The sequence below is a fragment of the Amblyomma maculatum genome, chromosome 5, assembly GCF_055883805.1.
Source record: "Amblyomma maculatum isolate TAMU_Amacu chromosome 5, ASM5588380v1, whole genome shotgun sequence".
Lineage (NCBI taxonomy): Eukaryota > Metazoa > Arthropoda > Arachnida > Ixodida > Ixodidae > Amblyomma > Amblyomma maculatum.
Genome location: NC_139348.1, coordinates 122,976,313 through 123,047,732, shown reverse-complemented (window position 1 = coordinate 123,047,732; position 71,420 = coordinate 122,976,313). Strand labels below are relative to the sequence as shown.

The 71,420-nt window shown below is 47.8% G+C and overlaps 3 protein-coding genes across 4 annotated transcripts; 1 reads left to right on the top strand and 2 right to left on the bottom strand.

The window, feature by feature from the left end:
• Window positions 1-36,265: 36,265 nt before the first annotated feature.
• Window positions 36,266-49,556, bottom strand: mge (translocase of outer mitochondrial membrane 22 homolog mge). 2 transcript variants are annotated; one of them, XM_084604236.1, is made up of 4 exons: window positions 49,176-49,556; window positions 47,104-47,343; window positions 44,848-44,930; window positions 36,266-36,706 (listed from the first exon to the last, which is right to left on the bottom strand). In XM_084604236.1, exons 1-4 carry the CDS (start codon window positions 49,326-49,328, stop codon window positions 36,703-36,705), a joined length of 480 nt encoding a protein of 159 aa, XP_084460362.1. In that variant the 5' UTR covers window positions 49,329-49,556; the 3' UTR covers window positions 36,266-36,702. The 2 variants fall into 2 exon arrangements, with proteins under 2 accessions (XP_084460362.1, XP_084460361.1); XM_084604235.1 differs by having other exon boundaries at window positions 36,266-36,709; window positions 49,176-49,553.
• Window positions 41,356-44,321, bottom strand: LOC146189405 (uncharacterized). Its single transcript, XM_084604233.1, has one exon. The coding sequence runs from the start codon at window positions 43,833-43,835 to the stop codon at window positions 41,985-41,987; it is 1,851 nt and encodes a 616-aa protein (XP_084460359.1). The 5' UTR covers window positions 43,836-44,321; the 3' UTR covers window positions 41,356-41,984.
• Window positions 49,557-49,775: 219 nt separating the features above from the next.
• On the top strand, window positions 49,776-71,217 carry LOC146189403 (galactokinase-like). Its single transcript, XM_084604234.1, has 8 exons — window positions 49,776-50,563; window positions 53,431-53,611; window positions 55,047-55,179; window positions 58,169-58,297; window positions 62,314-62,492; window positions 64,598-64,748; window positions 65,557-65,716; window positions 69,977-71,217. Exons 1-8 carry the CDS (start codon window positions 50,396-50,398, stop codon window positions 70,073-70,075), a joined length of 1,200 nt encoding a protein of 399 aa, XP_084460360.1. The 5' UTR covers window positions 49,776-50,395; the 3' UTR covers window positions 70,076-71,217.
• Window positions 71,218-71,420: the final 203 nt, after the last annotated feature.

The following is a 71,420-nucleotide window of genomic DNA, read 5'->3' as shown; positions in this document are numbered from 1 at the left end:
CTCTCTTTCCGTGGCCGTGTAAAGTTGAAAAAGCGGTAAAATGAGATGTTACTCTGGCTCTAAGTCTTCACGCCTGGACCAACCCTGCTTTACACTTCTTTTGTGCTAGTGGTATTGAATCATGATTAGAAAGACAAATAGCGCACCGGTCGCAATTTCATAACAGCCCCGGCCGTTGTGTGAAAGCCGCACTTGCCATCAGCAAGCATATTGACACACCGCTGCCCATCTTCTAGTGCCACCAAGTGGCCGAATGTTTGGCGCGTGGCTGAGCGTCGTCCTCCTCTGTCTCGAGTTTCGCTTGATTAAAAAAGAAGGCAGCTCGCTTGTTCTTCTGTTTGCTACGTGTGTTGGTGACATTTGGTGGAAGTGCTGGGTAAGATCCCATGTACGTCGCCCCCGAAGACGTCAGTGACGCTGCCCATCGACGCTCAGACGCCACTCCCGTCCATAAATCGAGCCGTCGCATCCGAGGCCTACAACCCGAGTTCGAGCCACTGACCACACCGCTGCGAACCATGACATCTACGACGGGCAGCCAGACAAGTCAGCATTCCAGCAACGCCCTACCGTACGTCCTTCTCGCACCTCGATCACCGCCATCATTCCACGGTGACCGGTTCGAGGATGTCGAAGACTGGTTGGCCACTTTTGACCGTGTGGCCGCATTCAACCAATGGGACGACGAGCGGAAGCTAATGAATGTGTACTTCGCGCTGCAAGGCTCGGCCAAGACGTGGTTTGAGAACCACGAGACGTCCTTCGTCAACTGGGCAGTCTTTCGCCGTGAGTTGCTCACAACGTTCAGCTCGAGTACGCGCAAAGAAAACGCAGAGATAGCAATCCGTTCGAGGTCTCAACAGTCAAATGAGAGTGTGGCCATGTCTGTCGAGGACATGACGCGACTTTTCAATCGGGCCGACACTGCCATGCCCGAGGTAACGAAAGTACCGCACCTCATTCGCGGGGTGAAGGAACAGTTGTTCGCTGGCCTCATTCGTGACCCTCCAAGAACTGTCGCAGACTTCGCGAGAGAAGCTACGAGCATGGAACGTTCACTGCAGGAACGCTGTACCCAATACGGCCGTCAGGCAAGCGTAGCGGCCACACCCTACTGCGCGTCCGTGCCAGCAGCTAGCGACGAGGCTGCGGGAGCTTCTGTGGAGCATCGTTCGCGAAGAACTGCAGAACCTCCACTTGAATGCACCACCTGCAGTGAATTATTCTACCGGAGACGTCATTCGTGATGAAATCCGGCGAGCGGTGCAGCCACCACCAGCACCACAACCAGAGCCATGCATTATGACGTATAGTGATGTCCTACGTCAACCTGCCCCCGAGCCACATTCATTCCGCCCCGTTGCCGGACCACCGCCTCGCTACCTGCGTCCCGTCGAGCAGCAACAAGATCTGCGCCCCGTCGAGCCGCAGCAAGACCAGCGTCCCGCCATCAGCAAGGCGCACTTGTGGCGCACACCCAACAGACGGCCGCTCTGTTATCACTGCGGCGAGCCTGGCCACATTCTACGCAATTGCCCATACCGGAGAATGGGCTTAAGAGGATTTCCACCGAACGCGCCTCGCCCTCGCTATGGAGAAAGACAACAGGAGATTGAGGAATACCTGGCTGCTAACGAGATGCACCCGACGTCACCGCAACGGCAGCCGCGATCGTCATCCCCGAAGCGTTCTGGGTCACCCAGTCGATACTCCTCCTCTGGGCAATTCAGAGGCACGTCCCCTCACCGGGAAAACTAAACACGGCGACCTCCGGGGGTGAGGCCGCCGCTACGGCTCAGAATAAACAGCCTCCACCCGACGATTTGTCGCGACGGCCCGAGCGGCGACCGATCCGACGAACTTACCGACGTGCTGCGAACGCATTGTTTCCGGGGAAATTTTTGTAACCGCCGACAGTTGGGATGTGACCGCACTTGTGGATACCGGCGCCGATTTTTCCGTCATGCGCAGCCAGCTAGCAACGACACTCCGTAAGGTTCTGACGCCTTGGTCTGGCCAATGATGCGCACTGCCGGTGGCCATGTCATGACGCCGATTGGCATGTGCACTTGCCGCATAGAGATCTGCGGTCTTACTTTCACTGGCACCTTTGCCGTATTAAAAGACTGCTGTAAAGATCTGATTCTAGGCATGGATTTTCTGCAAGAGTATGGTGCTGTTATAGACCTTCGGGAGCAGCTCACAGTATCGTTTTCAACCAAGCGAGCCGTTGATAGCAACACGGACTTCCGGAAAACGATGTTGCGCGTCTCTAACGACCACGTAACAATCCCTCCGAGAGCGAGCAAGTTCGTCACAGTCAAATGTGATCACAGCACCGACACGCGTGGCATTGCCGAAGCTAACATGTCACTGCTTCTCACTCGACAAGTTTGTGTAGCTCGGGGCCTTGTCGAACTTGTCCGTGGGCAAGCCGAAGTGTTAGTGACAAACTTCACGTGTGAACTCCAACATTTGACGGCGAACACGACGGTCGCTTATTTTGAAGAACTTGGAGAATGGACAGGCCAGTATGCTTTATCCAACACGTCAGACCTCGACAATGCGACGTCTACAGCCATTCAGACCGATTTGAACCCACACCTCTTGCCCAGTCAGAAACGCTGCATAGAGAACATTATCAATTCGTTCCGCGATTGTTTTGCATCAACCTCCAAGGTCCGACAGACACCACTAACGAAGCACCGAATTATAGTTGCCGACGACCAACGTTCACTATGCCAGCGTCCTTACCGGGTATCTTCAAAAGAACGTGACGCCATCCGCCGCCAAGTAACAAAAATGCTCCAGGACGACGTTATCCAGCCTTCGACGAGCCCGTGGGCTTCGCCTGTTTTCCTTGTCGCGAAGAAGGATGGAACCTTGAAGTTCTGCGTTGATTATAGCGCCTCAACAACGTCACGAAAAAGGATGTGTACCCCCTGCCGCGCATAGACGACTCCCTCGATCGCCTTCGCCATGCCACTTACTTTTCGTCACTTGACCTCCGCAGTGGATATTGGCAAATAGAGGTTGACGAACGAGACCGTGAGAAGACCGCTTTTATTACGCCGGACGGTTTTTATGTGTTTAAAGTGCTTCCGTTTGGCCTGTGCTCGGCCCCTGCCACATTTCAACGAATGATGGACACCGTACTCTCTGGCCTGAAGTGGCAGTCATGCCTCGTATATCTGGACGACGTTGTAATTTTCTCGGACACGTTCGACGAGCACCTGAAACGTTTGCGCGCTGTTTTCGAGGCCATCCGATCTGCTGCTCTCTCTCTAAAGCCCGAAAAATGCCACTTCGCTTTTAATGAGCTGAAATTTCTCGGCCACATTGTCAGCGCTTGAGGTGTTAGCCCAGACCCAGAAAAGACGGCCGCTGTCGCTTCATTCCCCAAACCAGAAGATAAACGAAGCTTGCGTCGATTTCTCGGCCTCTGCGCGTACTACCGTCGCTTTGTTCACAATTTCTCCAAGATTGCTGAGCCTCTGACCCGCCTGACGAAAGACGCCGAACCGTTCGTTTGGGGCCCCGACCAGGAACAAGCCTTCGCGGAACTCAAGTCCCATCTCCAATGTACACCTATACTTGGCCACTTCGACGAAGAGGCTGACACGGAACTGCACACGGATGCCAGTAACATTGGCCTCGGTGCGGTCCTTGTTCAGTGGCAGGACGGTGCAGAAAGCGTCATTGCTTACGCCAGTCGCACTTTGTCCCGTTCTGAAGTTAACTATTCAACTACGGAAAAGGAGTGCCTCGCTGTTGTGTGGGCAGTCATGAAATTTCGTCCGTACTTGTACGGTCGTCCGTTTCGTGTCGTGAGCGACCATCACTCACTGTGTTGGCTGGCAAACCTGAAAGATCCATCGGGTCGGCTTGCTCGATGGAGCCTTCCGTTGCAAGAATTTGACGTTACTATCGTGCACAAGTCCGGCCGGCAAGAAACAGTGATGCTGACTGTCTGTCCCGCGCCCCTACTCCCAGCCACACGGACGGCTGCGACGACGATACCGTTTTCCTCGGTGTTATCACGTCATCCACGTTAGCCCGAAAGCAGCGAGCCGATTCTGAACTTTTGCCCCTCATCGAATACCTCGAAGGAACCGGGTCATCTCCTCAGCTCTTCAGGTGCGGACTGTCGTCATTTTGCTTGCGCGATGGTGTGCTCTACAAGAACTACGGTCCAACAGAAACTGTTTATCTGCTAGTAGTACCCACCACGCTTCATGACGAAGTTCTTCGTGCGTGCCACGACGACCTTTCTTCCGGCCATCTCGGTTTTTCTCGCACATTGGCACGGATACGCCGGAAGTACTACTGGCCCAAGCTAGCTGCCGTTGTGCACCGCTACGTCCGTACCTGCCGTGAGTGCCAGCGGCGGAAGACATCGCCCATTAAACCAGCTGGCCTCCTGTAGCCTATCGATCCCCCGAAATTCCCATTTCAACAGGTAGGCATGGACTTACTGGGCCCATTCCCGAAGTCCTCAATGGGTAAAAGGTATATAGCGGTTGCCACTGACTATCTCAGCCGCTACTGTGAGACCAAGGCCATTCCCCCTGGTACCGCAGAGTAAGTTGCGCATTTCTTCATTCATAACATTGTACTCCTTCACGGCGCCCCAACAGTCGCCTTAACTGACAGGGGAACCTCGTTTACGTCGGCACTCACGAGCGAGGTCCTTCTACTCAGTGGCACCACCCACCGCAAAACAACTGCCTATCATCCTCAAACTAATGGACTAACTGAGCGGCTTAACAAGACAATTGCCGACATGATTTCAATGTACATAGACGAGGATCATGGCAACTGGGACCGAATTCTGCCGTACGTCACGTTCGCATACAACACTGCGCTTCAGGAAACCACACGCTTCAGTCCATTTCATTTGGTCCATGGACGCGAACCTTTGACTATGCTGGATGCCATGCTTCTTCCGGATTCTGCTCCCTCCACTGTCGTGGGGGCTGACCAATTTATTCGTGACGCAGAAGCCGCACGCCAACTTGCCCGACAGCGAATTCGGCACCAACAATTACACGACGCCCAGCGCTACAACCTGCGACACCGAGAGGTGACTTACACACTCGGCGACCAAGTCTGGGTATGGAGCCCAATACGGTTGCGAGGGCGCTCTAAAAAGCTTCTGCGCTGTTACTTTGGACCCTACGAGGTGCTCCGTCGCCTCAGCGCGGTGAACTACGAGGTGTTACCTGTCCGCTCCTCTCGGCATCCGAAGTCTGAAATAGTTCACGTCGCCAGAATGAAGCCTTATTACAGTCGTTAAACAATTTTAGGGTCGAAACCAGAGCCAGAGACTCCCGTATAACTTGCCCCGCTTTTCTATTGTTCCCTTACGTTTGCGGCATCGGGTATATGCCTCTTGGAAGGGGGGCAATGACACACCGCTGCCCATTTTTTAGTGCCACCAAGTGGCCGAATGTCTTGGCGCTGTTACGTTTCTCCACCGAGAAGTGGGACAGCTGACGCGGCACCGCATAGCAACAGGCAGAACCGCGAGCGGATCGGCCATTTCGGCGCCGTTCATCGGCCGCGCAACGTTTCCTCCCGCCGACAAGTCTCAACGTGATCCTGCCACGCGCCAAATGTGTGTGCGTGCGTGTGTGTGCAAACGCCGGCCAAGCCTGGAGCTCGAGGGAGAGTGCGTCGCCCTCTCCTGTCTGCAGGAGGTGGAGGAGATGTGGTCGCGCCACCTGCTATTGAGTCATCGCCTTGTCTGAACTTGAAGGGCTCTCTCCCTTTCCCTGTGAACTGGCATGCCTATATAAAGCAGCGGCAGACTCCGCTGCGATAGAGACTACTTTGACGCGCCCTTGAGACGACGCTAGACACCAGCTGTGTGAACGTGTCTGTATTCTCTCCGGGTCAGCTTCTCTGCCCGCTCCTTCATGATGTTTTAGTAAAGGCTGTTTCGTTAGAAGATGCCTCGTTGATGCCGTCCGCCGTCCACGGAGCCGCCAGGCCAACGCTACCGAGGGGCCGCGCGCCGCACGTAATAACTGCTGGCAGTGATACGACACCCAGGCACACGCGACCCCAAACATAACAATTGCTGGCAGCGGTACGATACCCACAGGCGCTCGCGGCCACAATCCTAACAATTGGTGGCAGCGGTGGGATGACGACGACGACCAAGTCGTAACCGTGATCAGAGGGACGTGCCAGACGATAACGTCGTCCAACAACTGGTGAACAGCGGAGAGACGAGGACGACCAAGCGTGACCATGGTCGGTGAAACGAGCCAGGCCTGACCGAGGTGCAACATCTGGTGGGAAGAGCGGAGATGTCCCAGGCGTGACCCGTGATTCAATGCAGCTCAGCGGAAAGTCGGGAGCAGTGCAACGAGCCCTGTGTGATGACTGGTTGCCTGCAGCGGAACGACTGCGTTGGAATCTTGGCTGCAAGGTTTAGTGAGTGCGGGACTTTCTTCTACTGCGTTTTGCCAGGCTTTTGTTAAGTAGAGAACAGAGCTGGTAATTGTGTTGTTGTTGCTGGGTTAATTGAGGCAAGGCAATAGTGGGCAGTAGAGAAGGCAGCACTCGGAACAGCCATGGATTTGGATATGAAGTCGTTGCGCAAACCGAAATTGCTGGAGTTTGCGGAGGAGCTGAGTCTGAATTTGTCAGACAAACTCAGAAAACCAGAAGTGTTAAAGGCTATTCTTGCGTTGGAAGCTGAAGATGAGCTTTTGGAATGCCTTGAGGTCATTGACGAACGTCAAGAGGAACGTGAACGTAGAGAACGTCACGAGAAAGAGGACGCCCGCGTAAGGAAACTGATGCAGCTGGAGATTTCAGCACATAGAATGAGCGTGGAAAGGATTAAAGCTTGCAATGCCATTCAGTGTAACGGTTCAATACCGCGAGACGGTACGCCACCGTTCCTCATCGCCGAGGATATGACAGAGTATTTGGCAGACTTTGAGAATGTCTGCAGAAGTAAACGTTTCGAGCGAAATAGCTGGGCGCAGAAGTTGGTAGCTCTTCTTTCCGCTGAAGCGTCGGAAGAAATCAGGCGATTGGTTGGCGACCGCTTGAAAAATTACGATGAACTAAAAGAGTCATTGCTGATACGATATCCGATAACGCCTCAGGATCGTCGGAAGAGATATGAGAGCGAGAAAGATTGTAACGAGGCATACTTTGATTTGGCCTATCAGTTGAAAGGCGCTGTGAGCGAATGGCTAGACAGTGCGGAAGTTCCGGAGCAAACCGAACTTGCACCTGAGTGTGAGAAACAGCTTGGGGAAACGGCCAAGCAATGTGACCTCAGTAGTGAGCCGACCGATTCTCGAACAGAAGAGCATCGTGTTACCTTGGTCGAGCCACTAGCTGAGAAGGTTAGCGCCGGCTCCAACGGCGAGAAATCCACAGGGACGCTGTCCAGCGAGGTGAACTGCATGCCGACCTAAGTAGCTGTAGGAGATACAGTTCCATCAAATGAGTGTGGGGAACTGGTAGTAACTGAGCCGTCTCTCGAGTCGAAAGCAGAAGCTTGTGTAGAGCGCGACGGAGATAGAAATGAGCTAGGAGAGGAGAAAATTTCGGTTTCCGAAATCAGCTGTGTCGTAGAGCAGGTGGTGGTAGAGCAGGGCACGCAGAAAAACGAAGTGCCAATCAGGGAAACTGCGCAGCCCGCGAGTTGTGATCAGCCAGGGCAGACCGACGAGGAGTGCGCGTACGCTGTAGAGAGCGAGACTTGCGAAGGCGACAGCGAGCGACCAGAGCAGTCAGAATCGTTCGAGCCCCGATACCACGCTAGGTTGTGTTCACGAAAGCAACCCCAGTGCGAACGCGGACGTAGCACCTACGGCCCTCACACAATCCGAAGCGCCCCAGCTGTCGCAGGAGCTTGATCCTACTCCGGTTAGCTCTGAGCGAGGCGACGCACTGAGTGGCGAGCCGCCAGAGCAAATGCCTAGGAGGAGGACTGATGTGACTGACGTCAGTCGTTGTTCGGATTTGACTGAAAGTGAGTCATGCGCTGCTGGCCGTGATGCAGACGCGGCGCCGCACTTTGACCACTTCGACGACACCCGTGCCCGACTGGCTCCGGTTAACGCTAGAACGGTTACCGCTAGCTTGTCATAGAGGGCGCCAAACGAAAGCAGAAGGCTAATATTCAAGTGCTGCCACCGAAAAACGCGGAAAGGCAGGCGCGATAAAGATTGCTGCCATCGTAAGGAGAGCAAGCTCAAACGGTTGCAAAAAGAAAGCAGAAAGCCTGTGTTCCAGTGCTGCCGCAGAAAAAGCGGAAAGGCAGGCGCGAGAAAGAATGGAGCAAGTTGAGGCTATCGCGAAAAATAAAGCGACTATCCCAAAGGCACAAATGCGCCAGTGCCGAGAAAATGCGTGACTGGTGCGCCAAGCGTAAAGAGAGGGATAGGTTGTTTATAAAAGCGAGTGACTCGTGCTCGTCTGTTTCTTGGCACAGAAATAGGAAGGTACGGTTGTTCCGTGAAACGGACACAAAATCTCTTTTAGGCACCTCCCGGTCTGCCCTACGTATACCTTACCACAAGACAACGGTAACAAAATACATAACGACCTCCGCACACTGAACAGGTTTTTTTATTGGGCTTTTTTGGTGCATCCTTGTTTCCTGAGAGCCAACGGATCGGTCATCCTGCATTAGTTTCGCTAGTTTATCAGTAGCTAAAAGCAACGTGTACATCTGCTCGGTGACCGACTTTTTTTTTTTTTTCAGATTGTGCGATATCCTGGGAAGATAGGGCAGTACGGCTACTTTTTCCGTGCTTTTCTGCTAGGCTTTGAACTGGCAACTGTTTTTTAACGAGTAGTGTTTCTGTCGCTTCAGACTGCAAACTCATAAGCAGAAATAAATAACTACTGACACGCGAGATTGTAGAAGACAGAAAAATAAGAGAACTCAAAGAAGAATGTGTAAGCGATCCTTCGATATCACTCTAGAAAAAGGAGATGGAGTTCTTGGGAAAATAGAAACCTAATTTTTTCTACGAACTAAAAATAAGCAAGGACGACTGTTGACTGAAGTTCAGCTAATTATAGCTATATTATCATATTTGTAATAACGTTTGATAAAGGAAATTTCTGTTGTTTGCAAGAGCTGGCAGTTTAGTCCAGTCAAGGAATGTTCAGGTCCCTACTGCATGTAAAATTGCTTAGGTCATATAACTACTGTAGAAAAAAAAAAGGAAAAATAGTGACCTGAATTACTTGTTTTTTTTTGTCGTTTTTTTCCTCCTCTCTGATCCTTAAGTGCAATTGTTACTTATGTGCCTGTTATAACCAACTTTGTTCATGTGACTCCTCCCCCCCTATGTAATGCCTGAAAGGGCCTTTAGGGTATATAAATAAATAAATAAATAAATAAATAAATAAATAAATAAATAAATAAATAATATATGGCATCAACAATAGGGAGCTTTAGAATATGGGGACCCTACCGCTCAGGGGCATAGGGTAATAGCGCGGCAACAAAGCGGACGCGCCGTGTGCTGTAATGAACAGGCAAGGGGTGCGGTAATTACACTGGGCCTGCGCAATTGAGCCCCGCTACTACTCTATCCCCCTTACAGATAGGGTCGCCGTATTCTAAAGCCCCCTAATGATACTTGATTGCACAGCGCTAAAGACGAGTATCAAAAGAACACAAGACAGGCGCCGACTTTAACTAAGGTTCATTGAGGAAGCCTGCAGAAATATATGCCATTTGCTTTTCCTTTTCACTGGTACTAAAAGTGCACTGTGCAATCATGTCTGACACCCTGTTTTATTTTTATTCAGTCAAGCTAGCCTACTGCAGTCCAGTCCAACCCCCTCACGCTCAGCGGGGAGGAGCAATCGGGTTCGTGGCTCTGCGGAAACTATATTACTATATTTCGTCTCACAAGATATGTGCAGCACTGCGAAAAGCAGAAGAGCCCTTGCAATTGTGCCCCTAAGTGCCTCTCGCCCCTGTGCACTATAACAGAATTGTGCTCCTACTGTCACCCCGCCAATTTGGGAGGCGAGAGGCGCGTAGGAGCACGATTGCCTATTGTGCGCGTGATCCTGATTGTACTGGGGTGCATCTGCCTTTCACAATGCTGCAAACATCTTGTGAGAAAGGGAAGGCTCGTGTCCCGTCGTCGGGGCAAGTATTGTTCGAAGTAGCAGTGCGGTGGAGTGAAGAGGGAGTTGAATGAGGCAGCCCATGCTGCGCAGGACAGGGGAAAAATCCCTGCCCTTCTCTGTCTGAACGCCGCTCTGGAGCCAGAAAAATATTTGAAAGCCCGCGCAGCAACAAAAGAAAAGCCTTCAGGCAGCGCATGTCAAGAGGGCTGGGTACTCAATTCCTTAGTCATGGATTAGTGGCGTAGTCTGGTGGCAGAATCTGAACTACTCTCAAGATGGCGACCGTGGAACCGCCACCTTAACGCGTCTGCTCGCGTAATGCAGTGTCGAGTGGGTCATTCTCTGTTCGTCTCCTTCCGGTCTTGTGAAAATAAGTTTTCTGTACCTTGTGTTTGTGTCGTATAAAGTTAATTTTCGTCGTGTTACTTCAAGTTTGTCGTCCTTCGTCTCATTGTGAGTGGGTGTATGCTACACGTCGCCTGCCGAATCGACGAGCACCTTGAAGAGGCGCAGAACACAAAGAACCTGAGATTTTACTGAAGGTTTCAAATGCGTTCGATGGTCCAGAGAAGCTACAGAACGCTGTTTATCTCTCTCCACTTCATAAGAACTTGCAGTAGAGGCAACTTTCGTCTACTGTAACCAGTCATCGGGAAAGCCGCTCTGTAAAGAAGGGAACCAATATGAGGACAAAACGAACTAAGGATGGGTGGATTAGAGCTGCTCTCATACACACCTAGCGGTGATGGGGTCCATCTCTGCAGCAGCCAAGGGCACGTCACATTTTGGAATAAACGCTGTTCGATAAGGCTTCTTCCACCGGTTATCGAGGCACAATTCGCCGTCCTCCTTCGATCGCTCGGTGGATCCAGCAGCACCTCCAGACGAAAGCGTCATTGCAAGATTAAGGGGGCCTCTGCGGGCAAAATTTCCATGTTGGCGTCGCAGATCTGCGAGAGAAAACAAGCAGAGCAAAAGTTCACTTATGAACTTCCGGTGTGGAGGCTGAGCACATAAGATGAAGCAGCAGATGTCGAAGTCTACTCACTGTCTGGGCGATGAAGGCGTCCCTTGCGACTCCAAAAGGATGCCTTGTGGGTAGCATTCCCCGCGACATCTAGACGGCGACCAGTATGTTATCTACGCACTCGAACACGCTGGCGATGTGGCCACGGCACTTTGTAAATGGCGACAGGTGTGCGGTTGGCAAAGCCAATTTACGCTGATATGCACAAGGAATAGCGCTCCTCTTCACGCGGAACCAGACTCAGCTTTTTCTTTTAACCCTGACATTGGTCTTATGGCTTGGCTGCTCGTATCGTAGCCGTGGCCTAGTGGTTAGAGCGCCCGTCTCGGCTGCGGGAGGTGGTTAGTTCGAAACCCACCGCCGGACACCCACCGGTAAAAATGGGCACAAGCGTCCCCCGGCCTGGCGCTCCGCTTTTCTAGGGGTACGCGCTTGGGAGAAGCTCCGTCAACCCCGCTGCGCCTCCCTCCCGGTGGGCCCAAACCCAGTTTCGAACCTCGCAGCCTGCAAAGGTGGTTTATTTGTTCTTGCAAAGTTCGACTCTGCAATGAAGTTTGCAGCGTCGGATCTATAATGCTGCTGTATATGTTCGGCTGTAACCAGTCATCGGGAAAGCCGCTCTGTAAAGAAGGGAACCAATATGAGGACAAAACGAACTAAGGATGGGTGGATTAGAGCTGCTCTCATACACACCTAGCGGTGATGGGGTCCATCACCACAGCAGCCGAGGGCACGTCACATTTTGGAATAAACGCTGTTCGATAAGGCTTCTTACGCCGCTTCTTACGCCGATTATCCAGGCGAAATTAGCCGTCCTCCTTCGATCGCTCGGTGGATCCAGCAGCACCTCCAGACGAAAGCGTCATTGCAAGATTAAGGGGGCCTCTGCGGGCAAAATTTCCATGTTGGCGTCGCAGATCTGCGAGAGAAAACAAGCAGAGCAAAAGTTCACTTATGAACTTCCGGTGTGGAGGCTGAGCACATAAGATGAAGCAGCAGATGTCGAAGTCTACTCACTGTCTGGGTAATGAAGGCGTCCCTTGCAACTTCAAAAGGATGCCTTGTGGGCAGCATTGCCCGCGACATCTTGACGGCGACCAGTATACTATCTACACACTCGAACACACTGGCGATGTGGCCACGGCACTTTGTCGATGGCGACAGGTATGCTGTCGGCAAAGCCAATTTACGCCGGGCACGCTGTAATGCCGAAGGAATAATAGCGCTCCTCTTCACGCGGAACCAGACCCAACTTTTTCTTTCGAGGCTGACCTTGGTCTTATGGCTAAATGCTTGCTCGTATCGCAGCCGTGGCCTAGCGGTTACAGCGCCAGTCTTGGCTGCGGGAGGTGGTTAGTTCGAAACCCACCGGTAAAAATGGGCACAAGCGTCCCCCGGCCTGGCGCTCCGCTTTTCTAGAGGTATGCAATTGGGAGAAGCTCCGTAAACCCCCGCTGCGCCTCCTTCCCGGTGGGCCCAAACCCAGTTTCGAACCTCGCAGCCTGCAAAGGTGGTTTATGCTCGTCTTGCAAAGTTCGACGCTGCAATGAAGTTTGCAGCGTCTTATCTACAATGCTGCTGAATATGCTCGGCCGTTCAACGCGAGCCACCGAGAGGCGAATGAGTGTTGTTGGTAAACACAGAGCCCCTCGCCTAGCATCAACAGCAGCAAGGGCATTGCGCTTTGGCACCGCACGGATTTGCTCACCCTTGCGTTAATCGCTGAAATCACCGCGCTGCGGCGCGCCTGTTGTAGCTGCTCTGTTCGTGGGTGGATGTCGGCGTTAACGTTAGCAATTTCATCACGGGTATTCACGCTTCTCGCTTCCATTACAATTACAAGCGGCAGCGGTCGTTCCGTTGTTGTAGGGCGACCCGGTTCAGTACCGGCCACAGTTGCTCCGTTTCAGTGTAGGATAAACTATGAATGCGACAGTGCGCCATGCAGTGCGTAGTTTGTGTAGTGATCCTCAGTCTGAATCACGAGCGCACATGTCGCTCTGCGATAATCAACTACACATTTCGCATTTACAATTAGCCGCTTCGAATTACATCTAAAACAACTCGGTATAAAAAATATCCACCTCCAATTCAGCAAATCAGCGGTTGTCAACGCTCAGTGGCAATCGTCATCACGAAATATACGAAATATAATTCGAAGTGAAGACGGCGAAGGTTAGCCATACAACATAACCATGGAGGAGTTCCAACATCGCTTGCGCACTTCCAATTACGGTAGTTAAAAAAAAAAAACGAGTTTCAGGAATTGTGTACATAGATAAACACATCTCCGCATGCTCCAACAAAGAACCAATATAGTGGCCGCCTCGTCTACATATATTTCGTGCTCACTCGCACCAGCACCAAAACAGTACTAAGATCCAATCACATCTGGTCATCATCATCAGCCTGACTATACCCACTGCAGGGCAAAGGCCTCTCGCATATTTCTCCAGTCTTTTTTACGTCCGGTAAATAAGGCCAAACTCGAGTTATTTGCGACCTTTGAGCAGGTAGGCCGCTCTAGCGTAAATGTGCATAAGCTCCAGATTATCCGTGACCAATAAGTGTTTGCCGCATATTTGATGAGTTGGCGTCAGTATCCAGCTCTCGCGCTTCACCGCGGCGGACCGCTCTTTACGGCTGCCTTCGTAGGCAAGATATATGTGCAAGCTTACTAAACTTCCCTTTCTGTATCTTTCAGAATATGCCACGGGGACGCAGCATGGTGCTATGCATTTCTTTTTTCCGGCACCAGAAAACCCGGGTAGGCAAAAGCGATGGAAATCTTTTCCTTACCGCGCTTAAAATCTCTGCCGACGACACCGCATTTTTGTGACGTAACCGGTAGCGTTAATAATGCGTTCGTCTGAGGAAAACTGGCGATGTCTCTGTATTGGTCGACGATTTCTTGAAACCGCTGAAGTGGTCGGCTAGGCTTCACGGTTGGCGAGGGCGCTGAAGTACAACGCGTTGCAGAATTGGAGGCGCGATGTAGAATGCTTCTGCCAGATAAACCGCGGAATCCTCGCAGTTCAAATTTCGCACCGAAATGGCATTTTGTCGTTAGTATTTTTTAATACCAAACTTGTTAGGGGTGCTTCCCTGATTCGATCATAAGAGTCAGATGCTCCCATCGTATGCGGCGGCGGCGGCGACGCCAGACGAGCCGCTGCCCCAGCGATGGTACTATTGGCGCCACCTCATGTTGCTTAACTCTGCAGCAGGAAAAGAGGGGGCGAACGTTTTTGACGAAAGGTTTGAGGATGATTCCTCAACTGCCGCATCAATAATAACAGAATTTCGTTCGCCGGAAACTGCGTTAATTTCGAAGACTTTCGTTTGTGTATCCGAACTTCCACCTTTCGAGATTCCAGTGTCATTCCCACTTGAACTTTTATATATAAGAACAGCCAACTTTTTGATTTCTTTCATTTAATACCCTCTTTAATTTTCTGTTTACATGTACCTTTATGCCCTGAGACATTAAACAACGATATTTAAAAAGAGAATCATAGAAGCACGTTCAGGTATTTTGAAAACATTTCGGTACTCTGCTGCGGAGACCATTTGGTCCTCCTTTAGTTAGAGTAGGGTCAGGAGTAGAGGCGGGGCGCAATCGCTCACCTGGCAAGACTTGGGTGGCCCCGTTTCTGAAGGCGTACAGTTAAGCCTTCAATGTGGCCTCCGTCAGCTTGAAAGCACTTCCAACTTCTCCAAGCGCTGTTCGTAGCTCCTAAAAACGTTGGCACGCATTTCGTCACTAATTTGTTGGAATGCGTGCCTTCGGAGCGTCAGTATAATTCAGCGTGCTTGCGCTTTATACGAGTGACTTCACAAAGCCCATACAAAGAAATCACATGGGGTGAGAGCAGGTGGCCTTTCTGGCCAGGGCATGTGGGCGACCCATCCATTTTCCAGGAAAGGTTGCGTTCAAAAAACGCCGCAACTTTTTTGCATGATGTGGTGGGGCACCATCATGCTGGAATATGCAGATGTCTTGCTGCATATTATACTCACTTAACTCAGGCAGGATTTCATTCAACAGCAGCGAGAGGTAGGTATCTGCAGTCACCATATCGTTATATAAAATTGTCCAACTACTCCTCTCCAAATGCCGCACCACACGATCAGACCTGGAGAGCGCACTGCACGTGTGAAGGAAAAGTTTGGACATTCACGGGACCACTGCCGTGTGTTTTGCCGGTTCACTGCGCCATCAAGATGAAAAATAGGCTCCTCAGTGAACAATACAAAATGCAAATGACCCCGGTCTGCAGCTATTCGCTGCTGCTCTGCACGACAGAATTCCATGCGTTGTTGGGAGTCCTGGGAGGTTAGTTCGTGCAATACGTGAGCCTTGCACGGGCGTAGCTCCTCTCTTCTTCAACTTGCGGCTCACCGTTGACGCGCTGGCGCCAAAAAAACAAGCCTGCGCGTCGGCACGACTGTCGCGGATCGGATGCGAAGGCAACCTCAATCGCATCACTGAGAACACCGCGGCAGCTCCCAGCATCAAACCTCCTTGGCCTCCCTACAGATCCAGCTGGACTGAAATCTTGCGAGCCACTTCAGCACAGGTTTCCGCTGTGGCGCTCGGCGACGGAACATCTCCAAACAGTTCTTCCGTACGAAACGCAGATAATGTGATGCACACATCCAAGAGACGGTCATCGCCTTCTCTTCGTTGGTATAGGGCTTCATTCCTGGAGGAAAAGATTGCTTAATTAATTAAGAGAGGAAAAGCTAAATACCGACTGAGCAGTTGATAATCGGTATCGGACTGACGACACTGGAAGCTCGGAAAGCTAAATTGTGATACACAAACGAAAGTCTTCGAAATTAATGCAGTTTCCGGCAAACGAAATTCTGTTTGATGTTATAGATGCGGCAGTTGAGAAATCATCCTCAAACCTTCCGTCAAAACGTTCGCCCCCTCTTTTCCTGCAACAGGGTTGTAAGCAGCATGAGGTGGCGCCACCAGTACCATCGCTGGTGCAGAAAGTGAACTAGAATACAGCAGCGGCTCGTCTGGCGTCGCCGTCGCCGCATACGATGGAAACATATGATTTCTTCTGATCGAATCAGGCAAGTACCCGAAACAAATTGGGTATTAAAAAATACTAACGACAAAATTCCATTTTTGCGCGAAATTTGAACAGCGAGGATTCCGCGGTTTAGCTGGGAGAAGCATTCTACATCGCGCCTCTAATTGTGCAACACGCTTTAGGTACCCGGATGGTAAGCGCTCGGGCAGCCGCAATGGCAGCTTCGCTACCTGGGGATCACTGGTGGGTCGGCGCCCACATGATGCATGCCACAGCCACAGCCTAGTGGACATATCTCTGGCAGGCGAACGCGAGTCTGAAATCACAACCTTGCATCAAGGGTGTCCGAATGATGCGAGGGCGACAGCGACTCTTCAGTCCGATGGGCACGCTAGGCGCGGAAGGAGAGCCAATTTGTTTTGCAAGTCGTGATGGAGCACGGCTACCGTGTAGTACCCCTGCGACGTCAACGTCAAACATACCGGGTTTCGAACTATGTTGTGTATCCAACGCCCGCGCATGCGCTGTGCTCCTGCATTCATCGACATCTAGCGATGCACAAGCACTTAAATTTTCGTTATAAGATCGCACCTTCCAAGCAGCCTTTGCCTTCGTGTCATTGCCGTAGCCTCTCAGGTTATGGATACAAACGGCGCAAACCAGTGTTTAGGCACAATATCTGTAGGACTTGCATTTCGCCTACCGGCGTCTCATATGGCTCGCAAACAGGTCAGGAACGTAGGCGGTGGTTCCCGCATGATGTCTTCGGTGAAAAACTGACAGCAACCACTGACATGACATGTGCATATTCCTTCAGACGCAACAACTACGAAGACGTGGCGTACTCTCCGCAAAGTCGTGCGTCCGCAGCGCGACGCGGCTGTGCATATTCCTTCAGACGCAACAACTACGAAGACGTGGCGTACTCTCCGCAAAGTTGTGCGTCCGCAGCGCGACGCGGCTTCCCATGCGGTTTTATTACGGTCCGGTCGACGCACTCCAAGCGCCCGGACAGGTCCCTAAAAAGCTTTGTTTACGAAACATATCCTCGCTCAGGTAGCTGCGGCCCTTCTCCGACACACAATACGAAACGCGCGCCGAGGCGCCTATTCGTCGTGTGGACCTTCCTGATGTCCGGCCACGTCCAATCGAGCAGCCCCATGATAGGCCAATGCGACCATTCAGGCGCGACGTTGTGTTCTAGTTGTGGAACACTTCGAAATCTCACTGTAGTATCGTGCTCGGCACAAAAGAAAAAGAAACGCTCGAGGCGAGTTGACGCGACAGTAGAACAAACCGCCAGCAAAGAAAAAAAAAAATCGCGGAAACAAATGCGAGCACTCTGCTCCACGATACAAGCTGCTCCGTAGCATCACGTTTAATAGTGATTCAAAAACAACATTTACATTTACAAGGCAAGAAATCACAGTCATAAAAGCGCAACAAATCACAAGCATATATCACAACCAGCACTTTGCTAGCACGGGTGGCAAATAACCGATGAGAACCAACACAAATTGTTGTCCTCATAAAAATGGCGCATACCCACAAGAGGGATTGGCAACGACCAGGCAGTGATTACATTCCGTAGAACCGAGACAACAATTTTCAAACGCGGGCAGAACGGAAACCATCACTTGGTAACAGTCTATACTTTTTTCTTTTTTACAGTGCCCCAGCTGAAACAACAGCAACGGAGTCGGAACAGAGGCGCACGTCAAGCGCCCAGTTGTTTCCAGGAAACAAAGAAAAACTTACTTAGCAGTTGCAAGGTCCCGCGCGGCCGGACTGAAGCGAACAGTCCCTTAAGTGCCGTCACTCGTCGCTCCGCCGAAGCTTTTTGTCCATTCTGAATGCTCGCGACACTAGATGATGTCACAGAGTTCCAAACGCTGAGCAGAGCATACGGTTGCAACGCATGAAGAAAAGCACGACCCGCATGTCCAGACGTCCGACTGCGACGCAACGTCTGCTAGCTCCCCTACGGCACACCATGCCGAGCACACCGAGCACGTCGACGAGCGTATCAGTAGATAGACTGGCCGATTCGCGCCAGACGCATCCAGAAGTGGCGTCGCCGGCCACCGATTGGTGGCTGCTTGCAGTGACGTAACAGAGCAACGGGCCCTGGCAACGGTGCAGCGCAGATTTCATGGTGAGACGGTTACGTTGGTTACGTCATGAGTTGGCTGCTATGCAGGCCCAGGGAGGAGGGAGTTCCACGCGGCTTGAAGCACTTGAAGCGCGACGTTCCCTCGTTGGCGAGGCGCATGGAGGGAGTTCCTTCCTTCCTCCATAGCGAGGCGTATGATGGTGTAGATAAAAGGATCAAATGGAAATGTTTAGCAGCATGTTTTCTTTTTTTTTTTTTTTTTTAATGTTGACTTGGGTGGTGGTGGTGGTAAACATTTAAAGCAAAAGGAGAGGTTGCTTGGAGAGCCATCCCTAGTGGGCCGCACCCCTAACAACACTAGATGAAGTCCTTATTCCGGGACTTCATTGGTCTGGGCCGCCACACGAGCTCGCTGGACCAGCGCTTGTTGTGCCGCTAGATTCAGGCAGCCGAGTAGCGCACGCGAATGCAGCCGCTGTCGGGAAACCTCATGAGCGCTGCGCAAACCCAAGTCGGGATACTCCTGTCTGTGTTCCTGTGTGCGTTTAACCAAAGTTTAACACGGCCTGCTCCTCCCTCGCCTTTAGTTCGTTTGGCCACTTACAGCGAGGCGCCGATGCTACCGCCCTTGGTGCTAGGGGTCAAATTTATCTTCCAGCAAAGAAGTATAGGCAACGGCCTCATGGATTCCTCATTTCGTCCGCTCTTGTGGCAAACTGCGTCAACATAAAGGGCAACGGCCTCATGGATTCCTCATTTCGTCCGCTCTTGTGGCAAACTGCGTCAACATAAAGGGCCTCCATAAAGCCCCAATCAGAGGTTTTAGGCGTTCACCACTTCACGCGCAATCCGCAGAACTCAATTCAAAACTATAAATATCGTTTCGTACGATGCAGTTCAGTGAAAACGGGACGAAGGCGCTCCGCGATGTTGGCTTTCAGTGAATAAATTTCTGGACGTTCTGTACAAAATAGACCAAGGATTAACAAATTTCACCTTCATTTTTCGAGAAAAAAAGAAAAACGTTCGTTAAATCTGGACAGATCGCAATATTTGTCTGGTTATTTCGAGTTCGTCAAAGCACTGGACCCGCAACTGATAAGAAATCGGGATATTTTTGTTAAACCTGTTCGTTTGTTGTTTTTTTTGTTTATCAAGTTTTGACTTATATCACTAAACCTCATTTTTGGGTTGACCGCAACGTCTGCATGCACGGCTGCTGGGGTCGTAACACTCATAGAAGAGTAGTCAGAGCTACATTTTCCCGCGGACAACACGGTCCGCTCGCCTTTCGTAACCATATTCATCGACCCGCCGCGGTGGTGCAGTGTAATTTATTATCAGATTTTACACATAAAGAACATTACTCCACACACACACACACACACACACACACACACACACACACACACAAACACACACACTGGTAAGGGCACTCGATTGGTGTGCCCAAGGATGCGGGATCGAATCTCGGCCGCGGCGGCCACTTTTCGGTCGAGGCGAAGAGTGTACTGTACGATGTCAGGGCACGTTAAAGAAGGTGTTCGTAATTTCAGAGCCGTCCTCTGCGGAGTCTCTCATAGCCTGATTCACTATGGCAGGTTAAACCTTCGAACCAAACCAAGCTAGTTCATCGCGCTATCCTGGTATTGAAAAAAAATTCGCTTGTTTACCGTACCGGGTTCCAACCAGACCTCGGCGGCTGCGTTTCGATGGAGGCGAAACGAAGAGGCGTCCGTGTGCTGTGCGATGTCAGTTTCAGTTTAGTCGTTCAGTCGTGTCCGACTCTTCGTGACCCTATGGACCATGTCACGCCACGCTTTCCGGTCTCTCACTATCTTCCTAACATCACATAACTTCATCTGCAGTGCCTCGAGGATGCCATCTAACCATCGCGTTCGCTGCCTACCCCTTCTCCGGCGACCCTCAACCTTTCCCAACATCAAATCTTTCTCCAGCGACTCCTCTCTTCTCATCAGATGACCAAAGTAGCTGAGCTTTAACTTTAAAATTTGGCCCTCCAATGAGCAGTCAGGGTTTATGGTCGACAATATCGACTGATTTGATCTTCTGGCAGTCCAAGGAACTCTCAAGAGTCTTCGCCAGCACCACAATTCAAACACGTCAATTCTTCGGCGGTCAGCCTTTTTCACAGTCCAACTCTCGCATCCATACATCACAACTGGAAAGACCATAGCACGAGTTATACGGATCTTGGTTGGCAGACTAATGTCTCTGCTCTTTACTAGGCGGTCAAGGCTAACCATTGCTCTCTTTCCCAGAAGCAGGCGTCTCCTAATTTCATGGCTGCAGTCTCCTTCCGAGGTAATCTTGGAGCCCAAGAACAGAAAATCTGTCACAGCTTCCACTTCTTGTCCATTGATGCTCCAGGACTTGATAGGGCAAGACGCCATGATCTTTGTCTTTTTAATGTTCAGTTTAAGCCCAAACTTCTCACTCTCTTCTTGTACGCGCATCAGAAGTCTCTTGAGTTCCGCTTCACTTTCTGCCATTAAAGTGGTATCATCCGCATATCTAAGGTTGTTGATACGTTTTCCAGCAATCTTCACTCCAGCTGAAGACTCGTCCAGACCAGCCTTCCTCATGATGCACTCTGCATATAGGTTAAATAGGCAGGGCGACAGTATGCAGCCTTGCCTCACTCCTTTCTCAATCGGAAACCAATCAGTAAGACCATGCCCAGTTCTGACTGTGGCCTCTTGCCCTTCATACAGGTTCCTGAGGAGACAGATGAGGTGAATTGGAACTCCCATCTCTTGGAGAGCTTGCCACAATCTGCTGTGATCTACGCAGTCAAACGCTTTCGCATAATCAATAAAGCACAAGTAGATGGGTTTCTGGAACTCTCTTGCTTTTTCCATGATCCAGCGAAGGTTGGCAACTTGGTCTCTAGTCCCTCTGCCCTTGCGAAACCCAGCTTGCACGTCCGGAAGCTCCCGATCCACATACTGCTGCAGCCTACCTTGGAGGATTTTCAACATCACCTTGCTAGCATGCGAAATAAGCGCGATCCTGCGGTAGTTGGAAAAATCTTTGGCACTGCCTTTCTTTGGAATGGGGATGTAAACTGACCTCCTCCAATCCTGTGGCCACTGCAGGGTTGTCCAAATCTTCTGACATAATGTATGCAAAATGTTAACAGCGTCATGGTTGAGGTTTTGAAGCAACTCAGCTGGAATGCCATCAATTCCGCTAGCTTTGTTCTTAGCAAGGCTGGCTAAGGCCCATTCAACTTCACTATTCAGGATGCCCGGCTCGAGATCAGTAATCACAACCGTCTTAGGTTGGGTTTGCACATTCGGGTCTTTCTTGTACAGTTCTTCTGTGTATTCCTGCCACCTCTTCTTTATCTCTGAGTCTTCAGTGAGGTCCTTGCCTTGTTTGTCCTTTATCACGCCCAGCTTAGCACAGAAGCTTCCTTTGATATCTTTGATTGTCTTATACAGAGCTCCAGTGTTCCTTAATTGGCTGTTGTCCTCAACTGTTTGGCACTGTATGTTCAGGAAGGCATTCTTATCTCTCCTTGCTATTTTCTGAAAATCCGCATTGAGAACCTTGTATCTTTCTCTTTCCCCCTTAACTTTTGCCATCCTCCTTTCCTCAGCTATTTGCAAAGCCTCTTCAGATAACCAGTTTGCTTTCTTGCATTTCTTTTGCTTTGGAACTACCTTAGTAGCAACTTATTGTATTATATCACGAACATCAGTCCACATCTCTTCGGGCTCTCTGTCTTCCAGATCTAATTCTTGAAATCGATTCCTCACTTCCACAGCATATTCTAATGGAATTTGATCCAGATCATACCTGAAAGTCCTTCTAGTTTTCTGCGTTTTCCTCAATCGAAGCTTAATTTTGGCAACAAGAAGCTGATGATCGGTGCCACAATCGGCCCCAGGCCTTATTTTTACTGCTTGTATAGCGCTTCTCCATCTCTGCCGGCAAAGAATATAATCGATCTGATTCCTGTACAGACCGTCCGGTGAAGTCCATGTGTACAGGCGCCTCTTGTGCTGTTGAAAATGAGTATTCGCTATGGTCAGGTTGTTTTCTTGACAAAACTCTACTAGCCTCTGCCCAGCTTCATTTGGCTCGCCAAGACCGAACTTGCCTATAATTCCGGATATTTCTTCACTCCCGACCTTAGCATTCCGGTCTCCTATGAGAAAAACGACGTCTGATGATGGGGTGCGGTCTAAAAGGCATTGTAGGTCCGCATAAAATCTCTCAACATCAGCTTCTTCAGCAGCAGTGGTCGGTGCATAGACTTGGATAACTGTTATGTTGAAAGGCTGACCTTGGATCCGAAGTGAAATCATTCGGTCGTTTTTGGGGTTGTATCCTAGCACTGCTTTGCCCATTTTTCTGCTTACTATGAGAGCGACTCCATTCCTTCTCTTGGATTCGTGCTCACAAAAAAAGACATAATGGTCGCCGGAGTTAAATTCTCCCATTCCGGTCCACTTGAGCTCGCTGATACCCAAGATATCAATGTTCAATCTGTCCATTTCTCGCTTGACGACATCCAGTTTACCTTGCGTCATAGATCTTACATTCCATGTTGCTATGTGATATATCTCCTTGCAACATCGGACTTTCCGGTCGCTTCCCGACACATCCACAACTGAGCGTCCTTTTGGCTTTAGCCCAGCCGCTTCATTCGTCCTGGAGCTACTAGGAATCGCCCTTTGTTCATCCCCAGTAACATGTGGGACGCCTTCCAACCTGGGGGGCTCATCTTCCGGCGCCATATCATTAATGGTATTGTGACTGGCCATAGGGTTTTCTTGGCAGGAAATACTGGAGTGGGTTGCCATTACCTTCTCCAGTGAATCACATTTTGTCAGAACTCTCTGCCGTGACCTGTCTATCTTGGGTGGCCCTACACAGCAGAGCTCACGACTTCATCGAGTTTCGCAAGCCCCTCCGCCACGACAAGGCAGTGATCCATGAAGGGGTGCGATGTCAGCGCACGTTAAAGATCCCCAGGTGGTCGAAATTACTCCGTAGCCCTCCACTACGGCTCCTCTTTCTTTCTTTCCACCTTCACTCCCACCTTCCTCCCTTCCTTTACGGCACGGTGAGGCGTCCACAGAAAACAAATGAGACAGTTACCGCGCCTTTCCCTTCCTATAAATAAATCAAATCACACCAAACCGTACCGGTGACAAATGTCAACGGAGCACGCCATTTCTTTCTGACATTTCTCACGCGTTGCATAATAGAAACTGGCGTCTTGATATGTACGAACCGGTAGTAGACGCCAGTGCCCTTTAACTTGGACAAATAATATTTTCTTATCTCCAGTGCGGAAGGCGTGATTTTAATTTTAAGGAGAAAGCGTACTGCGTTTACTTACGTCCACACCTGCCCGTTACGCAGCGTAACCGCATTCAAATATTCAAATATCACCGTATTAGTTCAAACCATCCCTTTTCGTCGCTTCAAAGCGAACCTAGCCTAACCTAACAACTTACCTTCAATAAGCTATAGCTCTAACTCCGAGGCTTGTCCTCCCGGCTCTTTCTTCACGATGGAACGCCCCCCGAAACCGTTTCATCCCTCATGGCAATTTCCTTGCGCCGCCCCCTTCGATCGCACCCTTCGGACCTCTACGATGTTTCACGGTGACTAGCCTGGCGATATTGAGGACTGGGTCTGAGCAGCCCAGCCTGCTCACCAGGGCCCGGGAGACAGCCCAGGCCAATGGTATCCTGGACTGAGGAAACCACCCACGCTATTTCGTTAAACAATTAAAGTTTACTCTCTCTCTCTCTCTCCAATCGCACCCTTCGAACCACTACGATCTTTCACGGTGACAAGCCTGGCGATATTGAGGACTGGGTCTAAGCAGCGCAGCCTACTCACCAGGGCCCGGGAGACAGCCCAGGCCAGTGGTATCCTGGACTGAGGAAACCACCCACGCTATTTCGTTAAACAATTACAGTTTACTCTCTCTCTCTCTCTCCAATCGCACCCTTCGAACCACTACGATCTTTCACGGTGACAAGCCTGGCGATATTGAGGACTGGGTCTAAGCAGCGCAGCCTACTCACCAGGGCCCGGGAGACAGCCCAGGCCAGTGGTATCCTGGACTGAGGAAACCACCCACGCTATTTCGTTAAACAATTAAAGTTTACTCTCTCTCTCTCTCTCTCTCTCTCTCTCTCTCTCTCTCTCTCTCTCCAATCGCACCCTTCGAACCACTACGATCTTTCACGGTGACAAGCCTGGCGATATTGAGGACTGGGTCTAAGCAGCGCAGCCTACTCACCAGGGCCCGGGAGACAGCCCAGGCCAGTGGTATCCTGGACTGAGGAAACCACCCACGCTATCCCGTTAAACTATTAAAGTTTACTCTCTCTCTCCCTCCGATCGCACCCTCCGGACCGCTACGATCTTTCACGGTGACCAGCCTGGCGATATTGAGGACTGGCTACCTCGCTTCGAAATGGTTGTGAAGTTCACCAGCTGGAACGATACTGCGAAAATGTGAAACATATGCGCTTATCTCAGCCTTGAAAACGCTGCCCGGGTGTCGTTTGAGAATCTTGAGGCCTAATGGTTGACCTTTCCGGCCTTCCGAGGTCAGTTCCTAAATAAGTGCACAAGCACTGAGCGCCAGGAGAGTGCAAAGCAGGCTCCTATCTCGCGTATCCACCTTCCGAACGAGGGCGTCGCTGTGCATGTTGAGGACGTGATGCGTATACCTGACATCGCGCAGACGCTGCGAAGTGGGACACGCTGAGGCACCTGATGCGTGAGTAGAACAGCTGCTTTGCGGTCTCGTCTGGAGTCCGCCGTCGCAGTGTTTCCGGCAGACGCTGCTCTTATGGAGAAAATGCAACAGTAGGCCAGCCAGTACGCCTGGCAAATGACACCAGCGGCACGTTGCATCGGCTCGACTATGACCATGGGGCTAATCTGAACTGTATTCGCGAACTCACCTGTTCCCGTGTTTCGCAAGAAGCTCCCTAAAATTCACAGGCCCCTGCTGTCGGCTTTGTGCATTATCCGTAACTTCATAAGAAAGTTCAACACACATGTACTCATGGTACCAGTTTGCAATCGGTCCATTGGCCCCCATCCAGCCGATTGCATTGCGTCGCTGCCCCATTTTCTGTATATCCCACCGACTGCACTACGATGCATGCTGTTGAACTGGTTACCTGTTGGACGTATTGGCTACAGGCGACAAGGAAAACTGATCTCTAGAGCGATCAAGGCTGACAACCTCTCAGCTGTGGCGAGGCAGGTCATCTATATCGATAGTGCCCTTAAAGCCAACGGGGCCGCCTAGTTTTTTCGCCTAATTCAGTTCAAAGCAGTTATTGCTTGGGTGGCTCGAGGGCCGCAAAGAGTAAGGAGTAGGAAAGTATGAGATTAACCATCACCTGCTATTACCGCCTCGCACTCGAGGCTTCTGGTGTGCACCACCTTCGCCGGAAGTCGCGACCGCCTAATTAAGCCATGTTGATATTTGCCTTCTGCCACAGCACGGTGGTGGTCCTCGAGCCGTCGTCAGGAAAACTAGATCTGGCGATGTTTGGAGGCCGCCGAAAAGCCTCTACCACCACTTAAACCATCGCCCTGTTCGAAAAGCCTCGACGGCTACCGATGAATCACCAAACTTCTGCCGTTGCTCCCAATGCATCGTCAGCAGGCTCTGGCAAAGAGCGCGGGTCTCCTTGGACATTCACGCTCTAGTCTGCACACAGGCGATCAGCGTGTTATTAAAAGCAATAATAGCTACGTTGGCGAGGCCAAAATAGTACAGGTATCCACAGAGAAAGTGTGACAGATACTGTGACCTTCTTTTCCTGTAAAGCAATTAATATAGCGAAAGCATTAGTAGGCTATGTGAAAAAAAAAAACAATTACTGATGACGGTAATGAATAATAATACAGTAATATTGTTAGAGTTAAATAAAGAATAAAATAAATACAAGAATAGCACATAAAATAATGCAAACATGTATATTTAAAAGACGAAATAAAAGTAAATTAAATGTACAAATTAGAAAGACGTCGGAGCAGCGCCTATAATTTCGCATTCTCTCAATGCAGTTTCTACAGTGGCCCCTAATATCTTTCGATACAGGTGTTGATTACTGCAACTTTAGCGGACGACTAACGACACTGAACAAAGTGATGACACCGTGGAAAGGGCCCTACTACGCACGACTGAAAGTCACGTTGCATACCTCTGCATGCTACGGCCCGTATTACGGTGCCTGCCTTTTCATTCGTCATCCCTTTTCTCGTTCTCCTCTAATGCTATCGCGATGTTATCCTTGATGTGGACTTTCTTCGAGAGTAAGATGCCATGATATACCTACCAAATCGCTTGGTAACGTTCTCCCTCGAAAATGTTGCAGAAAAGCCTTATCCATCATGAAGCCTAATCAAAATAGTTCTCGACCAGCACTGGGAGTTGCCGATAATAACGCGAATGTGCCAGCATCCTGACTAGTTACCTGTCTCCCGGGAAGCCACATCGGAGAGTGAGTTGTCGAGCCTAATGTCTCAATATTACTCGCCCTAGGGCATAGCCTCCTTTATAAAGGAGGCTATGCCTAGGGCTGCGAGGTCTTCGTTTCCTTCATGAGAGTCGGACAGAGGTGCTTATCACAATTTCAGCACTAAGCGCCTTCATCTACTCCGTGGCGCAGCTAGAATTTATGTGGACCTTATTTAGTAAGATGCAGCATGCTGTGTTTGCGGAGAAACCACGCCTAAAGCTGAAAAGAGTACATTCAACGACGTGTGCATAAATCAAACCTTGCGCACCTGAAAAGACGAAACTGCAGGGCCTTTTGCTTGACTTGGGTGCGCGCAGAGTTTTTAAGTACAGCCTTTGTCAAAAGGGGATTTGCTTCTGAGCCACTTCATGCGGCTTGTAATGCATTTCCAGTGTTTCGAATCTCTTGATGGTAAGAATTTTCGTTCTACCCTCTCCAATGGGAAGCACCTCCACTAATGCTAAATTAGCGCCACTTCACGACTCACAAGAAGACCCCCCGGACTCTACACTTTTTACAAAGGCTGTACGATGAACATCAGTCTTCTACATCGGATTATGACGCATGTTTGCGCCCGACCCATTCATAAGCAACCCTATCGTGCGTCTCCTCGCGAACGGTTATCCAAAAGCAATTCAGGGATACTCACAGACGACGTCATCCAACCGTCAAGCAGTCAAATGTTGTCTCATTTAGTCCTTGCGAAGTTCGACAAAGTAACCAATTCACCATTAAAACATTCGATTGGGCCGCCGGCTCGGCGGCGGTTGCTTCACGCTAAGGTTTCCTTCTGCTCTTTCGTTCCAACGCTGCTCTCTGCACTATCTTTGTCCCAGACGGCAGTTCCGACCGAAAGTTGAAGGTCCCTCCAGGCTGCGATCTCATCGGTGGTGGTATAATTTTAATATCCAACAGATACAGGATAGGCGTCAACCTATCCATCTACACGACGGCCTAGAGCCCTAGGACTCGGGCGGCGTGTTCGGCCAATCGGATTACACATAGCCGAGTCTCAGGGTGTGAGCTCAACAAAAATCTACCGTTTTTGTCTATTCATTTATTATTTCATTTCTGGACACGTCCCTATCATATGTACCAGATCCGCCTTATCGTGACATAGTTGGCACCTATCTGAGAATTGATCCGGGTATCACTGACTTAGGGTAGCTGGGTTCGGAAAAGTACTTAATTTGTAAGCGCCTCCAAATGATTTTTTTCGATCTTCTTTAGTGTCCTGTCTGCCGGTGGGTATTCTACCCTGTTTCAGGACTGGGGCTATCTATTTTAGGCATTATGGGGCTAGCTAGTCCTCCATCCCCCCCATGCTGTGTGGCACCTTTCGTATCCGTAATCCGTATCCCAGTTTCGTAATGTAGTCGTGATCAGCAGCTTAGTTACGTATGGCGTGTAAGACGTCAACGGGAATTTGAAAACTGATTTCGCTCAGAGCACAATAATTTTTGCAACATAATAAAGGCCTATAAAATTTTGTGTACGCTCAATTTTTATCCATGCCATCATTTTCAAAAGACATTAGCTTTGGTTGTTTAGCAGCACGTAGAAAAAAAGATTAACAAATGCCATTCGGTGGGAATGACATTAAATTTTACATGTGGCAGGGGTATTGCTCTGTAGACATAATCTCACTCACAGCGAGGAGGATTTAGGATCGGTATCAGAAAAAAAAAAGGGGGGGGGGAAGGGGGGGGGGGAATAGTAACGATCGGTCGCCCTCATATATGCCGGCCACTTGCATAGGATTTGCGAGTGGATAAATGGCTTAAATAAGTCTAGGGAATCGATGCTACGTACGGCAATAATTTAACTGCATTCAGGATCATTCGCTCGTTCTGCATATGCCTTCATTGCACATACATTCCAAGTAGTTTTTTTTTTTTTTTTTTAATTGCATTTGGGTGAATCCTAGCTGTCTCTGTCCGATCACATCGAGGACGACTCACCGACATCAAATGTTTCACATGGTGCCGTACCGTTAGGGGCCCTAGAAATATTGCTAGTCTGTCGTCCGCCGGCCGCGGCGGGGGCTGCCGCTGAATGATCGCCTCGGTGGCGCTGCGGTGAACCGGAGTGCGCCACTACTGCCGGAGCAGACGACGCGCGCGCCCGTGCGCTTCGAAATGCATTCGCTGCATGCTCATTGTCAGGTGCCTTGTACATGCGATGCCGCTCTTTAGTCTTTGATTTCAGTTTAGTCGTAATATTGAATTCGCAGCCGAGTTGTTGGCATAACCACTGATGCGACTTTTTTTGTTTTCGTGAGCGAAGTTTTGCGCGCATGCCCCTGAGCCCGATGTAGAAACGAAGCTGCTTTTTATACCCTATTATCCTGCTGAAGCTACCGCCGTGCCGTATTGTAATGAAGGCTTCTGAGGATTTTGTGCAAACAATTGCGCTTGCATGGAGAACTATACTAGACGCACAGTCTAGGCTCCAAGGACCATGTGTGCGAGCAACAGAGCGCTATCGCCGGCGTTTTCATTCACGCTATAGATTCATCTTAACTTCTTCGGACGTTTAGCTAAGTTATAACACGTAGAACTAGAAACTTTCGGATGCATGCACAGTTAAAGCACGCAAGATGGGAACCCGAGCCCTTCAAATCGCACCGCGCTTCAGGCAAACTGCTGATAGGCATTCTTTGGTACTTAGGAAGCCTAGTAGCCACTCATCACAATATGCCATCACTTTTGTTGACTTCCGTTTTGCAACCTCTAAAACATATTTTAACAGCCAGCTGTTAGTTGAGAGGAAGGGCACTAACACTTCTTTCAAACTCTGTCCTTGAAGGTGTTCATTTTCATTTTTCATTTCACCGAGAGCTTTTACCAGCTTTGCCACCTTGTCCTTCGTACGACAAACTGCTCGAGACATAGAAGTCTGTTTCTCAACTTTTTCTTCTTCTTGACAGGGTGTTCTGAGTTAACTTTCGCAAGTATTTGCAGGCTATATGCATGTTGCATCAGAAATAATGGTACAGGTCGTCGCAAATTAAGTAACGCCCATTTTAGGAGGGAAAGGTCTTGGTAATAGCTAGCTTCAATCCGCTGCCAGGACACAAGCTGAGTTTCGCAATGTCCTGAAGAAGATTAATTACCTCTTCTGTCGACTTAACAGCTATCTCCTTGACTTTGTTTCCTCGAATGCACACAGCAGCATTCATGGCAGCTTCACCAGTATCACTGCGATGGAACTGAACTCGCCGATTTGCGTAGATTGCCTCCAGAGATTCGTCCTCGCTTGAGTGGCACTATGCGAATGTTAATTGTTCAACATCAAAAAGATCGACATTTGTCCCCAGTGGCGGTGGCATGCAGCTTTCTGCATTCCTGGAGCAGGCTCACGTCACACGATCCACCACCGCTGTATTCTTCAACTGGCTCCACTGATGCTTCAGGATCAGTGCGCTTTTTTTCTTTCTCTGCAGGTCTCACTGCTGACTGTTTTTGCTCGTACAAGTTGCGCTCCTTTCTCTTGAGAGGCAGGAAACAGCGTTGAGATGGCATCCTTCGTGAGTTGCGTAACATCCCGTGGAATCTCAATTACCTTTACCTGTCTTAAAACTTCGCTCAATAAAGCAGGGTTTGAAGTGTCGCTCACAAACGTCGACACTAGCTTAATTATTTCGTGTTACAGTAATGTGAGGGCAACCCCGATCCGGATCATCCGATATTTATATATACCAATATTTATATCAACGTCCAGGATTTCCTGTCTGCAACTCACAAAATAATGAGGAAGATATTCACCACTTGTGGGTTTGCTCGCCACTGAAGCCGACAATATCGGTACCGGCAGTGGGCCTTTCACCGAGCAACCCATCTTCGTTCATTGCTTGCACGCAAGGGCCTTATCATCGTTCTCTCTTGAATTTTATTAGAACACAGCCAGTCTATTTTCTTTCATTTATTACGCCTTTTAATTTTCGTTTTGCATATTCCTTTATGCCCTAGCTGAGACAATAAACAATGTTATTGCCTTTGCAGCCGCGCTTGATGTTGCGCTCCCACTCTTGCCTCTTCCCTGCGTCTTTCGGTGTCCTGAAGAGAGAACATGTCACCTTGCACGAGCGCTACCCGGTCTTGCACCCGGGCAAGAAACACGTGCTATCACGCTTACCCCGTTTTCTGGACATGACGCGATCACATATCCATAAAAAAGGCACACTTGCACACATGCTAGCTAATTTGCGCGCATTCCGGCTCGCGAGCGAAAAAAAAGTGCACGTGGTGCACGAGCCTTGTCACGGCACCAACGGATCAGCGCGGCGCAGATTCGAGAGCACGGCACAACCACGGTGGGCACAACCGCCACAGCACCACGTACACAACGCGACCACGCTCCGAATGCGTACAGCGCCCCCTGCGCTTTCATCCGGGAAGCGGCCAACCGGTTCCACGGCCGGTCTCGAGGGAGAGCGCGTTAAAGAGCGCGCGCTCTCTCCCTCGAGACCGGCCGTGCCGGTTCCATAGAGAACCCCGCTCGGACGGCAGACTAGCAAATACTTCTAGGGACTCTAGTACCGTGACAGCGATTGACGTTCGCACACCTCGGCAGAACTGCAGCGGGTGCGTGCGGCGCAGCTACACACCTGTGTCGTCATCATCTGGCGTCACGCAAGGCACTGCTCTCCGGTCCACGCACAGAAGTTTCAATTTGATTCAAGTTTCCTGCTTATTTAAAATTATTGCTTGCGTATTGTGAAAAAAAGTGTAATCGCGTACTGTGATGACCAAGCCTTCAGCAATACAAATCGATCATTACTTCAGTACAGCCGAAAAATCACCACAGTTTCCCTTTAAATACGAAGTCATCGCCAACGGCACGACCACACTCCAGCGGCGCCGGGCGCGCCTAGAAATTGTGCATGCTGTGCGCTTGAAGCCAGCATTGTTAACGCGCGCTACGGGCCCTAGTTGTTTTAATTTCTGTTTTTTGTTTACTTTTCTCTATTTCTTCTGTAAGCGTGGATGCGATGCCTCTTTAAGGGGGAGCAATGCCGCAAATCATCCACATATTTGTTCCTTTTCGACGGCTGTCGGTATATACTGTACTCTATTCATACTCATTGTCCCGAGACGAAGCTTTATCATTTTCTTTCTCGCGCACGATGCGCCGAGATATATCCCAAAAGATTCCAGGCACTGACACGACCTTTTCCGGTCTGAAATGATAGATAGGCTTTCGCTCCCATATCTCTCCCGCCCACTGTGTGCTCCCGCCTTTTTCACAAAATGTGGCGCCCTCTGGGAGTGGTTGAAAATTCGTCTGCTACTGGTTGAAAATGTCCTTGAGAGACGCAGCCGCCAGCGACATGGCAACGAGTGTTCTTGACAGCTGCCGACATCTGTCGTATACACCTGTCACGAATATTAACTGCACATGGCCTCCAAGATTAGCTCCGGCTGCGCCGATCGCTGGAGCCATGATCTGTGCATTCGCAGCTGAGTTTGGTGGTTTGTTTTCAACCAGGGGAGAGTCGCGCATGCGCAGGGCGGCCTTGGGAAAACGGTGATTCGGAACATGACATTATCCGGTCCAAGAGCAAAGATGCTAAAGCCATTCTTAGGATCGATCTAAAGAAGGTATTTGATATCTCGCACCACGGAGTCATGGACGGCCTTTCGGCATTGAATGTAGGGAAAAAACGTGCAACGATGTCAAGAACTTCTTGAGTGAACGTAGTGACCGTTTTAATCGACACGACAGTACATCCTCACCCTTCCCTCTGGGCAGTAGAGGCGAATCGAATATTGCACCAATCTCCAACCCCGCGAACTGCATAGCTGATTTCGACTCCGACGCACACTCGCGTTCCCAGCAACAAATCCGTCCATGCCCTGGCAAAGCCCCTTTATTGTTGCAGCGGGTCGGGTAGACCGAGGATAGTTTAGGAAACGGCTGCCAGGACCCCGAGCTAACCGCCGTCCAGCTGTCCTGGGACGCTGCCGGCCTGCGTCTTAGTGGGGGCCCCCCACATCCATCCCAAACGACGGAGGGCCGGAGCTCCTTCATATGCTGGTGTAAATAAGTTCTACCCTCTCTCTCCAGGCACTCGCGTGTTTCTACAATAGTAGTAGTCGTTAGTAATCGCCTAGCGAGTACGCTTGCTGCTATCGCCGACGCAGAGTTCCCAAGTTCTTTTGAGGACGCAATTAAGTTAGCCTTATAAAGAATTAAGTGTTACTACTCCTGTCTGCTCCTTGGTGCCCACGGCAAATGCAACAGGGCTATTTTCATTTTGTCGGGAAAGATACCGTTCAACCATGCAGTTACAGATGTGTCAATGGCATAGATAAAATACACGAAGCAGCTTTTATTCCATCATAGCCGGCTGCTGAAATGTTACGCAGACAAAATAGAATTGAATTTCGCGAGGGAGGTAGGCGAAAGAAAAGTTGTGTCGGTAATATGCACACTGATATATAGTTCTAAATTATCTGGATATGTTATACTTCACTGTATAATCCACCCAACTGCAACTCCAATTAATGTAATCCACTGTTAATCCTCTACGCGTGATGCCACGCGGCATGACGTCACGTCCTGACCTCTTGAAGCGGTGGTCTTGGATGGACGGCAGTTACGCGGCAACCCGGGGTGTGCTCCGTAAAACGGCTCAATATTTAAAGCCGGAACACTGTGCATCTGCATAGACTCTACTTTAACAAAGTGACAAAGATGTATATCCACTGCCACATAGATTGCTTGCACTGACTTCGGCACGCCTAGTGCTTCCCTTCGGTCGACCTCATAAGTTAAGGCGAACCATAAAAAAACTGCATTCATCACTCTGGACCAGCACTAAAAATCTCACATCCTCTTTTTCAGACTTAGCTGCTAATGATGGACATGGTGCCCACAGGTCTGAAGCAGACATGTCTTATCTGAACAATATTTTTCAACGATGTTCACGGAACGTCTTTATCCCCTGAGAACGGTCTTCGAAGCCTATCGGATCATTCCCTCCCTGAAACCACATAAGTGGCACTTAGGTTTCACAGATCTGGAGTTTCTCTGGCATGTCACGAGTGTTGACAGAATAAGAGCCGACCCCGAGAAACGTGCTGCATTTCGTCCCTGCAGAAAAAAACGCAGGCAGACAGCTCATGGGCCCCTGCCCACACTAACAGTGCTTAATCAAAAGGTTTGCTCCACTCGCCAGGGCTCTAACGTTTTTAACTCTGGATGACGCATTTTCCTTAGGCAGTGAACAGCAGATGGCTTTCGACGTGTTAGGCGCTGTCAAGATCTTATCACTCCCAGTAATTCAACATCTCGATGACAGTGCTGACACAGAGGTGCCTACACAAACATGGGTGCGAGCAATGTCATTACATTTCAGCCATAATCAAACTGTTCATCGTCAAGACGGTATAGGCAAAGCAATCGCCTACTCTAGCCACGCATTTTCAAGCGAAAGAACCAGAATATTTCATAATAGTATGGGAAGACGTCGCTGTATAGCATGCAGACCAGTTCGTGTCATTACCCCTTCATCATTGCCCCTTGTGCTGCAAAGGTCCCTTGCAGCGCTTAGCTCATTGGGAATTATGACTGAAAGAATTAGAATTTCGTAGTTCGCTACGGTCAGACTAGAAACGCAGTGACACTGATGGCTTCTCGAGCATTCGCAAGGTACCAAAGACGACGATAAATTCTTTGGAGCAGTTACTCCGTACCTCCTCAGACCTCGTTTTAAGAAAGCGTGACCCCTCCAGACGTTCGAGCTTCTTTCAGGCACCATCCCTGAAGAAGTCAAGGAGACCGGTATCAATTGCTATCGCTTTGGCATACAAGATACGATTTACATTCTTAGTGATTCACAAACCGCCATTCTAAGTTGTGTCAGGATTCATTCCCCTGCCTAACGCCTGCTGCGAATGCCCATCACCCACCTTCCCCGACATAAGCTTAGCTCATCTGGGTACAGGACGTCCACAGCAACACTTTTCAACAGTCTGAAATGTCATAAGGTTTATTTCAACTTTCTACAGAAACAAACCAATTACATGCTGTCGCCATTGAAGTGCCTGACATGGACCCAAACGAGCACCAGCACAAGTCATATCTACAAGTGCCACATGGCTACAGTGCGTGGCACCACCAAAACGGTCAGCTCCTCATATGCAATCAGCCTTGCTTTACACAGTTTATGGACATTTGCAAAGGCATGAGGTGGACAAACGCGCAAGCACGCAAGTGTGCTTCAGGCCTTCCGATATAGCAGTACCCCCTACTCGTGTGTGCTCCAGTTAATGCGATTAGGTGTACCTTGTCCACTACCAGCTTCACCGAGATCTGAAGCGAAATATGCACAGAGAGCCACTGTCATGAACTTAACGTGCTTCCAAAAGTATCATCAAAGACCAGGTGAGTGGTGTTGTAGCTCTATCAGTGCAGTTTGCCTGGGGTTACCAACGAAGTTGAATTTGGATCCCTTTCGAGAACCTTCTTCACTGACAGCTGATCATCAGTAGTAGTTACATATACAGTCAGCGAGGTTTCACCTTTTGTGAACTTGGTTCACAGATTTCATTGGTAACAGAGACAAAGAAGCAGCTGCCTACCAGTCAGATGTGTAGACTACTTGTGACAAGCCACCAGCACAGAATTCCCACACAAGAATCGAGATTGAGCACACTTTGCTGTGATCGTTAGTTTGCAGCAAATGTACATGACAGCAGCAGCTTTCTCGTTTTCCGGTGCCAATGTTCAAAGAGTGCGACAGTACTTCCACTTGTTGCAGTGTTCAATACTGGTTCAAATAAATCACATCGGGGTATGAACTAAATATCAGGCTACTGGCAAGACAAAGAGGTAAGGCAAGATTGTACCGCAAACTGCATAACAAGAACTGGTGATGCTAGGTTATAAATTTATTGGACACCTTTTGTGCTCATGTGTTCTCAAGGTGATTACCTGAACAGGTTGTGTTTTCAAATCAAGTCTGCACTGTTTCTTCCCCACGGCAGTCTTGCAGAGACTGCCGTGATACTTAACACAAAGACACCTGGGACAGACAGTAGTGAAAAAATGAATGTACTTGCACCTTCTGCCAGTGAATGTACTGTGAATTAAGAAAATATCTTTTTTTTCTCCAATAACAGATCGAAAAATCACCACTTGCATTAATAACGAATAATATGTCTTCTCGGTAACACCATTTTCTTAGTGTTACACACTAGCAAAAGCAATACTTTCATTACAACCGCAGTCATGCTACATTCGGGTAAACACGGCAAGTCAGGCCACTAAGGCTCTCTGAAAGTTGCATATCCCACCTGTCAGGCTCAATCCTCAGGCCACCTTCAACACTTAAGCAACCCAGCTCTCCCATCACCTTTGAGATAACTGTATAGACTGGAAGTGGATGGATAAACACCCTCACTTTCTTTTTTTTTTTTTTGTTCAAGCCACATTCCCCAAAATAACCCCTACCAAGATCAAGTGGCATCAAAACAACAAATTTTCAAGAGAACTCTTCATTTCCCCGATATTGTCAACCAGCCTAAAAGGCGTATATATATGTACATTTGGAACAGCGTACAGCAGCAGCAGCTGCTGACTCTCACTCCGAGCAAAACTGAGGTGAACTAGAAGGGGACAAAGGTAAACAAAACAAAATACATCCCTGCAGTCTATCAACACACGAGAACATAGAAGAAAGATGTGCAGACGATGTTGCATTCGCAATGTCCTTGGTGACAGAAGCAGTCGGTGCTTGGCAAATGTGCGTTCTCCAAGGAGCACGTCTTTAGCTTCCCTTGATCCGCAAAGAGCCGCTGCCATTCTTCACTGCTGTTGCTATCGGCGTGCACGATACCTTTACCTACTGGAGTAACAAATGGGACAAATGATGCCAGCAATTAGTATTCACTCTACACGGCACCAACGCGACATGCGCGTTTGCACTGATCTAACAAGTCAACAGAGACTATAATACTCGAGCTACGTCAACTCGGTTGAGATCTGCTGTTGTTACAAAGACAGATTGAAAGACTGTCATGAGATAAGAGATGTTTTCCTTTGAACAAGAAAAGGAGGTGGAAAGATGAAAGACGAGACAGATGCTCGAGCCTTCCCTTTTGTTATCCCCATTCTTCCCATTTCTCGTCCTGTTTAAACCCTAATCAGCAAACCTATTATCTCTTTCAACAAGTAATTTTCCAAAGCTTTTACATCTAGAGTCAGAAGAATTACCATACCAAGAGGCACAGCCAAAGCTTATTAATTCAAACTTTCAATAATTCAAAATTTCCTAATAATACAAACTGTACAGACTGATGCAGCCTTGCCCAATTAGAAGTCTTTAGAAAAAGCCATTAATTCAAATGCCACTAACTTCTGCTACGGATAAATTATGTGCCACCATGAACAAGTAAGGCTATGGCATCAGAAGGATGGAAAGCAATTGTCACAACAGCCCTGTTCAAACCTGAACTGCGGTCTGCAGATTCAAACGCAAACTTCCGATGTTCGCGCAGTGGCAGGCGCAGCAAAAACGGATAGCTGCACAGCCCCGTATTTGAGAATAGAGTGGGCGTGGGAACAGCACTGCAACGCGGCTAAACAATCCGCTCTTGTTCTTCGTTCAGGTTACGGCATGGATTCACTTCTACAACACCAAGTTTCCTCGTCACTACGATGACGCATGACAGCCGCATCTTTGTGATCACCCCTCTATCATACCTTGGACCTGTCAACATCATCTGTGGTGTATATCAGGAGCTGACGGAACCTCGTTGCCCGTAATGGGTGTGGGAAACGCACTCCCTCATTTTTATGCTCTGTACCACGTATGCTACAGCATGCATTGCAGGGTTAACGTAAAAGCACATATTCTTGGGCTCAAGGGTACACTGTGGAACACAAAGGCTAAGCACAACTAAGTGGGACACAGTTCGCTTTCACCAAAAAAAAAGAAAACAATTGCGGGGGTTTAAGCATGGCTGGAACCTAGTGATAGAGCGAAAGCTGTAAGCGCTACAATATGTGCTAGGAAATGACGCCGGAGATGAGGGCTGCAAAGCAGATATTCCATGCAAAGGAGCGAGCGCCGAGATTGGAATATAAAGCCGCTCTAGGGTGAATGTGCGGGATCGCGTAACTACCGAGATGTGCACTGGCATGACATTTCCTTAGCTCTGCGCATGAACACAAAGGCTCTGGCAGATGTCGACGACCAGGCAAAGCTATTGCACGAGATTATGGCAAATGGCAATGAGAAGGCGAACCCCAGCCACGGTAAGAACACTAAGTCAGATGGCCAGCTACGACTACACACACATAGACGGCTCTCAGGGAGGATGACATGGTCCTCCAGAGCAACTATACACTCAGCGACGCGACATGACCGCGTGATCGTGACGGGTAGTGCGCTCAGATGGGTGGGACAAGTAGAGGTTGCCAAGATTGTTTCGCGGCTGCAAGTTAAAGGCCCGAGGTTGGGCAGAATCGACGGACCTCTGCCAACAGTACTTTCCAGTGAAAGTGACTGTAGAAGCGGAATCTGCAAGTGCTGAACGGCGCATAGGCTAATGAACCCCAGAGAGGTCTCTACGGGCACCACTGCAACACCCGAATCCAGCGCAGTCGTTGCGAAAACAGGAGAAATGCCGCGCACGTGACATCATGCAAATAGCGACATTGTAGTACCCACAGCCAGCGAAATTGCTAAGGATCGTCAAATGCTGCACATGTGAGGCCACGTGCACAGCTACTCCATAGGCATCGCTACAACACCCTCGAGGGAGGAAGGCCAGAGTGGATATAAGGGAAGGCAGTCCTTTTTGCAATGTTACAGTGCGGAAGGTAGGCGCAGTTGCTGAATGTCAATCGCAAGGGCACGAGAGGTCTCGTGTGAAGATTATCCGGCACGTGTCGATGCACAAGTCAGCAATGTTCCTTTACGCGAAGCCTGTGCTGAGCATGTTCAGACGGGCCGAGCCCGCCAAATGGCTTTATTTACGACACCGGCACTTCGGGCGCACACACGGGCAACATCATTAGCATTCAGGCGGCGAAGGTGACGTTTAGAGGGCGCGCCCCGTGGCTGCGCCGGCGTAAAAAGGTTCTTGGAGCAGCTCACATTTGAGCTCAAACGAATAACTCACGCACGGGAGGGCGAGGAGATACCAGTGCACTCTGACCTCTCCCGCCACCGTCTGGGATTTGCCAGACTCAAGCACGCCGGTTCGACTCTGGCCGGAGATGAGCGAAAATGAATGAGCCATGCCTGTTGCCCTGGCTGACAATCCCCGGGGCCCCACAATTCTAGTCTTCGAACTTCGCGCCTTCACCCTGGCCGCGGCCATCTAATCTAATCACCACAAGTGGAACACAACATAGCAACATGCCAAATGGTCAGTGATGGTGACATGGCTGCACAGTTTTTACCGAGCGACTCCCCAACTCAATTTTGCCAGCCAATTATGTAATATCAAGCACAAATACATATGTCGAGAAAATAAACAATTAAACCTGCATTAACCAAAGTTTGAGGTAGTGATCTGCAACATTTTTTTCAGCATGTTAGCCAGTTGGGAACAAAGAAGTGGCAAAACTGCAGCAGCACACTCACTCCTCAAGTCAGGCTTGTTCATTTCTGTCAACAAGCACCGCCGCGGCCATTGCTGTTACTTTCTGTTGGCTCGGTAATGATGATGATGATAGCAACGATTTTTTTTTTTGTTTGGGGAAGTGGTTTTTTTCCTAGCCTGTCAGCAACTACGCACACACTTGACGTTTTTTGACGACACCACTGCCAGAGCAACGAACCCTTCTTTTTCTTTTCGCTGCCACGCTGACCACATTATCTCGCCATCCGCCTCATGCACGCCGATTTCGCCCGTGATTTGCGTGTGTCCAGTGCTTCTTTTTTTTTTGCTTGTCGGAATCATGCCGCCTCCTGTCAAAAAGCGGAAGTTTCCGATGCTCGCCGAAGACATTGACAAACCTGTACTATATCAGTGGTTCCTCGACAAGAGGAGGTGATTGACTTCGCTTGCATTCTGGGCCGCGACAACTTTAAGGGGAGCACCGGATGGCTAAGCAGTTAAAGCGCGGCACTGCATCGTCGCCAAGGTGTTGCCAGGGGATTCTGAGAGCGTCGACGCTGAAGCAGCATAGTCTTGGATGCAGGAAAGTTATAAAAGCATATGGACGTACATTATAAGAGCGAGTTGGCGGACTAGTTGGTTTTGCACAGTGAAGAAACAGCGTAAAGAACTGGATACAGTGGCACGGGGAAGCTTCCTCGTGTCACACTCTCCCGTCCCTTGCGCTGTTCCTTCATCACCGTAGGAATACGAGCCCTCCGAAATTTAAAATGCGGATGAAATTGGCTTTTTTTACGAAATGTTGCCATCGAAAAAGGTCAACCTGAAGGGACAAAAATGCCATGGAGGCAAGCCGAGCAAAAAGCGGGTGACAATACTTTTTTGCTCAAACATGGTGAATCCGACAAGTATCTCCTCCTCGCGATCTACCGGAGCAAGACGCCACTGTGCTTTAAAGGAAACCGGAGGCTTTCGGTCGAGTACACTGTTAACCAGAAAGCTTGGATGACGCGCGCAATATTCTCGAGCTGGTTGGTTCCCTGCAGATATGCAAAAGCAGGGAAAATCTGTCTGCCTTTTTTTTTTCTTTAATAACTGCAGTGCCCACCACGTCGAAGTTATCTGACGAGCGTCCGCTTGATTTTTTTTTCTTCCGAACTGCAAGTCCATTATCCAATGACTTTACCAAGGGGTTAGTGTCAAATCTGCGTACCGTGGGAGACTCAGCCGGTGGATGTTTCTAAATATCGAAATGAAGCGACTGACGGAAATTGATCTTTTTTATGGCGCTGGAGACGCTTGCCACGGCGTGGACTGTTACTTCGGCCACCCTTGTCCAGAACTGCTTCAGGCATAACGGTTTCGCGGCTGGTCAGCACGCCTTGGCAGAAATAGAAGCGAGTGTTCCTGCAAGCGGTGACGATCTGCAGCTACTAACTGAGGCATGGCACGCACTTCGCAGTGTTAATGCAATGGTGCCAGACGCTGTTCAACTGCCCGACTTTTTGCGTGCAGATGCCGACTTGATCATGCACAAAGAATTCAGCGACGGCGCTATTTTCGACAGTGTGCTTAAACGAAATGAGACCAACGACGAATATGGCGAAAACAAAGCACGAGGAAAGCGAGTAAGCTCGCGTGATGTGCTTGATGCTTATGATGTTATCCGCACTTTCCTCGGCAACCACGACGACGGCGAAGCTATGCACAGCTTATCTAACTGTAAAGCCAGAGTCGTAAAGCTCTTGCATAGCAGTGTGAACTGCAGAACAAAATAAGCGACTTTTTTCATTAAATTTTCATTCTGGAAAGTAATGTGTGTGCTTACTTGTCCATTGTGAAATTCTTGCGAGAATGAAAAAGTTTTCCTTCCCCGGCGGTTTCGTTATAGCGGGGTTCGACTGTACATTGGCTACTACAAAATTCTTAAGGGGAGACGCTACTCGGAAACCAATTTTCTTTAATATTGATGTCACATAAATGAAAATTGCACCATTTATAGAGATTGATCTCCTCTTTCCAAATCTGTTTTTATTTCTGAGATAACTTCAAGCTTTCATGTTCTAAGTACCATGAACAGTTGAAAAACTGTGCATTTTACAAACCTACTGGACATGCCAGTGAGCATGAGAAAGCAGTATAAGTTGCTTTTTCTTGTTCCTTATACTTCACTAAATGCAAATAAGCAAGGAAATGGTGATCCTGCAGCATGCACCATTTTACTGGAATTTTTATCTCATGCTTCCCTTTTCAGAAGCTAGTGCATAAATCTATTTGAACTTTTCATACTTACAAACTTCACCAATTGTAATAAAACCTAGATAACTGCATTCTACAGATCCTAAATATTATGCATGCCAAATTTGGTCTTGATCCGAGTACGACAAATGCATAAAATGTTGCATGCAATAACCATGTTTCACTCAAAATAAGAAGTTGAGAAAAATGCAAATGAAAGTTGTAAATGCTCTTTACTACGGTTCTAGTTGGACTATGTGCATGAAAATTGGAGGCAATACAGGCCAGGGCATCCTCCTACAGTGTACAGCTTCAGAATTCCCCTGCACCATATGTTCGTCCCTCAGAGCTTTTGTTAGTAGCATCCGCGAGACAAGCCTTCTTAGCTAGACTGCGGCGACGAGCCCTTGCCTCAGCTGTCTGCTTTCTGGACATTCTTGAAATTCTGAATGTATCAGAATTCTTGCTCAGAGTGACAAGTTCTCTTGAGGGAAGGACACCCAGTTCTTCCAGCACATTCTCAAAGGCCTTGTGTCCCTTATTAAACCACAAGACCGCAAGTGATGTTGCCATCTCGACAACTGTGCGTGAGGCGAACCTCGTCTTGGGGCACAACAGCCAAATCTTGCTGTTGAGCGATTCAGCTGCGTTTTGCGTTTTCCCCTTCACACAGCGAGAGAGCAGCTGTTCATTTGTGAGCCTCTTATATACGGGCAGCATTGCCTTGCCCTGGCTGTTGGTGAGAATGGGGGTGTGTGCTGGGGCTGCCTGGCCCAATGCCTCTGCCCTCTTGAATTTACACCATGAGCCCTCTCCATCTGGACAAAATTTGTGGCTTTTGGCTGCATCTGTTGAGCAAGAATGGAAGAAGGATGCCCAAATTGCACAATACATGCCACGCACGCTTCCTCTATTACCAGTGATGGCGACCTGAAAGTATGTCTGCAGCTTGTGGATGACTGCATCTGTAAGCTTGTGACCTCTTGGCATGCTGAGCTTTCGTAGTGCAGTCCCAAGCCGCTTGGCGACATGGTTTGTGCAATCCTCTTTTGTTATGGGCACACCACTGTACACACTTGGTGCTGACACAGCTGTAAAGGCCTTGCTATCTCCGTCACTTAGAAAGGTTGTAAATTTCAGTGGTGTACTGTAGGACTGTGTCCTCTTCCATATCCTCAGAGCAGCAGTCGTCTCCATGGCATGTGCTGAGCAGTCCACATTTTTTTCACAAACTGGCATGTGGAAAGCTTGCCATATTTCCTCCTCCCGTTTGTCTGCAAATTCCGTGTGGGTACTGCAGCTCTGGCAGTAATTAGACAAAACTTCGAAGTCCAGGCAAAGCCCTGTCTCTAGCGAAATGGCAGTGCCTACGCCATTGTGACTTTTGTGTCCCCTTTTTTGCCAAGTGCCATCAAACATTACAGCTAGACTGGCGGATCCAACTTCCTCAGCTGTCACTTTGCGAACGAACTCCAGGTTCTCGACCACCGCCTTCGTAGCCGCGAGGTGCACCTTTTTCGTGATGGCGTTGAACGATTTGTGATGCATTGGTTTAGGTAAGCCAAGAATTGAGCAAAATCGGACGAGTTGGTTGTGTCCCGCTCCAACAGCGCGCGCTGCAACCACGGCCTTAACATTGACGGCGAAGCTCTCTCTAGCGCTGGCAGATGGACGCGCTTCACCGTTGACGTCGCTCGCCGGAGTCGCTCGTCGCGATGAATACGTCGATGAAACAGTCGATGTGGGGCATGCTTCATTTCCGCAGTGCAACTCCAGAAATGAAGCGAGTCCTTTTCGCTTTGCCGGCAACTCTTTGATCGAAAGTTCGCACCGTCCGCACTCCGGGCATGCCGCGCCGCTCACAAGGACGTTCACGGCGCCGATCTCGATGATAAAAGCAGTCGCCGACTCATCACCATCCCTACCTTCATTTTCGAAGACCCCGATCTTTCTCTCAGACGCACTGATGAAGCTGTCTACGCTTTCGATGAAGTTGGAACATCCAGCCGTCACAGAAACGTAAGCGTCCCCTCCGCCGAGGTTAGGCCTAGGTGCCGCGGGCATCTCCGTCACACGCCGTTTTACTTTGCGGCGGGTTCCCTTGTATTTATGCTTCGTCCAAAACTTTTGACGTTGAACGCCACGCTCCTTCTTAGCATCCATATCAGCAACAAGCAGAAATATTTGCAGCGGCTTTCGGAACACGTAGTGCGAGGTGCGCGTCTCAGACACAGCAGACGAAGTGCGGCCGCTTCGCGAACTGGGAGCCAATGGCGTAGCTACGATCGAACCACGTGACGTGCAAGCACGCGGTTTTGGCGGTTAGGAATGCTGTTTTTATTATTATTTCTTTGCTGCATGCGCAGCGGCAAAGCCTGCTTTGGGGAGAAAACGCGTAGGCCTAGCGCCGCACGAAATTCCTACGCCGTACAACTTCGCAATTTGACGCCTCGCGCGCTTGAAAATGGGTCAAATTTGCACATTTTCGAGCCACCGCAGGTACTTTAACCGCCGTTTTCGATAATTTCCGGATCATTTGTGGCTCTGATTTTTTTATATATGAAAGAGGAAGGTTGAAATTTACTAAAGCAGTCAAAAACACAGAAGTGACATTTTTACTGAAAATCGCCGTTTTTCGACCCGCGTCTCCCCTTAAGTCCACCCGCAAGCTTTTCGTGCAGCAAAACCTTTTGGTTGCCGATTACGTTCACTGATGGATAAGTGGACACTGCATAAATGAAAACTCAAATAGTAAGGTTACTGCCTTCTATGCTGCTCATGCTGTTAGTTTACTGAGCCTTTGATAGTATGTGTTATACTAGATACACAACAAAGTGATGTGCTTTAGCGAACATACCACTTGCATGCTAAGAGTGAAAAGCAAAATAGTTCTAAGCATGCTGAAATGTCGCACAATTACAGCCCTGTTCAAAGCATACATCGCAAGTCATCAAGAAATGCACGAAGTCAAAAAGCAAAAAACGCATCAAATTGCAATAAATATCCTAGATAAGCAAGTGCGCTACAGCCCGCATGACCTAATGGGAGTTTTGAGCACTCAAAACTAAACTTTTTGTTGTTCACAACGGTCATGCAAGGCGACTCTCCAGGGTCTTTTTCCCCCAGAAAGCTTGGCTACACCAGTGAGCGCACACAGCTGAGACACCTTGCTTACCGCGGCTGCTGTCCTGGACCCATGGGTGGCATCATGCCAGGTGGCGCACCGCCAGAAACTGCTGCACTTGGTCCCAGCAAAATCTGGACGGCAAGAGAGAGACACAAAGAGGACAACGTGGCTGAGTATACACAAGAGCACACACTAAAAGCAAGCTGGTGACGCGAAACGCAGAACTCGTCATGTGGACAAAGACGAAAAATGAGCCAACCACATCATATATTGTGCGCCATGGTTACAGTGAATCGGCCGCAGCCGCTTTAAAAACCGACGACAACAAGAAGCTGAGCCATGGAAAGTACAGAAAGCAGAATCTGGCACTGCTTTACCTCGTCATGGATGAGAGCGCTGTAATCGTGGCACATTCGGGCGCATGGAGCACGCTGTCACGTGACATTTTTTTTTTTAATTCATGGGCTCTCTCCTTTGTTTGCCGGATAGAAAGGGCTACGCTAAGGCTAGCTCATCAGAAACACCCAGATCGGACTATTCCTATGGCGCTCGATAACCTTCCTATTCAAGGCCACTTCTAAAACATAATCAGTTTATGTCGGCTAATTACCACAATAGGCAGAACAAAAAAACAAATACAGTAAATTATTGTCACTTCCACCTCCTTGTGTCCTTCGTGCGCACTACAGCAGCCACAGCAATAACCTTCCTATTCAAGGCCACTTTTAAAACATAATCAGTTTATGTCGGCTAATTACCAAAATAGGCAGAACAAAAAAACAAATACAGTAAATTATTGTCACTTCCACCTTCTTGTGTCCTTCATGCGCACTACAGCAGCCACAGCAATGATCAGAAGTTATTAATAACTGGTTCACAGGAAGGGAAAGGCACAGTATCTGTCACACTTGTTTCTGTGGAAACCTGAACCAGGCTGTAAGGGAAGGGATGAAGGTGGGAGTGAAAGTGGAAAGAGAAAGAGGAGCCTTAGTGACGGGCTATGGAGTAATTTCAACAACCCGGAGATCTCTAATGTGTGCTGACATCACACAGCATACGGAAGCCTCTTCGTTTCGCCTCCATTAAAACGCAGCCGCTGGCGGTGATCAGAAGTTTCCCATTTCCAAAATAAAATTAGTTGTGGTTTAACTTTGGCTAATCCTAGTTGAATTGCGATAGCAACGGCGGAAGCTTCTTGTGCCTGCTACATCATTCCCCTATCATGCCCTATAAGTGTAAGGTGCTACATTATTGGTGACACTTAAGCTCGTCCTTTAAAAGTATGACACGAGAGCGTAAGCTACCAGCCCACATATAAATAACAAGTGTTCAATGCTGCTGAACCGAATGTGGAGCGAAAGCATTAGCTGCTGGTGACCGAGCGTTCTTCTTCCTATTCTCCTTCATGCTGTTCCAGGTCAAACGTGGCCCTTCCTGGGACAACGCAACGGGCCGAAACCTGGTGCAGTATTGCTATTGCAATAATAGCTTAGTTGAATAGTTTGTTTCACAAGTCCCTAACTTCGCGCCACCCAACTGCTGAAATCGGCAATTCACGACTTTTCGGACGTTGCTTGGCATGTAAAATTGTTCTTTCATCTTTATTTCAGGATGGCATCACGCCGTTTTAGTGTTTACACATATATTATACCTTACATGCATTAGCCTGCTACTACTGCATCGCACTGCAAAAAGGGTAGCAGAGGCCTTTACAATTTTGGAACACTTCCTGAGGGTTCCCGACAACGTTCACAAAGCAAACCATTTGACGGAGCCAGAAAAAGCCCGTGTGTTTCATTTCAAATGCAGACAAACATTATAAAGGCATTCATTAGATAGAACTGCTGCGACACAAGCGGGCATTCAGGGCCATTAGATAATTCGATCGTTTGGTTTATTTTAACATATTTTTCTGGTCCTTCGAAGGCCGAATTAACAAGACTTTACTGTACTAGCCTGTATTCTACCCAACTCCGAACAACACTGACTTCAATTAGGAAGACTGCTTTGCTTTTTAAATCTTTGTCCACCATAGCTGGTTAGTGCAAACTTTCACAAGAATGGGAGGTCTCAAGTCTACAAAATTGAGGACACTAGAAACTGCACTGGAAACTGTGGTGCCTGCACTTGTAAAGATGCTCACTGTGTGCACAAAGCTGACAATCTCAGTAGCAAAGACATTTTTCTTTGGAGTGTCACGTACAATATCAACGAAGTAGCTACAAGAGAAACTGCGTCCGCCACTTGTTTCTCGCTCCCCCATAAGAGGTCAAATAAAAATTTCTTGTGACACGAGACCCCCACCTGTCGCTGCTGTTGCCGGTTCAGCTCGTCCATCTGTAGCCGCTCCAGCTCAAAGATGACCGGCGCAAACAGGATGACCGACGAGGAGAAGACCACCCACATGGCCGAGCGGCCAAAGCCATAGAGGCCTCGGACCGAGCCCCACGAAAAGTGGAGCAGGTCGTACACCCCCTGGCGCACCTTGGGGTGGAACATCTCTGTGAGGCCCCACAGCCGCTCGGACAGCGTCTCGTCCAGGTCCTGTCAGCCAGAAGAGAAGGAAGGAGTGAAAAAGGGGGTTACCGCTTCCTTTTGTCTCAAAGCTATGCCTAGACTGTAGCTGCAACTCAGCACAGGGAGATATGGCCCGATCACAGAAATATTTCTGTCACCTGTCCAGTCCCTCCAGTGTTGTCTCACTGACACACATGCACACAACAAATGCACCTACATCCATTCACGCAAGAATGCTTAAATATGGATGCAGAATGAGTATATTACGAGCGAGAGTGTTTACCTATGGATAAGAGGCATGCCATAGAGGAGGACTCCCAAGGTTTACTTACAGCACCTGAGAACTAAGTTATATACACTGTAACCTCGGCGTATCAGTGTTGGTGAACATAACTTTCTTTCACTGAAACCCATGGCTCTCTCCATGGAAGCAAACTGTCACAGGTGAAGGAGCAAGGAAAGGTAGAAATTGGGACACATTCATGGCATTTCAAACCAGAATGTAACGGGTTTGGTTCGGTTTATGTAGTTTAATGCTCCAGAGTGACTCAGGCTACGAGTAACACTGGGCATATTGTGTTTCTTCTTTTTTAACTCGACATACTGTTCTTTTTCTTTCTTTTCTTTTTGCAGTGTGACTACTTTAAGAGCAAGGTATGGTGGTACCCACAGAATGGCAATACTGTTCTTTTTCTTCCTTTTCTTTTTGCAGTGTGACTACTTTAGAGCAAGGTATGGTGGTACACACAAAATGGCAATGTAAAATCTTTTCCATTATAAACCTGAGAACACCGAGATTAGATAAATGCACCCAGCAGATTAAATAGTTGAAATCGTTTACAACATTTTACTAACTACAGGTAGACTATGAGATATGAGAAAGGCTGTGCTTGAGAGTTATGGATTAGCATGCAACAAAATTTCAACACAAGTGCACACTCGTCATTTCACCATCACTAACCGTTACTGAACCAGACCTGGAACACCACCTCAACCAAATCACCACAGCTGGCCACGGGTAAGTGGTTCAAAATCAGGCATGAAATAAGCTCTATTCAAATTATATATTGAATGTACGTATATATTGCAAGGTCCTAGTTTTAAATAAAACATGTGAAAACCTCAGCTTCATGCAGCCCACACAATTACCTTACGCTCAACTTTCCAAGGCTGAACACAAGCCATATGCAGGTATAAAAAGAGACGTCTGCACTGACACTCACACAGGACTACCCATAGCAATAAATGTTGAAGCCACTCTACAAAGCAGCCCAGCTTTATAAGTCCCATTTGGAAAACTTGCACGAACCAGACACTTAGTAATGTAGAAATTTGGGCTCGTTGGTTCAGTTTTAAACATCGTTGTAACGCATTAAACAACAGGTACAGAGAACACTGCAAATGCCAGGTGGTCTCCGTTTACAAGATGTACGAACGTTGGTGCAATGCTCCTTCTGCATGCAAGCTTGTACTGCATCTCCGTCGCAGTGCTCTAACGCTGGGGTTACTAATTCAGTTCCGTGGTTTCATTAATTCGCTTACCCCACCCCTTTCGTATGACAGAACGTCTTTTCGTTTCACACCAGTTCACACATTCATGATCAGCTAGTGGGCGCGGACACAGTCACGCAGCGACTACGAATGACGGCCGGTTGAATGCAAGCCAATAATGCCTGCACTGTTTAAAAATTACCGGCCGTCACGGTGACATGTACAACTGCTCTTCGCGAAAAATTCAGGAGCAGAATTAGGCATATGTCCTGTAATTTACCAAAACAGGAGTAAACTTTTGGCAAGTGGGTTATTTATCGCGGGCGCAGAATGTAGAAGCGGCGCGCCACCAAACGATCCCAACTTACGAAGTCATCATCGACACTCGGTCCGCCCTCGGTCGCGCTGCTCGTCGACGGCACGGCGACATCCAGGTCTCTCTTGGACATTTTGGGCGAAGTTTCGCGGCTCTCCGGCAAACTCGTGGCCTCTATCCCGCTGTCCCCTTCGTCCGCTGGCATGCCCTCCGACGACCCGGTCCGGCGAACGCACTGCGCTCTCGATGGGGGTCAAAGTTCGAGGACTGGTGAAGGTCGTAAAATGGGCCAGCTACGACCTAAAGTCCACAGGTCGAGCAACGGTCCGGACCTCTCGAACGGTGTTAGGACTACGCACACCACCGCTAGCACGCGTTTCTCGCTCGGCCCTTGGAAGCTGCAGCACGCACGCGGGCCGAAAGGAAAAAGATGAAAGCCAAGCCAAGCCAAGACTAGTCGAAGCCAAGTGGACGAAAACGAAACCACAAACTCGTCTGCAACTTGCCCAGTAAATTGCAAATTAATAAAATTTGGAATTATTCATACACAAATAAAAGTGCGCTTCAATTAGTAACATAAAAGCCTTTGAAATGTACGCAGCGATCTGGCTGACTAGGCGCTACATTTTTCACTAATCCGTCATCAAAAAAGGGTTCCGTGCTCCGTGCAGAAATGGCACATGCATTTCGGCTGACGCACCGGTTTGACCAGTTTCTAAAATGCTTACTTAGCGCGGAAATCAAAACCATCGTTTCACCACGGAAGCGTGATCTAAGCGAACATGATACGCTCACAAGTAACGACCAAGATCGTGTGTAGACGACGTAAAACCGCGTTGACCGCGTCGCAGCCTCGCCGGCCCCGCAGCTGTCTTGATCCCACGCGCCTTTTAACTTCGTTAACTCATAAACCCCATAAGCCGTTTACGAACACGTGTGAATTATGCCAACAGGAACGTCGGAACCGCGCCGGAACGACGCCGAACATTCGAAAATCCCGGCAATGCAATCCGATCGAGCTTCCGCAACACAGCTGGAATGCTGCGGCGCGCCGGAGACGGCGCGTGCAAAGAAAAACCTTGTCCCCTTTTGGAGTAGCGGTTGGCAGCTGCTTGTCACGACGGTCTGATTGCACCTCTCGAGTGGTGCGCGCCTCAAGTGCTTCCCGCGAACGATCGGCCGGCGCAGATACGCGAAGACTGCGCGGGTTCCACGTTTCGCGCTCACAGGTCCGCATGCTCCAAGCCCGATTCGATCAGTGCAGCAGCACACATGGCGGCGGAAGCGGCGTATCCGAGCGTGCCCGAGCTCGCGGCGAAAGCGACGGACAAGTTTTACAAGGAGTTTGGCTCGCAGCCCACGCATTACGGATGCGCGCCGGGACGAGTCAACCTGATCGGCGAGCACGTTGACTACTGCGACGGCTTGGTCTTACCGTGTGTGAGTAAACGCGCGCAAGCGCTGATGCATTGCGTTGCATGCATGCCAGTGTGCATTCAGTGAAACGCTCAATTCGGCGCGCTTTGCAGTCTGTTCCCGCGACATTGTGTCGTGTTGTGTTGGGTTTTTTTGGCGCATAAGCAACTAAGGCTATCATTCAAATGCGACATTATTCAAATGCAACTAATCCACATCAGCGCGAAAGTTAATGAACATTAATGATAGTTTGTGAGATTATTATAATTGTTTCTGAAATATTCCGTGTTGTGTAACTTGGCCTTGTTCCAAACCATGACCACACTACTCGTGGAGTCATGCTTGCGTATGTGCATATGCCACCAAAATTTTTTGTTGCATTGCACTATGCTTGATTTAGATTCAAATGCAGTTGTAGGGTATGCCCAACAGCTAGCATGCAAGGGATTAACACAGCAACATTTTGACATATACATCTCACTCTCCTACGTTTTGTCACCTATATTCAGCTGCGTGTTTCATCATGTCTGACCAACTAGCTCAATGTTCTACTGTATTATTGTATCTCTCTTTTATCAAGCACTAAGGATAAATGCAATGCTGTATTCAGTTTTGCTTGAACGGTGCAGTGCAGAGGTCGACATATCCGTGGTGTACCTGACCTAACGAGTGCAGTGGCATGAAGTGCCAAAAGGAGGCATAACGAATTCATTATAGTTTCCACCTATATCACAATAGGTACTATTCCGGTGAACCAGAAGCACTGTGAAAAGGTGCATGCCTCTGTAATAAACTTATTAAAACCTCTTCTGGCATAGACTGCTGAAGTCACTGCTTAAAAGTCTGGCTCCATCGGAGTGGGGGATCTCTTAGTTAGAACTTAGAATGCAGGGTCTGTATTCTGAGTTTTCAGCATTTTCAGAAGTTTCGTTATCTCCCTGACCTCGAGTCATCTTATTGGTGGAGACACCAGAACCGGAACAATCAAACATCTGGTTCCGGTGTGACTTGAGGTCAGGGAGATAGCGACACTTCTGAAAATTACGCTAACTCAGACTACGAACCGCTACCAGCTCCAGTTCCTTTGTTTCCACCATTCGGATGACTCGAGATCAGGAAGATAATGAAACTTCTGGAAACGACACAAACTCTGAATACGGTGACTCAGGTGAAGAGGGATATAGGAAGAGAGAGAGAATGTGGCTGGCAGTCTGCGTTGCACATTGTTTCATGCAAAAAGGAAAAATCATTTCTAAAAATGACTTTTTGGTCAATTTATAACAAGCTCCTGTAAAAAGTGATCCTCGCGCTGTGCCATTGTGCTCGATAGCATGTGAAATAGCGCACAGTACAACAAAGTGTTGGCACTTGTGACATACTGTTTTTCAACGTTCCCTTCCCAATTCTCACTATGCCTTTTGGCTCACCTCTCGAATAAAAAAAGTCTAATGTGCACAGAATAGATTTCAAACAGTAAAATAATTTCTGTTCGGAATTACAGTTACAAGAGACACTCGGTTATAAGAGACACTTGAAAATTGTTTGGTTGGTTTTCCTATACTGCCATGTTAACAACATTGCATACAAGAGACATGGTTACAAGTGACACTCGGTTACTAAGGACAACTTTTTCAGGTCCCTGGAGTAAATTCTTCACTATTTAGAAGAGACACAACCCAGGTGTGCTCATGCAATGCAGCTGAAGCGTGCCAACTCGTACATGATGCACTTCAGATTCCCTTAGCTAAATTCTGCTCCATATCAGCATCCTTTTTGCTATATATGTCAGGAACTGAGAAGGCTTCCAAATGATTGGAAAGCCAAACGACCCCAATGTTTCAGGCACTGGCATTGCATTACTGTCACCTACGAAGCAAATCAAAATGGATGAATGAAATCCAGCATTTTTAACTTGATCACAATTGGTGAAAGCTCAGAATCCTAATGTATTTCTCTTTGCGGACAATGCTTCTTGCAGCACGAAAGTACTCATGCTCAAAGCCACCCGTTATTTTTTTCGCTCCAAACTCCACACTTTACCTTCTACCAATAAACAAAGGCATTAAGCACTCAGTCAAGTTGCTGTACAAAACAAGGTTTGTAGAACGTCTGTTGCTCGACAGGCAGCAAGACTGTACAATAGTAATTGATGTGAAGTTTGCTGTTCAGGTGATTTCAGGTGTCTGGAATGGCCCGAGAAGTGAAGCTGTGAGAAACCATTTCAGACAAGCAGGCTTTAAATGTGGTGACACGATGTAAGAGGGCCCATATATGGATACTGTGGCAAGCTTCCTTAAAGATGAAGCTTGGGCGAGCATCCAAGAGACTGCTGAGGTACCAGAATCTTTTGAGGAATTCGTATTTGCAGATGTGGATCTTGTGTGCTTTCAAAGAGCTTACAGACTGTGCAATTCTCGCGCAAGTAAATGGCACATGGGCCATAGAGGATGACAGATGCTGACACTTTTCCATAGAGTTGAGGAAAAGTGTCAGCATCTGAGGGTGACAAGCAAGTAAGAGTGCTTCAAAGGTATTAGAGCAACAGGAAGGCTTGCAAAGTGAAGTGCTTTACCTCCAGAATTTGGGAAGGAATACACTCTGCACTTACAAAATTACATACTTGTATAAATAACTTCTTTAAACTTTCCTCAACAATTTCCTGTTAAAGCGTGTAAATGCATTTATGTATGCTGATGTGCAGTAAACTGATCAACACAGTGCTTTTAGCATTTTTGGTTACAAGAGACCTTGCTAACAAAAGACATCTTTTTTGGGTCCCTTGAGTGTCTTTTGTAACGAGGTTTTACTACTGTACTGTTGCTGCATATGGTTGTGGCCAAGTGAATGCTCTATTCTTTCTAATTATGCTATGCACTTCACGTTTCCTACAGACCCTGCCAATGTACACAGTGCTTGTTGGGTCTCCTGTCAAGGGGAGTACAGTCTGCAATGTGCACAGCACAAACTACACCGAGCCAGCGAGCTTTTCACTGCCATCAGAAGGAAAGCCCCTGGAGCCCGGCGATCCATCATGGAGCAACTACGTCCGGGGTGTTGTCGCCCATTTTCCTGGTGCGTTTCAGAAGATCTGGATGTTCCCTTTTGTACTGTTTCTTTCGAGAGGGCAGACTTCGAAATATCGATTTACCTTTAAGTATGCTTTGTGCGGGTAGAGAGCAGCCCTTAAAGGATGCTTTACACAAGCCATTTTCGCGCTATTGTTTTTACACGTCACTATGTATTATCTGATGATGAGAGGAGTAGCTTGTTTGCTTCAGTCTAGTTGTGTTGGCTTAGCTGATAGTGTTTTCAGCTAGTTAAGCTGACATATTGTACCTGGCATGACTCACAAGGTGTTGCACATATAGCTTGTATAAACGCTTTTTTTTTTAGCTAGACTCGGTGCCATAGGAGTGTATTATGTGTGTTAGTCTCCAAACAAGGCTATAACTGGAATTCAATTTGGCACCCATTTTAGGGCTATTCCGAGGAGATGCCTGCCTAAGAGATGCCATTAATCTCACTGTACTGACAGGTCAGAGGAGCCATGTTGGCACTGATGTCACTTTAGGCAGCAAAGACTGCATTCATGCAGACAGTCTTCATGAACTATATACCTTTTCTGCTTGCAAAAGGGACAAAGCATCATATGGCTTCAATCCATCTACTAGCTCCTTACTCAGCCTTTTACCCATGAAGAAAGCCTAGGCGAAGTCCCACTTTTATTGAAGCTAGAGCTAGGGCTGGAGCACTTGTCTCCATAGCAGTCAAAGGCCACAGTCGATATGCCCATAAGCAGCTGGCTGAAAGCTGCTTGCATTGAAGGAACACCTGCAAATAAATACAAGAGTGCCTAGTGTAGAACGTGGTCCCTGGTTCTCTTTCTATTCATTGAACTGAATATTTTTTTCTTTTTGTTGTTTTTCTTGAAGAGTGAAAATGCTTTGGTAAGCCAATAGCTTGCATTCACTCAATTTTGGTGAAATTGTTTAGTATTAATACTTCTATAATTTGCATATGGCATATAAAGAAATTTATGTATGCAGTAGTTTATTATACGGTAATACAATATGCTGTACCTGTTCTTATGGGAAGTTTCAAGTTAGAGAGTCTCAGATGATAATGATGCATTGCTTGAAAATCAAGGCTGGGATTTGCTTAACATTTCCATTACCTCGACATTGTAGGGTTTAAGGAATCGGAAACATCAAATGAAACACAAAAGGCATGAAAGCTATTAGCTGGCATAGAAAAGGAAAAACAGATGTGGTTCATTAACAAACACTTCCAAGGAGCAGCCTTCGCACGAAGTGCTAATGAACTGGAGTAATATTCTCTCTCCCTCAATTGAGGGCACCTCATTTTTATGTTTGCATGATCTTAGTCGTCTTGTTCTTGTTCAGTTTTGTGGCTGAAAGTGCGTGCAATAGGATTTTACGCTTCTGTGTGCCCTTGACCCCTGTGGTGTCAGTGTCAACTCGTGTGACTGTGCACATGCTGCATCCAGGGCACATACGCAGCGGCTTCAATGCGGTCGTGGTCAGCTCGGTGCCTCCGGGAGCAGGCCTGTCCAGCTCTGCTGCTCTGGAGGTGGCCACGTTCAGCTTTCTCCGGGCACTGCTGGAACCAGAAAAGCTGGAGTAAGGGAGTGCGCGTCTCTGCAGTAGTGCAAAACAAATCTTTGTTTTCTGCTCGTTGTAACTGAAGCAAAATCTACGTTAAATTCACAAAAGTGGTACCCCATATATTGCAAGTTGTACGAAGTGATGCTTATATGTGCCAGCGGAATTAGCATTTCACGGGGTCTGTCGGCAGTTTTGATGCCCAAACATTGCTACCTGCATTCTTGGATTTCGCTGAGCCTTCAAGCGACAATGTGAAGAAAAAAAGAAAGAAAGAAAAAAATACTTGCCTTCAGTGGCTTTCGAACTCGGCCCGAGGCACAAAGACCAGTGCCGTTGGCCACTTCGTTAGACCACTGTACCACCTCAGTCGCTGCTTTCTGATGTGCTAAGGTGCCAGTCGTTCACGCTGTGCCTCAGATGTCGTATTCACTGTCTTCATCTCCTCTGACAAAATTGCACTGAAAACCTTAGGATAGGTGTCCTTCTTGCTAATAAAAGCCTAAACCACCTTCCTGCGGCTAGTATCTGTAACAGTTATATAATTGTTCAGAAATGCCTTCACTGCACATCATGGTGCTCCTAATTGATCACTTTTCACTGTTATCTTTGAATTTGTACCCTTATATGTTTTCCTGTGCCTTTCTCTTATTCCTCAAATTCTGTCTTGGATTCCACTCTTCTCTGTAACGCCTGGCGGGGCCCCGAGTGTATTACAAATAAATAAATAAATGGAAAAGTTTCTCCTGCCATTGTCCTATATGACCGGAGCCTTCTGTAAAATCTTGGCTTACTTTGTTTAATATTTTATAAGAAAACTTTTATCTTACATAAAGCCCACTTTGTATGATCAGAGCAGCAGTCTAATGCACAATGCTAGGCTGCAGGATATGCAGTAATTACTCATTGCACATCATCATCAATTGTACCATCATGTTTCATTGGCATAGCAAAGAGGTAACACTCTCAGCAGATGACATCAAAGAAGACCTTGTCACGGGGAAGAATGTTTTGCAGTGCAGGCACAATGTCCAGGAGGGGTACACAAACCCACAGTCAATTGGTGCACAAGGCTTACGTAAACAGGAGTGCCTGTTACCAGAATGATGTAGTAAATTGCTCCATTCTGATGAACGGCTGGTTATCTGCCTGCTCAGCATCAGATGTACATTACAATAAGGGGATAAGAGAAGTACATACAGCACAAATTAGAGATCAGTGCATTCGGTGCCAGGGGCTCCTCAAGTTGTCGTAGAACGGCTTTTTTCCTTGACCCTCGTGTACACCCTGGCGTATGAATAAAAGTGTGAATGAATGAATTAATTAATGAATAGGCCTCTCTCCTCTGGCAGGCATAGGTACCCATAAATTTGGTACAGCTTTTTTAAAACAGCTCGTTTATGGCAGGTTTCTCACGGCCTTTTTTTAAAAATTTGTCTGCTGTGCGGGAAACTGGTTGCAGGCAATGCACGTAGCCACCGCTGCAGCCTCCACAGGTACAGTTTGCTTTTGTGAGGCACCAGATGTGCTTGCAGCTGTTACCAATGCAAAACTGTACATGCACTGCCTTCCGCAAGCCTGCACGTGTGCTGGCAGTTTGTAAACAGGGAAGAGGTAGAGAGAAAGAGAGAGAAGCGGTGCGAATGTGCAATACAGTGCTTTGAAAATGGCGGGTGGCAGACTGCTAGAAATATTTTTGGTAACCCATATTTTTCCTGTACCCAGGCACATGTAGTTAATAATGCCTACTGTTGGGCCAGTTGATACATTGCCACAACTTCAGGAAGCACCAGCGAAACGCAAGGACATGGACACGTGTGCTTCTAAGGTTCTGATATTTAATCAAGGCAGCTGAATGCATAGGCTTTAGCACAGCATTTTTTTTTACGCAAACATATATTTAATGTGCCCACTTCCCTGGCATTCAGTCGTTTCCCCAGTCTTTAAAGAGTGCAGAGTCTGCCACACCTGTTTCTACGCATCAGTTCAATCGCAGGGACATGTCCTCGAAGCCGTTTGCTACCACAAGTGGTGGTGTACAAGAACGAAGTCACAGATCGCAGATATTTTACATACTTGACAGCCTTGACAGTGGCCGTAGTCACCTAATCGTAATGCACCCTCAATATGCTTACAGAAGATGATGCAGGCTCATTCGTTGGAGCACGTCAAGTCACTCCTTTTCATAAGCCCTTGTACTGGGTGCTAAGTTAAAGATTTCAAAGTCTCTCAGTGTAATGCATGCACTGCTTTGCGTCTGCTGCAACATGGGTCTTGACTTATAATTGCGATTAGGCATGCTTCTGATGTTCTGTCCACATCTTAACCCATGATAACCCTCTGCGTACTCCTCTTCCGCTCCCAAACTGCAGAGCAGCAAGAGAGAGATTGTTCTTCAGGCCAACCTCTGTGCCTTTATTTGTGAATGAACCATTCCCTATGCCTTGATCTGCACTACAGAGTGTGCATTGCGACTGGTCATTTGCCAGCTTATTCACTGCCATCCAGGCTATGTCTGCTGGAGGACAGAGACCTATGACCTCCACTCAGTACAGCCTTGCGCCAGTTGCAACAACTGGCTAGGAATAGGGACACTTATTACATGTCTATAAAGCTAGGCAAGAGAAAACTCCCGTTTACTAGAATACCTCCAATAAACGTCTTGTTGTGCAACCCCTGAAAGTTCCTGGGTTTAAGCATCACAAAAATATAGGATGCCATGTCTTCTCTCGTGGCTTTCAATGTTTCCTGTACGCTACAACGGCAAAGTCACCCATCTGTGGCAGTGACACAACAACTATCAATTTCTCTACTCACTCTTAACACCCTCTTGACCCTTATTATAACCGAGGTGTCACACTGAACTCCATTTTACTTTCTTTGGTGCCCACTCAATCTCTCTAGTGGTTTTGTACATTGCATGTCTTACTAAACTCAATTTGCTCCTCTTAGTTGCATTCAGCTAGGGTCCCGGAGAGCTTCATACTAATCTCTGTGTCTGTCTTAGTGATGCGAACCAGGCCCCGCTGTGCTGCCAGAAAGCGGAGCACGAGTTTGCTGGTGTGCCCTGTGGCATCATGGACCAGATGGCCGCCTACTGGAGCAAGCCTGAGCACGCCTTGCTTCTCGACTGCCGGTGAGCATGCCACCTCCTGCGGAGAATCTTCTGCTAATCTGCACAAAGGCTTCGGATCATAAGCTTAGATTGATGAGCCCTGTGTGTCTTCTGCGTCTTGCTTACAAGGAACAAGGGTCTTGGGATATGCTGAGGTTGTGCCTTGTATGAGAAGTGGATACTGTATGTAGCGACTGACCTGCAGTCTCCCTCTGTTTTTAAGTTGTAGGCAGTATTGCTGTAGAAACTGAAAACCAACCGCATGAGTCGGCATCTTTCCTTATTGAAATAGCTCTGTCTGGGAGGTTGCTAAAAATCAGTGCCAGCTCTAAAGGGTGTCATTACCAGGGCCATCATGTCTGACTCTTGAACATGTCTTGAACATGTCTTGAAGATGTCTTGAACATGTCTTGTGGGGGTTTAAGGGGGGAACGGTCTTCCGCACCGCTCCTACTCCGCAGGTGCAACGTTCTCGCTAGCGACCCGCGGAGGGGAACAAAGGGGACAAAGGACGGGGACGACACAGCGTTAATACTCCAATGCTATTTATTGCACTTGAAAATAATACAGAGCAGGCCGGCTAGCTGTACATCAACAAGGTTTTCCTTGGAAGGGCAAGGCTACTAAAAAGGACTTTTGACTCACCGGCTGGGGAATGGAGGTGCGACTTCGGCGGCGGACATTTGCACGTGCCGTGAATATGGCGGCCGGGATCTCCCGTGCGCACCGCATCCTCCGGACGAAGTCATACCACAGCGTTTGCTGCGGGAGGCGGCGAGAGCGTGCAGTATTTACCGGTCGCTTCGCCGTTGGGAACCAGATGATGGACAGTCGTGCACGAGAAGTCCTCCCGTGTGCGCTGCGCACTCCGTGCCCGCTATCCCCCGGCATTTGCCGGGAGAGGCGGCGGGAGACGACCGCTCTCGCTGCTGGCTGGATCCAGAATCCCCCTCTCGCCGTCTCGCGGGAACCGGCGTAGACGTCTTGGTGGCGCATCCATGATTGATTCTCCTTCCCCCAAGGGGAGGTATTTACCTCCTCTCCCAGCCGGCACTGCCACGACGCTCGGCGGAGTGGTGGTGACCGGTCGTAGCGAAGGGGGAGGAAACTGGTTTTCCACAGCCTTGAACATGTCTTGACTCTTGAACGTGCCTAGCAAGGATGTGCTGCCTGCCCATGCTCCCAGAGAGGACAGCATAGAGGGTGTGTAGTGGTAGAATCCCAGGAAAGGGAAGGCTTGCCAAAGTACTGCATTCCTCTTATGCATACCACAGGACATGGGAGTTCAGCCCAGGCCACGAGTTTTGACGAAAGGTAAAAAAAAGGCACCTGGCACCTGTGTGGTCTGCATTGTCATTAGGCACTAAATAACATCGCACAGTTTAAAACATTTCAAAGCCCTCCACTACGGTGTCCCTCATATCCCTTGTGTCGCTTGGAAACATTAAACTGTAGAATTTACAATCTCCATGTAAAGTCTGAAGTACCTGATGTACTTGTGAAGCTTCTGACTAAGAATAACGTCCATGCATGGTTCAAGCACTGACTTGCAACTGAATGGTTTATTTGGAAAAACAGAATTAAGAGCATAAGAGAGGAGGAACATACAAAGAAAACAAAACTAAATGCCGCATCAGGGATCCTAACGAGGACATGGAAACATACGCGTGAAAAAACGCAAAGCGAGAGCGGAGATCATCGGCGCAATAAAAGCATGCGACAAACTGGTTTGTCATCACGGAATGCAAATTCAGGGCTTGTTAGGCAGACTGAAGGGGTGCTGACACAATGTCAATTGATTTTGCAATGCAATAGGCTTCCTTCACCTCCCGCATGAATTGCCTTGGATGTGTAAAAAGAACAGTGGCGTATTCTCAAATTTTGGCTCACATCATTTACGTTTGCAATCTCAGCAGTGGTCAGCCAGGTTAGAGCAGTCCTGACTAAAAGAATTCTTGTGCTCCATGAGGCGTATATTTTGGCATTGGCCAGTTTGTCCAGTGTAGATGTGCCACCCATTTTTGAACAGCCACGCACGAGTGGGAGAGCTTGAGGGAGGCGGAGAGAACGACATCACATTGTAAGGTCATCTACTTTTTTTGAGCCAATGAGAAGTTTTATGTGCGTACGGGATTAGCGGGATTACGGCAACCTTTTGTTTTCCTTGCTGGCACTTGTTACCGGCCGTGTGAGACCTAATGGAACTAGCAAGCCCCTCGAAAAGACTTGAGAGGGCAGCTTTGGGGAACCCAGACACTTTCAGCCTAGCAACCTATTCATGGAAATCATTTTGAGCATTATGCCTGCATAATTTTACAAGGGCCGACCCCAGACAAGAAACTGCAACCCCGTGTTTCACAGCTTTTAATTAAGCAGAAGAGCAATTAATGGTTTTGATCTTCTTGGAGCAAAATGCCAGCGAACATAGTCAGGCAAAAAGTGGAGCTTTTGCTGTTTCGCAAGTTCAAAAGTTCAAACGGAATAACGACCAAGTCCAATTAGGGTAAACCAAAGCAAGGCTGGATCGTGGGGTCACCTCCCAACAAACTGTCCATTTGACCTTGACCTTTTCCATAATGTTGCGCTCTGCACACTGCATGTCTTGGTCAACTTCCACCAGTGCGCAGTGGATCCAGAACACATTGCTATTGCATTGCCCTTTTAAGGTGCATTAAGTTGTCCGATAGTATTATAGTCCGCTACCACTGAGGATCCCAGCCACCAATTTCGCACCCCTTCGCCTGAAGCCCGACCTTCAAACGCTTGTTTTAAAGTCCAGGAGAGGGGGCCACCCAAACTTTCAGGCAGTGCCAGAGTTCTTTTACAGGGACCATACAGTAGCAGACTTTGCCAGCTTAAAGAAGCTCTTGGAGAGTAGTTTTGCTCAAAGCATGGATCAGATATTGATGGCCTTTCACCAGCGGATGTTATAGGGTTGTGTCACACATTGGTAAGCGGAGTTCAATTCTAGTTTCAGCTTCAAATTACGTTTGCTGCTGCGAGATGCTCCGACATCACATCCACATGCTGTGCCAAATGCAAAATGTTTGCACCTTTTCTCGATGACATGAAGCATGGAAATTCAAAAGTACAAGCTAAATGACAAGAATTTCTGCAAATACCTCTCATATGTCTTTTGCAGTGCCATGCCTTCAAGCACATGAGGATTCTAGCTTCTTCCGCATTCTTGCACGGTCAGAGGCAACTTATTGGGAAATATAACTGTACACGAAAAAACAATTAGTGAAGAAAGCATCGGGAATCTGCGGGCAAACCGGGAAGAGTTGGCAGGTATGCATGTGCTTTCCATGTCCAGCAGTACGGGCAAAACAAAGGCGGTACTCTAAAATTTCTCCAGCGACTAGTATGTAGTGCAAGAGGGGAGGGGTGCCAAACATTCCGTAGTAGTTAACATATGGAAATGCTGGTGCTATTACCGTTTCCTCCATCTTTGAACCACATGCATAGAGTAGTCCAGCGACAACACGGTGACGCAGGGGGCGACTTTTCGGAGAGCTATCAAAAAGAAGTGAGATGTGCTCAGGTCTCAAAGGGAAAGGAGAGGTGAAAGAAAAAGGAGCAGAAGCAATACTGTGCTAAGTACAATTCTCCAGCCAGTTGTTTTCTGGACAGTTGCACATTTTATATTCAGCTCAGAGATTAGGCAGTTTGATGTACAGGGTCGTCCGCTTCTAGCTATAACACAGTCACTGCATTGAAATCTAAATTTTGTCTGACCCAGCCGTGCAATAAAGCTGTGACTGTGGTATAGCTAGGAGTGGACGATGTACAATATTGATCTCTAACATAATGCAGCTAATGGGATGGGACAGCAGTGCACTCATTAAAAAAAAAAAAAATAGAAAGCCCACTCTGAGCACAGTTCCAATATTCCAGTCAGCAATAATTCTTGAACTGAGCAGCTTAGCACCTTTCCCCAACAACCATTTTGTTTTTGAAGCAGCTTTTTCTTGGTAGGGTGCTTTTTTTTTTTTTTTTTTTAAACTGTGGTTTCATACCCTTCTTTTTTCATGCAGGTCGCTAGCTTGGGAGCATGTGCCCCTCAGCCTACCTTCTGTAGTGATCCTGGTGACTGACTCACAAGTGAAGCATGCCCTCACCGGTGGTGAATATGCCCAGCGCCGCAGAAACTGCCAGGCTGCCAGCAACATCCTTGGCAAAAGCCTGAGAGACGCATCGCTTGAAGATCTCAACAGTAGGTCGAGCTTGCTGCCGAGGTTCTTCAATGCTTTCTTCTTGGCAATTATCAATTATGAGAGAAAATTTAAAAGTATATGAAGGTCCTAAACCCCACTTTTATTCTTCAACATATCTTACTGAAACTTACCATGCAAGTGCAGAATAGAATGCCGATTTCAAATATGCACTTAGGCTTAAAATATCCCATCAGGAAGAGACTATACGGCAAAACAACGTGTCCGTTTCTTACAGGCCATTGCGATAATTTCTCGTTGAAAAAAGGCCTCCCTTAGGAACATACAGACATTCGAAGAGGTCCACCACACATCGTAAAGCCTTCATTTCTTTCTTATTTGTGATATATTAACAATTAGACAAAATTTCGTTTAATTACTGCCACTTACTTTTTTTTTCAACTTTGGTATTTATTTATTATCAAGAAAATCACATTATATGAATTTCCTTACCTTTAGCATATGCAATGGACCTTTCCAAATGTGTGCACGTTCCTAACGGAGGTCATTCTAACAAGAAATTACCATATTGTTCCGTAAGAAATGGACATGTCATTTTGCAATACCTGCTCCTTGAGACGAGATATTTTAAATCTACATGCATACTTGAAATCAGCATTCTATTCTGCGCTTGCATGTTAAGTTTCAACAAAACATGTTGAGCAGTAAAAAGAAAAGTTTTCAAGACTCTCATCCCCCCTAACAAAGAAAGCAATTCATTGTTTTTCGATTATATACAAGGAATTCCAGCTCCTCAAAATGGGAAAGAAAGGCTAGGTTTAGAACAGCTCTAGAAAGGTGGTGAAACTCTTGGGTTTAAATTACTTCACAACATAGTTCACTCTCGCAGTGGTACAATTGACCTTGCCAAGTGTTTTTGCAAAGCCCGATTATATTTTATTGCAACACGGTTACGTAAATAAGATTGGGAAAGTAGAAGTAACTGATTTTAAAGGTGCATGCAACGGGAGTACATTGAAAGGTAGCAACTTCTGTCGACAACAAAGTTTGACGAGGGTGTGCAATCGCTGCTCTACATATTTCATTTTCCTCTCTAAAATTTCGGTTGGGCCTAATTGGTTCATGATTTTATACGGCACTGAAGAGCGCGAACAGTAGACAATCCAGAGAGAAGACAAGGACAGGCACGAACTAACAACATATTTCATAATTTTTGGCAACTACTGCGGTCACTATTTGTTAAGCACTAGCACTGCAGGCAGCCAGACAGACACTCTGTAAATCTGAAGAATAATGTATGCAACATTACATCCTGCTCTGCCATTCCTCGCTTCTCTGTAGGTCTGCCCCGATACACACAATGTACAAGTGTTCTGTATTTCAGGTACACTTCAAATTGCGCAGGCCACAAATTTCGCCTGCTTAAACATGCGTTGTATGTTGCGAAGATGCAATCCTACAAGGCCATTTTCACTCTGAAGGTGATTTGTAGTTGGGCTTCACTACAGGCCGGTAGAGACATGGAACATATGACCTGCAAATAAAAATTAAATCTTTGTGTGCGGTGGCAAATGTGAAACTTGAAAACTAGAGTGCCCAATTGGAGAGGGCCACATGATCTCCTGCAATACAAACTTGAATGAACCGGAATCTTAAATAATCGAGATCAAACTATCAAGTCCACTGTGTTTGCCTTTATTTGTTTAATTTCTTCTGCAGCCCTTCAGGGCAGTTAAGACGTGTTGACTTCTATACCTTCCTCCCTAAGATGTACATAGAGGGGTACAGACACATAGCCCCTCTAAAAAATGACAGAATTCAATAATGACAACTGTCAGCAACGTGAAACAGTTTCCGTGAGTAGTCCCAAAATAAGCCAGGTGGAGGGAAGTGGGGTTTGAGGCATGCAAGAAATGAACATCGCTTTAGGGCACCACAACAAGAGGATGGTGTTCAAGTACATTTCAGCAATCATTTCAACATTTCCTCAAGTTATGTGGTGCGTATGCTGGTGCTTTTCACCGATTGATTGAAAACACGTTTATTCCACACGTAAGTGTCGGTGGAGGGAGTGAGGTTGGTAAGGAATGGGGGAATATGGCCTACAGTTTCATGCTTTTCACTGCCTACCCACTGGCACATGCAGATTGCCGAGAGCAGCTGACGGCGGAGCAGTACCGACGAGCGCGGCACGTGGTGTCCGAGATTCAGCGCACGGCACAGGCAGCCGAGCTTCTCCGCAAGGGAGACCTCCGGGGCCTGGGTGAACTCATGAATGCAAGCCACGCATCCCTCAGGTGCCCTTACTGCACAGAATACAGTTTGTCTGTGTCACTAGATCACTGTGTTCCAACAACAGGAAGGCTACCTTTACAGAAAATAGAGCTGCTACCAAAATATAAACTAGGGAATATCACCACCACCAGTCTTTTCGCATGCAGTTTCCTCAGCATATGTCTCTTGCATCTGGATAAATGTGTGCAGTGCCAGCCGGAAAAAGACAAAAATTGCATGCATTTGTCCACAGCTTGCCTTGTAACTAAAGCTTACTGCAGGACCCGGGTCGCTCCTAGTGAGTGCTCTGCTTTTCCACTGCCATTCTTTCAACAAGCTTCCAGTTACGGTTAAAAAAAAAAAAAAGTGCATTGATTTGTCTTCGTTTCTTTTTGCCTTGGGAGCGCATACGTACCACCAAAATGTTTGCAGTAAAAATTATCATTCAGATAAACAAGGCCATCGTATATTGCAGCGAGTCGCTCAGTACAGATTGCAGAATGGCCACTGTTGTAGAAGTTGCATCCTGGGCAGCAGATACAAGCATCAGCAACAACTGGTGGAGGCAACCTAAGAAGCAGCTGCAACTGCCACAAGAAAAATATATGTACTACACGCTGCAGCAAGTTTAGTGAATGAACACCACTAACGACATTTCGTGCTAATCACTCAAAGGTAGACTCAGCCAGGCGTAATGGTTGTGTTGTCATTCACATAAGTGGTCAGCTTGCGAGCGAACAGTAATCATGCATAGGAGCAGTGTGCTCATCTTCAAGCTTCACAGCCGTGTACGAGACAAGGAGTGCTAACAGCACCTGCAAATGCACGCAGGGACGACTTTGAGGTGTCCTGCCCCGAGCTGGATCAACTTGTGCAGCTAAGCCTAGAGTCAGGGGCGTACGGTTCTCGGCTCACAGGAGCTGGATTCGGAGGGTGCACAGTGACGTTGGTTGAAGAGCATCGCCTGCCAGCTCTGATGGACAGTGTCGAGGTATGTAAAGGCTAATCATGGCAGCCTAGCACTAACCACGACTCTTTCAGGATAAGCATGGCGATGGGTCTTTGTGTTGGTAGAGGTTACCGTTCTTTGAGCTCTGTTATCAGACGGACCTGGTAATGTGTGTGCTTACGGGCTGCCCTGACAAGAAGACTGCATGCCACCTTTCGCTGCACATATGCAGAGCACAATTCAGACTGGTTACACCTGATATTAGGCACTGGACAGGTGGAATAGATATGGGAAATGCAATTTCATGTGACCCTTGTATTTTAATACTTAAGTTGAGTAAATTTTCCTAGCCCCTCTTCTGATCTGATTAGCATGAGGAATTCTTTGAGCGGGATACTACGATTTCCTCAACTCCAGAAAAGATCCTTGTCTGGAAGCGTTGAAGTTTTCGAAAGGCACACACTGCAAAGTAGTTGACATTGCCTTGACCAATGATGCAATGAACTACAGGAAAATAATTAGGTATCGTAGCACCTGCCATTGCAGTTTAGGTCTCGGGCATTTTTCAGACGGTGATTAAGAGCATGTACTCTCACACACACTTGCTGTGGCTGGAAGAAACCAGCCCTGCCTTAAAACAGGCCTGGGAACCTACCGCAGAGCGACTGATTGTAGCCACATTTCCTTGCTTCCCTTTTGCACGGGCGAGCCTGTACTTTCAAACGAGATTCTAGCCATTTCCCTTTCCTAGACAGACACTCAGTCTTTTCGAAAGGCCTCCCAATTTTTCCCAGTTGATTAAAATATTCAGTCGCCATGCGCATCGAATGTGTCCACGCAAACTTGCAGACGCATTGTCAACAGTCTTGCACAGAAGCCATTTAGTTGTTCTCAATAACCTCTACACTCCTCCACAAACAACACCATCTTAGCTGATGCTAATCAAAGTACCTGTCTTGGCGGTAAGGGCGGGAGCACATGTGTTTATCAGTTTTAGGCCAAGGCACGTGACAAGTGATCAAGCAGTGAAACGGTGAAAATAGGTCAAAGAGCCAGACAAAGCCCGGGTGGTTCATAACTCTTCATCTTAAATAACTATCAAAGGACAGCCAGCGTTACTAATATGAAAGCATACTTACATCTCCCGCTGTTATCTACTCGAAGAAAACTATCCCGCCTCTCACTTTTTCACAAAATATACTACCATAACTCCACCTTGCGTTCCTCATGGGTTCAGCCACCATCCTACATTTCGTTTCGCCGTAACCATAGTCAAAAGGTAAACATTCCGCACACAAACACAGTTGCCTATTTTAACTCCTTTCTTCCCCGCACCTGTAATGATTGGAATAACCTCTCTGCATCACTAACAAGTATAACTGAAGAACAAAAATTTAAATCCGCGCTGCAATCTTTCTTTTTTGCCTAGTTTTAAAACTTACTGTATGGTTATTTGCATAACATCATTGTATACTGTTGCTTATTATATTTTTATATTGTTGTTTTTAACACCTATGCCGTTTTCCTAAATTTCCTAAATTGCACATGTACCTTGTTCTTTTATATTTGCTTTGTTTTTCAGATTTGTACGTTTTTGTTAACCTTCTGTTTTATATATATATCCTGTATGCGCCCCTCCCCTCTGTAACGTACAACTGTACCCTGAGGGTATTATAAATAAATAAATAAATAAATAAACTAAATCTGTGTGGGCCAGACTACACACTAAGCAAAGCCATGAGCTTCATCAATCATGGCAGGAAATTTTTCCCCTCTGTTGCCAGTAAACAACAACAAAAAGCATTTATAATGATGCTGTACAAACATGCAGGGAAAACTTCACAGTGAGTGTTATGCAAGTGTGTGCTTGGCAGCGTACATGAGCGCAAGTATGAGCGAGTGGGCATGCTCGATTTTTCAGTCCTGGGCAGCCTCGAACTATACTTGCTGATAGGAGATCAGAGTTCGATTTTTTTCGGGTAGCCCAGAAGCTCCGCCCACCAGCACAGCTCCTGGGAAAGTAACACTGTGCCAGCAGCCGTATTGAGGTAGACTCCGTGTGCATTCCTGAAGATGATATTGTGCGTTAAACGTTAACACAAGCTCCGTAGCAGGTCTCTGAGCAGCTACAAGATGTTTGAATCTTGTATCTTCACTTTCTTGTCTAGAGTTTTACTACACATGGCCACGTCCAGAGCCCCGAACACTGATTGTTTCGTAGTGCTGTCCAGAATAAGTTCTTCGCCTGTTTCGCGATCTTTTCATCGCACAGGCTTGAAAACGTCGCAAGTGGACCGCTGTGTGTTTCAGCAGCCAACGCTTGTTGTAAAGGTTTTTTGCAATCACTTTCGTCTGCTTTCGAGCACAGTGAGCTGGGCCCTTGGAAGAACTCTGTGACCAGCTTTGGGAAGCAAACCCTGCCAACCCTGCCTCTCGTGGTGCCAAGGTGTATCTAACGACAACGGCACGTCTTTCATTCAGAACAGAGGTTTCACTATATAGAAAAGGCATCCAAAAATGGAGTATTGGTGTCGCGAACTGCGGCTGGATTCAAAAGTAAAGCTTGTGCGTTGACACAACTTTTATAGACACAGATCTCAGAGGTTAGGCAATAGTGCTACTCAATTCAAAACAGCCATCGCAGAGTCCTCGTGTAGGTGTCAGGAGCTTGAACCAAGTAGCGGACAGTTTCGAAGTGAAAGTTTCTGAGTAGAGTCTGAATAGTACCTAGAGGAAAAGTTAGTGGCGCTGCGATTCATGTGCCACTGAGAGGTGCACTAATGCCACGAAGATTCCATTCCGCAATGAAAAACATATTATTGAAGTAATTTAAAATATCCGCACAGAGAACATCATGGCGCAGCTATTGATCTTAACGCTGAATGCATGTTTCTAGCCTTACCTGGACAAATATATTTTAAGAAACTCACGGATGGCGACGCCAGCTTTTCCCCTATGTGATATAGAGGAACTGTCAGCAGTAAATACTTTTCTGCTGTAAAACTGCCTTTATGTATACATATAGTCAGAAAGAGCCATGGAACAAATCTTCACTGTGCACAAAAAAAAAAAAAAAAAAAAAAAAGAATGGAGTCATCCTCGCATACCTAATGAAGGGTTCACGAGCACCTTCAAAGGAGACTATACATAAAATGCACTCATTGAGCCGAGTAGAGTCGTTGAGCATTCGTGCCACGTACAGATCCTCACAGGTGAACTGATAATTTACAAGACATAAAAATTCCATTTCTGCACCTCGCAGCGTGTGGTGCCAGTTTCTCACGCAGATCCTGTTACACATACGATGTCGTACGGCTGGCGTGGCTTCAGTTGCGATAGGCCGCCACTGCTGTGCTGCGAAATGTTTCGGCTCCAATTGCGAGAAAAAAAAAATGCACAGACTTTGGCAGGTGGTGAAGGTTGGTTGGTTGGTTGGTGGGGTTTAACGTCCCAAAGCAACTCAGGCTATGAGAGACGCCGTAGTGGAGGACTCCGGAAATTTCGGCCACCTGGGGTTCTTTAACGTGCACTGACATCGCACAGCACACGGGCGCCTTGCTTTTCGCCTCCAACGAAAAGCTGCCGCCGAGGCCGGGATTCGATCCCGCGTCCTTGGGAACAGTAGTCGAGCGCCGTAACCACTGCACCACCCCGGCGGGGTATGTACACGAGGTTGCGAATAGGGTGGCTTACTGCTCCAGTAAGTTCGGAGACAGAAATGCAGAGAATTGTGGCTATAACTTCAAATATTAGACGAAAGGGGTGTTCCACAGGTTTTGCCCTTCTGTCACCTAGTTTTGTGTAGCTGGGACGCGAGACACATTTCTGTTGCTTTTATTGATATGCTGCGAGACTACAGTGCCACACTGCGGGACTTGCCGTTGCCTCGACAACACATTGGTATGCAGCTGTTATGCACTTGCTGTGCAGCTGCTGCACAAACAAAGACAGGGTTTTGCTTGGGGTAGTAGATTGTGGTGCAGCGATTTCACTTTAAAAAGCAGGGAGTCAACTTTAAGGACAGATATCTGTAGTGCTACATAAACAGGATGATGGGCAGTTCGCTATGTCAGCTTTTCGCGTTTACTGTCCTCAGTGGAAACCATTTCAGGTACCATTCGTGCCTGATACTGGTCGCAGCGGCCGCTTTTCAGTGGACTAAAAAGGCAAGGTGCCGGTGTGCTACGCTATAACAGTGCACGTAAAGAACCCCAGGTGGTCGAAATTTCCCGAGCCCTCCACTTCTGAAACTTCTGCTGCTATTTTTAATTTTTCCAAGCCTACGCTGCGTTCATTTTTCAGAAAAACTACAAAGGACAAGCCCGGTTCTACATCTGCAAGCCATCTGGCGGTGCGTTCTACGGCACCATGGAGAGCCTAACGAAGTTGGCAGATGAATGAAAATGTGTGGGGCATTCTCCCAGGACGGCCCAGCTGAACGGCACGACAGGTTCCAGCTATTGCGCTAGCCGTGCTTCGTTGCTCTCTCCACCCAGCCTGCACAAGCTCTCCTTCCTAAAACTGGCAACACCCTGGCTATTTAAGCCTCAAATTGTAGCTCTGCGACAGTTTTACATACGTTGCATTGGCAAAGAATATGCTATGCCGTCAAGTTTTTAACCAAGTTTCTCCTTCAAAAGTCAAGCTCTACATTTTTTTTTAGTCCTTTCTTGTACTTACTGAAAGAGTTCACCTGGCCTTCTTAAACCATCCAACAGTGTTGCAAGATCACTATTTTACGCTGTGCATCATCACACGATATTGTGCCCAAAACCATACTCCCATTGCAGTGGTTACTGTCGAGTTTGCAGTTTTTAGGCAACATCTTTTACCATGCACCAGGTTGTGAACTGCCGGTATTTGTTCCCACGAATATTTGTCCTTCCATCAATTCCCATAAATGTTTCCAAGATCTCATACATTCAAGGTTGCCTTACAATCCAATTTCAGAGTCACAGGCACCTTTTCTGCTAGTAAGACTTTCTGACGAGCTAATTGGTACATGATACTTGATAAGTGTTATGCGCTTAAAAGACAAACACGAGAAAGTATAGGGTATAGGACACAAGTGTAAAGCGTAATAAAATTTAGAAGTTGCAATTGTGTCCTATACCCTATACTTTCCAGTGTTCGTTTGACTTTCCAGTGTTCCAGTGTTCGAAATGACTTGTCGTTCAGTAAGTTGCCCTTCTCATTTCTGACTGCTTGTAATGCGGGTGCATGTTTCTAAAGCCGGGCGTCTTTTCCTTCCCTCTCTCCAAAATACACTCTTTAGGGGCCATTTGTTTAACCTACACCAGCTCACCAGTGTATGAAATCTGTACCCCACAATGGATTTTTGCTACACTGGTGTAGCTGGTGTTGATTAAAAAAAATGGCCCTTTTGTACACTTGTTTCTAGTGATTTTGTGCAATACCTTCCACATGTGCAACACAGGGTATCAAAACCTGTACCATTCTAAACTGACAAAGCAGCCTACCAGCTGTACTTTTGTCCTAGTCACACCATATGTTGCCAAATAAAGTTCCTTTATTTACTTTGATTGAAAGCTTCTCAGCATGTCTAATCCAAAGTGCCGTGAACAAATGCTTGTGTAAACTCTGAACTTTCTAGACACCCCTTCATTCTCTCCTAAGTGCATTTCCATAGCTCAAACGGATGACAAATGCAGCCTACAACTGATTTCGGCCAAAATCTAAGTGAAAGACTGTGAAAGGGGGAGCTGCATCTCACCCGATCATCCAT

Excerpts from the sequence above, each read along its gene's own strand:
- LOC146189403 (XM_084604234.1), top strand. The coding sequence starts at position 50,396 with ATGGCGGCGGAAGCGGCGTATCCGAGCGTGCCCGAGCTCGCGGCGAAA. Across the intron at positions 50,564-53,430 it reads ACGGCTTGGTCTTACCGTGT|ACCCTGCCAATGTACACAGT; the intron begins GTGAGTAAACGC and ends CGTTTCCTACAG. Across the intron at positions 62,493-64,597 it reads ATCGCTTGAAGATCTCAACA|ATTGCCGAGAGCAGCTGACG; the intron begins GTAGGTCGAGCT and ends TGGCACATGCAG.
- mge (XM_084604235.1), bottom strand. The coding sequence starts at position 49,328 with ATGCCAGCGGACGAAGGGGACAGCGGGATAGAGGCCACGAGTTTGCCG. Across the intron at positions 47,344-49,175 it reads CGAGTGTCGATGATGACTTC|GACCTGGACGAGACGCTGTC; the intron begins GTAAGTTGGGAT and ends TCTGGCTGACAG. Across the intron at positions 44,931-47,103 it reads ACCGGCAACAGCAGCGACAG|ATTTTGCTGGGACCAAGTGC; the intron begins GTGGGGGTCTCG and ends CTTGCCGTCCAG.
- LOC146189405 (XM_084604233.1), bottom strand. The coding sequence starts at position 43,835 with ATGGATGCTAAGAAGGAGCGTGGCGTTCAACGTCAAAAGTTTTGGACG.